Source organism: Heteronotia binoei, chromosome 5 (assembly GCF_032191835.1).
Source record: "Heteronotia binoei isolate CCM8104 ecotype False Entrance Well chromosome 5, APGP_CSIRO_Hbin_v1, whole genome shotgun sequence".
Taxonomy (NCBI): Eukaryota; Metazoa; Chordata; class Lepidosauria; order Squamata; family Gekkonidae; genus Heteronotia; species Heteronotia binoei.
Genome location: NC_083227.1, coordinates 16553406 through 16606935, shown reverse-complemented (window position 1 = coordinate 16606935; position 53530 = coordinate 16553406). Strand labels below are relative to the sequence as shown.

Sequence of the window (53530 nt, the reverse complement as noted above, 5' to 3'; positions counted from 1 at the left end):
CCAAAGGGATCTGTTGAGGCTGGGTGAGTGAGTGTCAACGTGGCAGATGAGGTTCATTGTGGCCAAGTGCATGTCAGCCGATGTAACTTTCTTGAAATAAAATGCTTAGCTGAACTGTAGCCATTTTGAAACGCTGTTACTAATCATGAGAAAGACCTTGCATATCAAAGTAGAAAATGTACATTGTTACTATTGCTTGGTGTGAACATTTCTTCCCCTTGATACTAACAAAGGCAGAAATTCCCCTTTGAAGATAAAGTGCCTCCAGGGACAGCCACTTGGCGGTCCCGAAGACTAACAGTAACAATAAGATAAGAGAAGGAGACCCTGTGAATCTTTGCACCTCAGTTCAGCAATGTTTAGAATTGTGGTTTTTTATAGTTCCCTTTGATGTACCCCCATATAGCTTGCTCCCTACTGCTACAATGTATCAGTCTCAATTTCCCTTCGTTCTGTTGCTTATGGATTATCAAATAAAGCCTAACTTTGCAACAATTCAAGGCCTGGTTAATTTGAGATCCCATCGTCTGACAGTGCAAAATAATGCACATTGGGGCCAAGAATCCCAGCTACAAATACAAGTTGATGAGGTGTGAACTGGCAGAGACAGACCAAGAGAGAGATCTTGGGGTCGTGGTAGATAACTCACTGAAAATATCAAGACAGTGTGCGATTGCAATAAAAAAGGCCAACGCCATGCTGGGAATTATTAGGAAGGGAACTAAAAACAAATCAGCCAGTATCATAATGCCCCTGTATAAATCGATGGTGCGGTCTCATTTGAAATACTGTGTACAATTCTGATCACAGCACCTCAAAAAGGATATTATAGCATTGGAAAAAGTCCATAAAAGGGCAACTAGATTAAAGGGTTGGAACACTTTCCCTATGAAGAAAGGTTAAAATGCTTGGGGCTCTTTAACTTGGAGAAACGTCGACTGCGGGGGGACATGATAGAGGTTTACAAGATTATGCATGGGATGGAGAAAGTAGAGAAAGAAGTACTTTTCTCTTTTTCTCACAATACAAGAACTCATGGGCGTTCGATGAAATCGCTGAGCAGTCGGGTTAAAACAGATAAAAGGAAGTACTTCTTCACCCAAAGGGTGATTAACATGTGGAATTCACTGCCACAGGTAGAGTGGCCATAATGTCTGAAGGCCAGCCAGGGTGTCAGAACTTGTATCTTTGCTGCTGGTCCTCTATAATGTGACCAATGCTGTATGGTAGTTTTATTGTGGCTTGGAGCTGTATTGTTACTGAACCAAACTGACTCCATGTTGTAACCTCTGCTTAACCCAGAGTGCCTGAATAGTAATTAACCTTGCCCCACTGGTATCCAAAATATTTGGGGCTGTAGAATGAATTATGTCTTGTCTCTGCACATTCTCACACTGGGACCCTTTGAAGCCGAACAGCATGGCCTTCGGAGTAGGGAGGCATCCTCTCTACTGATAGTGATGGTGAGAAGACAGCTGCGCCCTACAATGTGAATTGTGGCTTTGTGAGATGTTTGCTTTACGTGTATAAAATCAAGCTGATGCTGGCTCTCGCCATTACTGTTATCTTGCCTTTTCCAGCACCTAGTTCTCTTCAATAAAATCCTAGCTTTGTAACTAAGTATGGGATCCGTTTGAAGTTCTTGAGTTCTGACATTATAACAGTAATCCCATTGTTCGTGGCTTATCTGTACTGGAGGCTTGGCTCGATGGCGGCAAAAGTACCAGACGACGGAGAGCCCACCACCCCATCGGAGGACCCGCCGCTCGACCCAAACGTGACGGGGGTCCGACGCAAAATTAAGGTTCCAGCGCCCTTCTCGGTCGACGCCGCCTTCCCGGCCCCGCGAACCTGGAGCCCGCGGAAGTCCACGGCAGCAATCGACGCCGCGGAGCAGCGGTATCGAAGCATGTTGGGCGAAGGAGGGGCAGGAGACGACGACGAGGGCCAGGCGGAGGGCACGGAGCCCCGAGGGGGGGAAGACCCGATCCGGACCCTCCGCAACGAATTATTCGATTGGGTGCGGGAAATCCACGGCGATGTGCACCGTTCCCGCGTGACGATGGCCGAGGAGATGCAGCAGAACCTGGGCGCTATCCACGACCAGCTCCGCACTTTGCAAACCGCGGTCCTGGGGATACCGTATGGAGTGTTGCCACTGGGGCAACCGCCTGTCGCCCCGCCGGCCCCCGCCCCGCAGGCTCCAGCTGCCCCGGCGCCGCCGGCCCCAGCGGCCCCGGCACCTCCGGCTCCGCCGGCTCCGGCCGCCCCGGCACCGCCGGCGCCGCCCGCACCAGGGGCCCCGGCCGCCCCGGCGCCGCCTGCACTACCCGGTCCGATCCCGCCGGCCCTACCGGGCCCAGCACCGCCGCCTGGGGCGCCGCGAGCGCCAGGAGGGGCCGAGGGACGGGGAAGAGAGCTGAAGATTACGTTCGATGGGAATCCGGAGGACGTGGAATACTTTACTATTCAGTGCGACACGTTTTTCACCCACTGGGGCGCCGACTACCCTACCGAGGCCAGCCGAGTGTACCACATCGCGTCTCGACTGAGAGGGGCGGCCCGCAAATGGTATGTGGGGCTTTTCATGGGAAGAAAGCCCGAATTAGCTACCGTGGCAGGGTTCCTGCACGCGATGCTCCGCCAGTATGGAGATCCCTTGCGGGAGGAGAAGGCGGTCGCTGCCCTCCAACGCATCGAACAGGGCAACCGCTCCACCCGCGAGTACGCCACCGAATTCCTGGGGTACTGTGCGGCAGCGAGGGGATGGAACGAGGTCATGAAATACACCGCGTTCATCAACGGGTTGAATCCGAGCATCCTCGACCGCTGTTACAGTCAGGGAAGGCCCGACACGCTGGTCGGCTGGATCCAACTGGCCGGGGAAGTGGAGACCAACCTCCAACACGTGGGGATGAGGAGACAGCAACTAGCGAGGAAGGGAGCCAAACACACCCCAACTAAATCTGAAGGGAAGAAGGCTCCGACGACCTCCACCCCGTCTCCCGCCCGCAAGTGCTTCCAATGCGGGGACCCAAATCATCTTGCTGCTAACTGCCCTGGGAAAGCGGGATCCACACCACCCACGGCGCGGCCAACCACCCCGGGCCCGAAGAAGAAGAAGAGCAGCCGATCGAAGGAGCCCAGTCGGGGCTCCGTCGCCACTTCCTTGGCGACTGACGAGGATTTTACCACCAGCCTGGCGGCAGTCGAAGAATCGACCGAGGAGTCGGACGATACCGAGTCGGCGGGAAACGACAGCGACCTGCTTTAATGGGTGCCGCAAAGCAGGTCCAACAACAGCCGGCACTCCTCACGGTGAGAGCAACTGGGGGTTTACTTTTTATGGCCGTCACCCTCCTTAACCCGAACCTAAAGAGATTCATGCACGCCCGAGCGCTAATCGACTCAGGGTGTAACAGGGACTTGATCACCCCCCGCCTAGTTGAGGCGCTGGGATTAGCCACTTCGCCCCTGCCACAACCGATGCAGTTCCAGCAAATGGACGGGGGGCCCATGAGAGGGGAACCATGTACTTTAGAAACTCAGGCGGTCCCGGTAGGGACTGAGGAGCATTGGGGAATTGAGACTTTCGTAATCGCCCCCTCCTGCTCTTTCGACGTGGTAGTAGGCTCAGCTTGGCTCGCCCGCCACCAACCCGACATAAGGTGGGAGGAACAGCTCGTCCGGTTCCCGGATTGGAGGTGCGAGCATCACCACTGGCGCCCCGAGTGGGGGCCGCACGCTCCCCCCCAAAACATGCGGGCGTGCCTCACACTCGAGGAAGTCGCCTCCATCCCCAAGGAGTACCGAGACTTAAAGCTGGCATTTAGCGAGAAGGAAGCGGATGAGCTACCGCCCCACCGCCCTACAGACTGTGCCATTGAGCTAATCCCAGGGCAGCAGCTTCCCAAAGCGAAACTGTACTCCATGGGTTGGGCGGAGAAAGCTGAACTCCGAAAGTTTTTGGACAAAAATCTAAAGCGTGGCTTTATTCGACCCGCCACAGCTCCCCATGCCGCCCCTGTCCTGTTCCGAAAGAAGAAGGACGGGTCTCTTAGGCTTTGCACAGATTTTCGTGCGATAAACGGGATTTCCATGTCCAACGCCTACCCGATCCCGTTGATAAAGGACTTATTAAACACCGTAGCAAAGGGGAAAGTATTTACCAAACTCGACCTCCGAGACGCATACTTCCGCGTCCGCATCAAAGAGGGGGACGAGTGGAAGACAGCCTTCAACACCCCACTGGGACAATTTGAGTACCTTGTCATGCCGTTTGGGCTACAGGGAGCCCCGGGTGTTTTTATGAACTTTATTAATGAAGTGCTGCGGGACTTCCTGTTCAAGGGGGTGGTGGTGTACCTTGATGACATCATTATCTATTCACAAGATCTAAAGTCTCATGTGCCTTTGGTCAGAAAAGTGTTAAGCACCCTTTGTAAACACAAACTGTATGCCAAATTGTCAAAATGTGAATTCCACAAGACCGAACTGGATTACTTGGGCTTCCGAGTGTCGGGGGAGGGATTGTCCATGGACCCCGCAAAGGTCCAAGCGGTGTTAGACTGGGAACCCCCTCGAACCCGCAAGCAGTTACAAAGTTTTATCGGGTTCGCTAATTTTTACCGCGACTTCATAAAGGGGTTCGCCACGGTCATGCTCCCCCTTACAGAACTCCTCAAAACTAAAGGGAAGGGTGACGAGGCTAAAAAACCCGGCGCACGCCTAACGTGGACGCCTGACTGTCAAAAAGCTTTCACTGAGCTAAAACGCCTCTTCACCTCCGAACCCGTGCTGGCTCATCCTGACGAACTTAAGCCCTTTGTGGTCCAATGCGACGCCTCCGACGCCGCTGTAGGAGCCATATTAATGCAGAGGGGAGAAAATGGGGTGCTCCGACCCTGTGCCTATATTTCCAGGAAATTTTCCAATGAACAAAGAAACTGGTCGGTCTGGGACAAAGAGGCATTTGCAGTCATGTTTGCCTTAAAAACCTGGCGCTCCTGGCTTGAAGGAGCGAGAGTCCCCTTCGAAATCTGGACCGATCACAAAAACCTGGAAGCCCTCACTGGGCGTCGCAAAATGACTGCAAAACAGATCCGGTGGGCAGGCTTCTTTGCTAAGTTTGATTTCGTGTTGAAACACATCCCGGGCTCAAAGAACTTTTTAGCGGACGCCCTTTCCCGCCTGCCCCAACACGACAGTCTCAGGGAGGAGGTGGTGGACTCACTAATTTCCCCCTCAGCCATCGCGGGGGGGGTCACCACCCGCTCCGGTAAACAGACCAACCCACCGGACTTAGAGTTACTTTCTCGGTTCCTCTCAGAGTACAAACAAGAAACTGACCGTCCCCCCAACTTGGTCAAGACCGAGAACGGGCTCTGGTTACATAATGAAAAAATCTATGTGCCCGATCCCCTCAGGAAGGAGGTTTTGGACCGCTGCCACTCAAGTCGCTTGGCCGGCCACTTTGGCTATGTCAAAACACTCAACTTGCTCACCCGCCAATTTTGGTGGCCGAAAATGAAAAAAGATGTTTCAGAATTTGTACTCTCATGTCCCACTTGCCTCATGGCAAAACGAAGGGGGGGCAAACCTCCGGGCCACCTGGTTCCCCTCCCTACGGCCACCCGACCTTGGTCGGTAGTCTCCATGGACTTCATTGTAGAGCTCCCGCCCTCACAGGGCAAGACAGTCATCTTGGTCGTAGTCGACACCTTTTCAAAGCAGGCTCACTTCATTCCTTGCAAACAATTACCTACAGCCAAAAAACTTGCCCAGCTCTTTTTTACTCACATTGTACGCCTACACTCATTCCCAGACAAGGTCATTAGTGACCGCGGAACGCAGTTCGTTGCCAACTTCTGGCGGGAGTTCTGCAAACTAGCTGGCATTGAGCAAGGACTGAGTTCTGCCTACCACCCCCAGTCGGACGGACAGACGGAGAGGGTTAATGGCCTTCTAGAACAATACCTCCGCTGTTTCATTAATTTCCAACAGTCCAACTGGGTAGATCTCCTCCCCTTTGCAGAATACGGCTACAACAATAGCCTTCATAGCTCAACCAAAACCTCCCCTTTTCAAATCATCAATGGCTACGAGGGCAAGCCGTTCCCTACGCTCGCCCTCCCAGCCAGCCCATCCCAGCCAACATCATGCCAACAATGGTGGGAGGGACTTCGTGAAGGCTGGAAGGGAATTCAGGAAAACCTGGAGGAAGCGAAAAAAGCCTACAAAAAACAGTTTGACAAAAAACACTCTCCGGAGTGGGATCTGAAGGTGGGGGATACAGTTTTCCTGTCGACAAAGAACCTTCCCCTTCCTCAGTCCTGCCGCAAACTTGCACTGAAGTTCCTAGGACCTTTCAAAATCAAAAGGGTGATAAATAAAGTAACGGTAGAACTCGAACTACCCAAATCACTAAGTAAGATCCATCCTGTTTTTCATTGCAGCTTGCTTCGGAAAGACCCTGGTGCTACGTCCTTCCATCCCAGGGCCCCACCGCCCCCTCCGACGACAGTGAGGGGTCAGAGTCACCATGAAGTCCAGGAGATCCTGGACTCCAGAGTCAAACGGGGGAAACTGTATTATTTGATCAGGTGGAAACACTTCCCCCCGAGCTGTGACGAGTGGGTCGAGTCTCAGAATGTAGTGGCACCGCAACTGCTGAAAAAGTTTCACCTACTGTACCCGCACAAGCCCAAGGCCGGCCCCGCGGGAGGGGGCGCTTAGGGGGGGCAGTATGTCAGAACTTGTATCTTTGCTGCTGGTCCTCTATAATGTGACCAATGCTGTATGGTAGTTTTATTGTGGCTTGGAGCTGTATTGTTACTGAACCAAACTGACTCCATGTTGTAACCTCTGCTTAACCCAGAGTGCCTGAATAGTAATTAACCTTGCCCCACTGGTATCCAAAATATTTGGGGCTGTAGAATGAATTATGTCTTGTCTCTGCACATTCTCACACTGGGACCCTTTGAAGCCGAACAGCATGGCCTTCGGAGTAGGGAGGCATCCTCTCTACTGATAGTGATGGTGAGAAGACAGCTGCGCCCTACAATGTGAATTGTGGCTTTGTGAGATGTTTGCTTTACGTGTATAAAATCAAGCTGATGCTGGCTCTCGCCATTACTGTTATCTTGCCTTTTCCAGCACCTAGTTCTCTTCAATAAAATCCTAGCTTTGTAACTAAGTATGGGATCCGTTTGAAGTTCTTGAGTTCTGACACAGGGACACCTTTGGATGGGGGAAGGTAGGGATGCGCGCGCGCAAAGCGTGCGCGCCGCCGGAAACAGGAAGTGACGTCACTTCCGGCGACGTCACTTCCGGCGATTTCATGCCACCGCCGGAAACAGGAAGTGACATCACTTCCTGTGACATCATCCCCCCGCCACCTGCCAGAAACAGGAAGTGACATCACTTCCTGTGACATCATTCCCCCCCCCCCGCGCCACCTGCCGGAAGCAGGAAGTGACATCACTTCCTGTGACATCACTTCCTGTGACATCATTCCCCCAAAATGACATCATTTCCCCCAAATGCCACTGCCGGAAACAGGAAGTGACTTCACAGCACTTCCTGTGATGTCCCCAAATATCACCGCCGGAAACACCAAGATTATTTATAGAGAGGGAAAGGGGGAAATAAAGTTAAATAAAACTCTTTTTTTACTTTTTTCAAAGTGAGAAGACTAGAGAGAACGGGTTCCACGCTGAGAAGCCAGTCAGATTCCAGTGAAACTGTGCTGCATAATGCAGCCTATTTATTTTGTCCTGTTTGCTCTGTTGGCTCTATCTGCGCCACCTTCATCACTTTCGGGGTGTGGATCCCCCAGTGGGGTGGTCTCCCGACTCCCTCCGCCGGCTGTTTCTGATAGCCCTGCGCCCCCTCTTTCATTTGATATGTGTCCCGTGCGGGTGCCACCCTCCCGCCGGGAGATGCCGCAAAATGAGCCCCCTTGAGGCTTATGGCGGCAGGGCTCGGGGGAAGCGAGCTAGACTGCTGTTCTTTTGAGGGGTTATAGAGTGTTTCGAGCCCGTCCCTGTGGCATCGGTCCCATCATTGTGGGACCCAGGGGGCCGGCGCAGCGGCCTGCTGAAGCAGCCTGTCGGTCACTTCCGGGTTCCTGTCCTGCATCTCGACCTGTTATTAGTGACAGGCTGCTTCGGCGGGCCGCTGCAATCTTGCCCCCCTCCCCCCCAACACACCTTTCCAAGTGCTGAAACAGTCCTCGACAGCTATTTCCAGACTTGAAAAGGCACAGGTGAGGAGTTCCTCTGTGCTGTGGCTCAACTAGGATCTTGCCCTCATGGCATTTTAAACTACCAAACTCTTCTCTAAAATGGTGACAGTGGTCATGGGTCTAGTTTGGCCCTAAGGCCTACTGAATGGGATTTAAATGTTCTGTGATTTGTTCCATTGGTTTCAGTGGGGCCTAAGGAGGAACTGTGCATTGTGTGTAGCCCTGTGATTCATTTCATAGACACTTATTTGTCTTTTACAGAACACAAATTTTACAGAACTGCAGTTTGTAGGAAGAAACTGGCAGAGGGGAAGGATCTTCTTAACTCTTTCCCCTTGCTCAGCTTTCTTGTTGACAACCACTATCAAGTTTCAGATTTTCATGGGTACCTATAAGTTTTCCTTGGGGAAGCCAAAAGTGCTTGGGAGGGGTATGATCTGTGGTAAAATAAGGCAAGCCCTTCTGTCCTCCTTGATAGTCTTTACCTTTAAGGTACAGCTTGAGTGACTGCATTTCGTAAAAATCTCAAAGCAATCTCTTAGAAGACTCATGAAACTAACAACACAAATTGAATGTCATATCAGCTTAATTCAGCAGGACTTGCCTGGATCAGAATTGCTGGATTGGTAGACAGGCATTCCGAATCAGAGTGTAAGGTTGCAGTCTTGCATGCAAAATGCATTGAAATGGATGAGTGGGCAGGAAAAATGGGAAAGAAATGGATATTAACTTACTTTTATGAGACAGTGGGCCATATCCTGGGAAAGAAGACACAGCAAAAATAAACATTAGCTATGGCTGGTGCTCAAATGGTGTAATCTTACTATTATCATGTCCATGGGGGGGGGGAACCATATCAGTTTCACTATAGTGTACTTCCACTGCCTGAAACAATTCTGAGAAAATCATGGCCATGTAATACTGGGCACAATATGCCAGGAAAATATCTACTGAAAGTCTTGCTCTATCCCACTCATTTGGGCAGCCAGGCAGATGGCAGAGGCTGCAGCCATTTGTTTTCCCCAGGGACTGAGCTATAATAGTTGCATGTCCTGAGCAGGGAGGGACCTAGAGAGGAATTAATCCTCCTAAGGGGGTCGAATCCAGCTACCACCCAGAAGACCCTACTGATGGGAAAGGCAGAAGGCAAAAGAAGGGGGCGGCAGAAGAGGAGATGGCTGGACAGCATTACTGATGTCACAAACACGAATTTGAGCAGACTTCGGAGGATGGTGGAAGACAGGAGGGCCTGGCGTGACTTTGTCCATGGGGTCACAAAGAGTGGGAATAGACTGTGCGACTGAACAACAACAACAAAAAACAGCTTCATACCAGCTGCCCATCAAGAACACTCGATAGCCCCATTTTTCTCACAATCTCCTATATTTTCTCCCCCCACAATAGACACCCTGTGAGGGGGGGTGGGGCTGAGAGAGCTCTGACAGAAGCTGCCCTTTCAAGGACAACTCCTGTGAGAGCTCTGGCTGACCCAAGGCTATTTCAGCAGCTGCAAGTGGAGGAGTGGGGAATCAAACCCAGTTCTCCCAGAGAAGAGTCCACACACTTCACCACTACACCAGACTTCACCACTACACCAGAGAAGAGTCCATGCACTTAACCACTACACCAAACTGGCTCTCCTAAGAAGATGATATTGGATTTGTATCCTGCCCTCCACTCTGAATCTTAGAGACCCAAAGTGGTTTACAATCTCCTTTACCTTCCTCCCCCACAACAGACACCCTATGAGGTGGGTCGGGCAACTCTGCGAGAGCACTGGCTGACCCAAGGCCATTCCAGCAGGTGCAAGTGGAGGAGTAGGGAATCAAACCCGGTTCTCCCAGAGAAGAGTCCACACACTTCACCACTACACCAGACTGGGGTAGCAGTTTGAAGGAGAAGCAGCGGTTAGGGTGGAAGTGATTTTCTATTGGGCTTTGTTCTTCCACACACACCTGCAAGGCCAGGGGGTCTTGAGTATTTATTTATTTATTTATTTAATGAACTTATATCCCGCCCTTCTCACCGAAGTGTCTCAGGGCGGCTCACAACATAATGATTCATACAATTCCATTTAAAACATTTACAGATACAATAAAAGCATAGTTAATAAAACAAGATAAAATAAAGCCAGCGGTCTATAAGAGCATTTTGTTCCATCCAAAGATGTTCCATCCAAAGTATCAGTTAGGTGTTATAGGCCTGCCGGAAGAGGGCTGTCTTGCAGGCCCTGCGAAACTGCCCTAGGGCCCGCAGGGCCCGCACCTCCTCCGGCAGCTGGTTCCACCAGTAAGGTGCCGCTGTTGAGAAGGCCCGATCCCTGGTGGATTTTAGGCGGGCCTCCTTTGGCCCAGGGACTACCAGCAGATTTTGTGAGCCGGAACGTAGTACTCTCTGGGGAACGTGTGGGGAGAGACGGTCCCTCAGGTAGGCAGGTCCTAGGCCATACAGGGCTTTAAAGGTAATGACCAACACCTTGTACTGGACTCGGAATGTTACTGGCAGCCAGTGCAGATCCCGGAGCCCCGGCCGAATGTGCTCCCATCTTGGGAGCCCTAATAACAGCCGGGCAGCAGCGTTCTGCACCAACTGCAGTTTCCGGGTCCGGCACAAGGGTAGCCCCATGTAGAGGGCATTACAGTAGTCCAACCTCGAGGTGACCGTAGCATGAATCACTGTTGCTAGGTCGTCGTGCTCCAGGAAGGGGGCCAACTGTCTCGCCCGCCTAAGGTGAAAAAAAGCGGACTTGGCAGTGGCTGCTATCTGAGCTTCCATCGTCAGAGAAGGCTCCAATAGCACCCCCAGGCTCTTGACCCTGCCCGACGCTGTCAGCGGCGCGCCTTCAAAAACTGGCAGGGGGATTTCCCTTCCCGGGCCGCAGCGACCCAAGCAAAGGACCTCTGTCTTCGCTGGGTTCAGCTTCAGCCCGCTCAGCCTAAGCCACCTAGCCACTGCCTGTAACGCCCGGTCCAGATTTTCTGGGACGCAGGCGGGCCGGCCGTCCATAAGCAGATAGAGCTGGGTGTCATCCGCATATTGGTGACAACCCAGCCCATACCTTCGGGCAATCTGGGCAAGGGGGCGCATATAGATGTTGAATAACATCGGGGAAAGTACCGCCCCTTGAGGCACGCCGCAGTCAAGCGTGTGTCTCTGGGACAGTTCCTCCCCAATCGCCACCCTTTGTCCCCGACCATCAAGGAAAGAGGAAAGCCATTGCAAGGCCAGCCCCTGAATCCCAGCGTCGGCAAGGCGGCGCGCCAGAAGCCGATGGTCGACCGTATCGAACGCTGCCGATAGGTCCAACAACATCAGCACCGCCGAGCCGCCTTGATCCAGATGCCGCTGAAGGTCATCCACCAGGGCGACCAGCACCGTCTCCGTCCCATGGCCCGGGCGGAAGCCAGATTGGTAGGGGTCAAGGACAGAAGCATCCTCCAGGAAACTCTGTAGCTGCAACGCCACTGCCCTCTCAATAAGTTTGCCCAAAAAGAGCAAATTCGAGACCGGCCGATAGTGTGCCAATTCGGCCGGATCTAATGTTGTTTTCTTCAAGAGGGGACGGACCACCGCCTCCTTAAGCGCTGATGGAAAACGCCCCTCCAGTAGGGATCTATTTATGATATCCCGTATAGGATATCTTAGCTCCCTCTGGCAGGTCTTAATAAGCCAAGAGGGGCATGGGTCCAATTTACAAGTTGTCGGGCGTGCAGATAGGAGGATCCTGTCAACTTCTTCCAGGCTGAGCGCACTGAAGCCGTCCAGTACACAGTCCGAAGACAGGCACGGAGCCTCAGGTTCGCTAGCTGTATCTAATATGACAGGGGAGTCGGAACGGAGCGATGCGATTTTATCCGCAAAAAAATTCGCAAAAGCCTCACAGCCAATTTCCAATTCATTAGAGTTTGGTCTGCCCTGTGGCAGTGTTGTAAGGGTCCGAATTGTGTTGAACAGTTGTGCCGGGCGCGAAATTGCGGACGCAATCTCCGCCGCAAAGTATGTTTTCTTTGCGGCCTTGACTGCCATCTCATAGGACTTCATAAACTCTCTATAAGATGTTCGAGTCGCTTCGTCTCGAGTACGCCGCCATTGCCTCTCTAGTCGTCTGAGTCCCCGTTTCAACCGCCGCAACTCCTGGTTATACCAGGGTGTCGGCCTTGAACGAGGGCGCAGAGGACGCCTAGGTGCGATCTCGTCGATGGCCCCAGCGAGCCTATTATTCCAGGACTCAACCAGGTCATCGAGGGAATCGCCAGGGGGGCAGGGATCCCGCAGAGCCGTCAGGAACCGTTCCGGGTCCATCAGGCTCCGCGGGCGAGCTAAAATAAGCTCGCCGCCCAAACGGGTTTGGGGTGGGACGTCCACACGAGCCTTGAGGGCATAGTGATCCGACCATGGCACTGCTATAGAAGCAAGATCGTTCACTAAGACTCCCGACGCGAAGATCAAGTCTAACATGTGACCTGCCTGGTGGGTGGGTGTCGTAACTACTTGGGAGAGTCCTAGTGTTGCCATGGAAGACACTAGGTCCATCGCCCGATTGGAGGCCACATCATCGGCATGAACATTGAAGTCACCCAGGATCAAAAGCCTCGGGTGCTCCAATGCCCATCCTGCTGCGGCCTCCATCAGGGATAGTAAGGCGCTGGCCGGTGCGTTAGGCGGTCGGTACACCAGCCAGATCGCCAACCCCTCCCCAACATCCCACGCCAGGCCGGCACATTCAATGCCCCTGATCTCCGGAGTCGGGAGGGCCCGGAAGGAGTAAGCCTCTCGAATGAACAGGGCCACCCCTCCCCCCCGCCCGCTAGTCCGCGACTGGTGAAAGACCGAGTATCCTGGGGGCGCCATCTGGGAGAGGGCTACAGTCTCCCCATCGCGGACCCAGGTCTCGGTCACGCATGCCAGGTCCATGTCCTGCTCAAGCAGGAATTCCCGAAGGATGGAGGTCTTATTATTGATGGACCTGGCATTACATAACACCAGTGACGGAGGCGAGTAATTCTGCCTTGTCCCCCTACCTGTCACCATCGGGATGGGACGCAGGCTGGAAGGTGGTCGAGCACTATCTTGTCTCGATCCCCTTCCCTTCCATTTCCGCCTGTTCCCACCGTCATACCTTCCCCTCCCCAGGAGTACCGGAATCCCCAGACCAATCATCTCTCACTGGTACCACCAGTCCTTCCACTGACAGATATTCAAAATTTGTCTCTTCTCAGCCCTCCCACCTCCAATTGGCCTATCAATAAGTTACCCACTAAGTATCAAGGTGGAGGGCAGCTTTTTAAGGCTGCCTTTGCTGTTGCTGCTTTGCTGCCCCACCCAAAGCAACTGGTCATTTATTTATTTTATTCGACCTGGATCCCACCTCCGCACCGAAGCAGATTCAGGGCAGCTCACAAACCAATGGCCATATAAAACACTTCAAAACAACAAAAACAGTAGAACATAATAGGAGATACATAAGAAAATAAGAGAAGCCCTGCTGGATCAGGCCAATGGGCCATCCAGTCCAACACTCTGTGTCACACAATGGCCAAAAAAATCCAGGTGCCATCAGGAGGTCCACCAGTGTGGCCAGGACACTAGAAGGCCTCCCACTGTGCTCCCCAAGCACCAAGAATACAGAGCATCACTGCCCCAGACAGTTCAGTGAGATCTCTACCACGACCCCAAGATCTTTCTCTTGGTCACGTGACATTGTGCAACAAGAAATGGCATGGTTACATCACCCTAAGGAAGTTCTCAAGTGCTTTGCCGGCGGATCGATCGATACTCTGCAAACTGCAAAGCATTTCTTCGCGTCTCCGGTAGAAGAGAGGCGAGCACAAGCCCTTTCAAGCTTCTCCCCCCGGCCCCCACGCAGGTGTCCACCAAACAAAGCTGAAGCAATTAAAATAATTGAACGCTTCCCAAGATTCCAGATCGCAGATCCTGCAAGCCTTTCCTCCCCCCCCCCCCCCCCAAGATCTCAAAGATCCAGTTCTTCCGGCTCACCCCCTGCGTCCACTTTGCTCTCCAGCGTTGCTGTTGCCCAAGTGGAAAAGGGGGGCAGGAAGGCATTAAGCCTCCCCCTCCCGGCTGCTTCTCCTTTCCTCTCCCCGCCCCCCCCCCCGCTTGTAGGAAGTGTGGGAGGCGGGACGAAAAGCGCCGGCGCCAACTTTTGAAGCCGCTTCCCAGCCCTTCGATACTCTGCAAACTGCAAAGCATTTCTTTGCATTTAAAAAACAAAAACAAAGCCATAACCCTCCTGCTCTTTTCCCTCCTCCCACTCTCCGGTAGAAGAGAGGCGAGCACAAGCCCTTTCATGCTTCTCCCCCCACGCAAGCATCCACCAAACAAAGCCGAAGCAATTAAAATAATTGAACGCTTCCTGTCCGAGAGATCCCCGGAGGAAGCACAGAGAGAGCCCAAGATTCCAGATCGCAGATCCTGCAAGCCTTCCCCCCCCCCCCCCCAGATCTCAAAGATCCAGTTCTTCCGGCAGCTCACCCCCTGCGTCCACCTTGCTCTCCAGCGTTGCTGTTGCCCAAGTGGAAAAGGGGGGCAGGAAGGCATTAAGCCTCCCCCTCCCGGCTGCTTCTCCTTTCTTCTCCCCTGCCCCCCCCCCCTTGTAGGAAGTGTGGGAGGCGGGACGAAAAGCGCCGGCGCCAACTTTTGAAGCTGCTTCCCAGCCCTTCGATACTCTGCAAACTGCAAAGCATTTCTTTGCGTTTAAAAAACAAAAACAAAACCACAACCCTCCTGCTCTTTTCCCTCCTCCCACTCTCCGGTAGAAGAGAGGCGAGCACAAGCCCTTTCATGCTTCTCCCCCCAGTGAGTGTGTGTGCTCAGGTTCCACTCTCAAATCTCCAAGTATCTCGGGACCCAGAGTTGGCAACCCGAATCGCTGGGTTCCTGAAATCCAGCAGAAAATCGCCCGTTCTCCCCTGCCCTGCCCTTCCTACCTGAGATTCCAGACCGGCTGCTCCAGCGGCAGGTAGGTGGGCGAGGAGGCGCCGGGCTGCTGCTGCTGCTCTAGAGCGGAGAGCAGTAGGCGCCGAGGTGAAAGCCCCGCTGGGGGCGGCGCCCAGCCGCTTGGCCCTTGACCCGCTTGGCCCGAGCATCCCATGCCGCCGCGCAGCTGCCCGAGCCCAAGGCTGCCTGCTGTGGCCCGGGGTCGCCGGGGCAGCTCTGGAAGGACGCGCGGGGCCCCCCGCCAGTAGGGCAGCGGCAGGAGAAGGCTCGGTGTTGGGCGGCTGCAGCCCTTTGGGGCCAGTGGGCGGCTGCTCCAGCAGCAGGTAGGTCAGGTGGGCGAGGAGGCGCCGGGCTGCTGCTGCTGCTCTCGGGCGGAGAGCAGCAGGCACCGAGGTGAAAGCCCTGCTGGGAGCGGGGCCCGCCACTCGGCCCTTGACCCGCTTCGCCCGAGCGTCCCATGCCGCCGCGCAGCTGCCCGAGCCCAAGGCTGCCTGCTGTGGCCCGGGGTCGCCGGGGCAGCTCTGGAAGGACGCGCCGGGGCCCCCCCCGCCAGCAGGGCGGCAGCAGGAGAAGGCTTGGCGCTGGGCGGCTGCAGCCCTTTGGGGCTGGCCAGCGGCTGCTCCAGCGGCAGGTAGGTGGGCGAGGAGGCGCCGGGCTGCTGCTGCTGCTCTCGGGCGGAGAGCAGCAGGCGCGGAGGTGAAAGCCCGGCTCTGCCGCCCGCTGCCCGCCGCCACGCACGCTGAGCGGCGGCGGGCAGCGGGCGGCAGAGCTCCTGAAGACGGGGAGGTGGCGGGAAGCAAGCCAGGCCCAGGGCTCCGCTCTGCCGCCCGCTGTCCTGCTGGCCGCCGCTGCCACGCACGCTGAGCAGCCATTTGCAAGGAGCAGGCTGGGCCAGCCTGCTCCTTGCAAATGGCCGTTCAGCACATGTGGCGGCGGCGGCCAGCGGGACAGCGGGCGGCAGAGCTCCTGAAGACGGGGAGGGGGCGGGAAGCAAGCCAGGCCCAGCGCCGGCCTCTCCGCCGCCTCCCCGGCCTCCGCCACCGCCGCCGGGCCCCGCGCAGGGGCGGGGAAGGTGGCGAGTGAGGGAGGGAGCGTCACCAGGCATACACAGAGCCCGCCACAATCGCCCTGCGCACGCGCAGGGACGCTCCCTCCCTCACTCGCCGCCTTCCCCGCCCGCCCGCGAGGCCCACCGGCTCTCTGGCTGGCTAAACCGGGACCTCTAATGGTCCCGGTATAGGCAGCCCGGGAGCCGGGAATTGGGGGCCAGAACCGGGAAAGTCCCGGGAGACCGGGACGGTCTGGCCACCCTAGCCACAGGAGGTGGTGGCAGCTACAAGCATAGCCAGCTTCAAGAGGGAGTTAGATAAAAAGGTCCATCAGTGGCTATTAGCCACAGTGTGTGTGTTTGTGTATATACAAAGAAAGAGAGATACAAAGAAAGCATCTTTAAGATCAATGAGTGCTATTGTTTTAAACATTTAAACATCCCCTGGGGACCAGGAGGGGGAAAAGCCTCAGCCAATAGAAAAAAAAGAGGCTTGGCTCAGTAGCTCAGTTGTGCAATTGAGAGCCTGGCAAAGCAAGCTCTGCCTCCCCTCTTCCTCCCCAAGGGAGGAGCCTCAGCCAATGGAGAAAATAGAGACTTTGCTTTGCAACTCCTGTGCAATTGAGCAAGCCTCACAAAACAAGCAATTATGCAGAAGGAAGCAAGAGAGAGGGAGAAGGAAGCAGAGGACAGCCATTTGCTGGGGGGCAGCCTGATAGAAACCCTCTCGGGGGCCTGATTCAGCCCATGGGCTGCATGTTTGACACCCCTAGTTAGGTGTTGTGCAAAAGAGTGTTTAATACTGACAGCCAATGAACAGAATCGTCCTTTTGTGAAAAAGGCTGGATAGTTTTGCCCTTAAAGTCAATGCAAGGCGAACCCAACGACACATTCCAGATCTTTTTCTCCCCACACGCCCCCTTCTCTTCATCAACTACATTTGGGTAGTTCAAAACCCAGTAGAAAACCACATCAGTCCTTAGCAGAAATGTAAAATAAAACGTTAAAAGGATCCGGTGGCATTTGTTATTGAGTTCAACTGCAGTAGCACAACCAAGCGTTTGAGATGCAAGTTTAAAACACATACTTATTACCCCGTTCCCGGCCAGAATGACTCCGGAACAGGCCGGAACAGGCATCAAACAACTTGGGCTGCCACATGCATCACAGACACTCGAGAACTATATTCTAGAATGGAAAAAGCGGAACTCACACATCCTTATTACCCTGTTCTGGGCCAAAAGGCCTCCGGAACACCCCAGAACACCCAGGAATGGGCATCAAGCAACCTGGGCTGCCACAAAAAAACACTTGCATGCATCACAGACACTCGAGAACAATATTCTAGAACAGAAAAAGTAGAACTCACACATCCTTATTACCCCGTTCTGGGCCAAAATACCTCTGGAACACCTCGGTACAGGCCGGAACGGGCATCAAACAACCTGGGCTGCCACAAAAAAAACCTGGCATGCATCACAGGAACTCGAGAACTATATTCTAGAATGGAAAAAGCAGAACTCATATGTCCTTATTACCCCATTCCGGGCCAAAGTGCCTCCGGAACACCCCACAACAGGTTAGAGTGGGCATCAAGAAACCTGGGCTGCTACAAAAAACACTTGGATATATCACAGAAACTCAAGAACAATATTCTAGAACAAAAAGCAGAAGTCACACATACTTATTACCCCGTTCCGGGCGAAAAGGCCTCCGGAACACCCCCCAAACACTCGAGAACAATATTCTAGAACAGAAAAAGTGGAACTCACATGTCCCTATTACCCCGTTCCAGGTCAGAATGCCTCCAGAACACCCCAGAACCGGCTGGAACGGGCATCAAACAACCTGGGCTGCCACAAAAAACACTGGGATGCATCATACACACTCAAGAACTATATTCTAGAATGGAAAAAGCAGAACTCACACGTCCTTATTACCCCGTTCCGGGCCTCCGGAACAGCCTGGAGAAATCCAAATGTAGAAATACTGTGCACTTATTCACCTGTTGCAAGTTAAAATGCCTCTAGAAATATTGTGTATTCATTTCCTCTTTCCAGGCCAAAATGTCTCTGGAACAGGCCAGAAAAGTCATTAAACAAACAATAGTTCCTACAAGTTCCCTAGGTAGAACTAGGAGCCACGGAGAGACAGGAGATACATTTCTACAGATATGAGGGATGTCCTGGTTTGTGGAAAAAGCTAAAAAGTAGAATTAAAAATGGGAGTCATGTGCCACAGCACAGCCAACATATAGATGCCAGCAAGGGGATTTCATAGAATTGAGAAGCAGAGATGGTTTGCCATTGCTATACTATGCCACTTTCTATCCCATCCAAACTAGCCATAAATGTTTAGAAAGCTGAAGTTGGTTCCTTGTTCGCAGATCCTTATTCATTCCTTATTCGTGAATTCAACCAAAAACACTGAAGAGAGTTTGAAAGCTCTGAATCACAAAATAAGGTCTGGACCCCCATATATCAAACACTTCCTTGTTCAGGGGACTCTGCCCTTCGAGAAGACAAGTGCTGCTTCATGGTCCAATGAGCAGTTCTTGTGCCAGCTGCTCCAAAACAAGGTGCCCCCAGGACACTTAAAGAGGCAGACACTGGGGACTGGCTGTACCCCAAAACAATATCTGGACCACCCCAAGTGACACATCCCCATGCTCGGGACACTGTCCCCTGCAAGAAGACATGCAGTGCTGCCCGGTCCAAACAATGGTTCTGGTGCCACAAGCTTCCATTGCAAGTGCCACCTAGAAGCCTGTGTTCCAAAGGAGATTTGAATAAGGAACTGTTTTGACTGCTTGCTCTCTGCACCCCAAAAAGCAATATGGACCACCACATGCCATACACCCCCACATTCAGGGGACTCTGCCCTTCGAGAGGACATGTTTTGCCTTATGGTCCAAAGAGCTCATGCCAGCTTCTAAAAAGTATGGCACTACACGCTTTGTTTTGGAGGACCACCGTAAAGGCCTGTCTTTCAAAGTACATTGGATAAAGGAACCTCTGCCAGTGATGTGCCAGCTTGCAGACCCCCTTAGGGTCAAAGTCATTTTGGTTCTGAATAGGGATTAACAGTCTTCCAAGCTTCAATTCATGGTAACAAACTGAAATTTCTAAATTTGAATTCATTCTCAAGTTCATTATGATGGACCCATCAGGGCCCAATGGATTCTTACCTCACCTTTGATGCTAATGTACCACCCCCAAGTCCCAAACATCATTCTAGTTTGCCATTATTTTGACTGCAAAATAGTGAAATTAACAAATTGAAAGAGCAAACTAGAATGATGTTTGAGACTTGGATGTGGTACATTAGCACTTTGAAGACAGGTGTTTACAGTGGTCTTTGCAGTAGTTTCTTATTCAAATCTCCTTTGGAACAGAGGCTTCTAGGTGGAAACTTGTGGTGCAGGACCGAGCGTGTTTGGACCAGGCACCACTGCATGTCTTCTTGCAGGGGACAGTGTCCTGAGTAAGGGAATGTGTCACTTGGGGTGGTCCAGACATTGTTTTAGGGTACAACCTGGCCCTAGTGTCTGCCTCTTTGAGTGTCCTGGGGGAATCTTGTTTTGGAACAGCTGGCACAAGACCCGCTCTTTGGACCATGAAACAGCACATGTCCTCTCAAAGGGCAGAGATCCCTGAACATGGGGGTGTATGGCATATGGTGGTCCATATTGCCTTTTGGGGTGCAGAGGGCAAACAGTTAAAATAGTTTCTTATTCAAATCTCCTTTGGAATAGAGGCTTCTAGGTGGCCCTCCAAATAGAAGCTTGTGGCGCAAGAACCAGTGTTTGGACCGGCAACCACTGCATGTCTTCTTGCAGGGGACAATATCCCGAGTGTGGGGATGTGTCACTTGGGGTGGTCCAAATATTATTTTTGGGTTCAGCCTGTCCTCAGTGTCTTTCTGTTTGAGTGTCCTGGAGGCACCTTGTTTTGGAGCAGCTGGCACGAGAACCACTTATTGGACCATGAAGCAGCACCTGTCTTCTCAAAGGACAGAGTCCCCTGAACAAGGGGGTGTACGATATACGGGTGTCCAGGCCATAGTTTGTGGTTCAGAGCTTTCACACTCTCTTCAGTGTTTTTGGTTGAATTCTCGAATAAGGAATGAGTAGGGATCTGCGAACAAGGAACCAACTTCAGCCTCCTTCAATGTTTTCACTTGCTCAGGCATCACACAAAATTGTCTGAAAAGTTGTGTTGCCTAGCACCTGGAGATTCCCATGAAAAGGTAGAGATGACCTAAGAGAGTGCTGTGGAAAGGACAGTTGGTCACATTACAGGAAGGGAGAACAATAGAGTGGCAGTGGCAGGCAACAGGGTCAGGGATAAAAATGCACCAGGCGTACTTTTAACTCCAAGGCCCCTGAACTGTCCTGTCTGGTGTGGTTTGGGGCTTAAATCATGGCCTTAAACTAATGTGGGTCAAATAGCTGCAGGCTACACAGCACAGAGCCAGGGGCTGGCAGTGGAAGGGCTCCCCAAGGGGTTTTGCAGGTCTCCCACTCAAACATCAGTTAGTTTGTTTGCATTCCACAAGACCTGGTGCAGTATTTAGCCAACTAACAATAGAACAGAGATGTCATACAGTTTATGCACTACTCCACATAGCCAGTCACATCTATTCAGTCTAGTGGTGGTTGTCTCAGGTTTTCTAACAGAACAAGTTTTCTAGGCTGGCTTGCAGAGATTCTTCTTTAACCGAACATGACAAAAAGTGAACCTTCTGTGGTATTCTCAACCACTGTACTATACCACTTCTGCAGGACCACCTTAAGCCATCTTAATCCACAACAGTGGATCAAAATAGTAAAGCAATGGGGGGATGTTCCTAGTGCACTGTGGATTAATTAATGTGAACAAAGCCAGTAAAGATTGGCTTTGAATGGTTGGAAAGTTAAATGAAGTACTGTTACCTGAAGACAGGAAGGGTTAATAAAAGTGTACTCTTTCTGTGTTTTGTTTCCCAGACTTTTTGTTCTGGAGTGCCTGTAATGCATCCCACCTTTTTCAGTGATGCTATTATTTCTTGAATGTCCATCCTGTTGTGTTCTGGAAGCATTATGGCCCAAAACGGATTAATAAGTGCATGGCATTTCTGCATTTGGATTTCCAAAATATTCCTCTAAAGTGCCTATCATGCATCCCACTGGTTTTGTTATTATTTCTCTAATGCCTGTTCCACCCTGTTCTGGAGGCATTTTGGCCCTAAATGTGCTAATAAAGACCTGTGAGTTCCGCTTTTTCCATTCTAGAATATAGTTCTTGAGTGTCTGTGATGCATGGCAGTGTTTTTTGTGGCAGCCCAGGTTGCTTGATGCCCATTCCGGGCTGTTCTGGGGTGTTCTGGAGGCCTTTTGGCCTGGAACGGGGTAATAAGGACGTGTGAGTTCCACTTTTTCATTTCTAAAATATTGTTCTTGACTGTCTGTGATGTATGCCAGTGTTTTTTGTGGCAGCCCAGGCAGTTTGATGCCCGTTCCAGCCTGTTCTGGGGCATTCCGGAGGCATTTTGGCCCAGAGCGGGGTAATAAGGACGTGTGAGTTCTGCTTTTTCTCTTCTAGAATATTGTTCTCGAGTGTCTGTGATGCATCCCAGTGTTTTGTGTTTTTTTTGTGACAGTCTACTTTTTTTATGGTGATTTCGGGCTGTGATGCATCCCAGTGGTTTTTGTGACAGTCTACGTTGTTTTATGCCCATTCCAGGGTGTTCTGGCCCGTTCCAGGTTTTACCCTGTCCCCTCTTCGAGGGTTAAAAAGACAGAAAGAATTCCTAGAAAGGAATACAGAGAGGTGCCCTGCTGATTCTACTTCCTGCTCCTCCCCACTTGGGGGGACTTTGCAGTTCTCCCCTCCCCCTTTACATTTAATTCTGACACTCCCCGCCCCGCTTGACATTTCATTCTGCAAACACAACTTTGCAACCATGGGCTAGGGCTGTGGAGTCATGCAAGACATCGGATCCCAGATTTTGTGACCCTGGAGCCATTCCCTCCCTTCTGCCTTAGAAATGCAGAGGGAGAGAGGTGCAGAATCCAGTTCCTAGGAGAGGACCTTGGCAGAACGGATTATTCCCGAGTCAAGCAAAACCTCTAGACTCCTGGGAGAGGTGAGTGAAGGCTTCATCCAGATAAATCCAAGGAACCCAGAATGTGAGGGAGGGTTCAGGATTGCTCTTCAATGGTGAGTGGCTCGGTATCTCTCCGTGGGACAGCAAAGTGGGGCTACTCATTTGGTAGGGGGGGTATTTGCATACCGAGGAGAAGAAAGTGCTTTGTATTTATTCTATTATTATTTGGCTCATTTATACCTGCTTGGGGATCCAAAGCAGCTCATATCCTTCTGAGAGCCAGTTTGGTGTAGTGGTTAAGTGCAAAGGCTCTTATCTGGGAGAACCGGGTTTGATTCCCCACTCCTCCACTTGCACCTGCTGGAATGGCCTTGGGTTAGCCATTGCTCTCGCAGAGTTGTCTTAGCCCCACCTACCTCACAGGGTGTCTGTGGGCGGGAGGTAAAGGAGACCGTGATCACTCTGAGATTCAGAGTATAGGGTGGGATATAAATCCAATATCATCATCAATCATCATCATCTTCTTCTTCTTCTTCTTCTTCTTCTTCTTCTTCTTCTTCTTCTTCTTCTTCTTCTTCTTCTTCTTCTTCTTCTTCTTCTTCTTCTTCTTCTTCTCCTCCTCCTCTTCCATTTTAACTGCACAACAACACTGTGGGATAGGTTAGGCTGAGACCCTGTGACTGGCTCCAAGTCATCCAGGGAGCTTCCTTGGCAGAGTCAGGATTTGAACCCAGGTCTTCCAACTCCTAGTTGGAAACTATAACCACTACCCGGCACCAGCTCTCTAGATCAGTGGTCCCCAACCCCCTGGCCGTGGACCAGTCCCGGTCCGTGGCCTGTTAGCAATCAGGCTGTGAGTTGTATAATTATTTCATTATATATTACAATGTAATAACAATAAGACGACATTGGATTTATATCCTGCCCACCACTCCAAATTTCAGAGTCTCAGAGAAGCTCACAATCTCCTTTACTTTCCTCCCCTGCAACAGACACCCTGTGAGGTGGGTGAGGCTGACAGAGCTCTCCCCAGAAGTTGCCCTTTCAAGGACAACTCTGTGAGAGCTGTGGCTGACCCAAGGCCATTCCAGCAGCTGCAAGTGGAGAAGTAGGGAATCAAACCCAGTTCTCCCACATAAGAGTCCGCACACTTAACATAAGAACATAAGAGAAGCCATGTTGGATCAGGCCAATGGCCCATCCAGTCCAACACTCTGTGTCACACAGTGGCCAATATATGTGTGTGTGTATATACACACACACACGCACATATACATATATACACACACACACATATATATATATACTGTGGCTAATAGCCACTGATGGACCTCTGCTCCATATTTTTATCCAATCCCCTCTTACAGATGGCTATGCTTGTAGCCGCCACCACCTCCTGTGGCAGTGAATTCCACATGTTAATCACCCTTTAAATATATGAACATATGAAGCTGCCTTATACTGAATCAGACCCTTGGTCCATCAATGTCAGTATTGTCTACTCAGACTGGCAGCGGCTCTCCAGGGTCTCAAGCTGAGGTTTTTCACACCTATTTGGCTGGACCCTTTTTTGGAGATGCCAGAGATTGAACCTGGGACCTTCTGCTTCCCAAGCAGATGCTCTACCACTGAGCCACCGTCCCATCCCCTTTGGGTGAAGAAGTACTTCCTTTTATCCGTTTTAACCTGACTGCTCAGCAATTTCATTGAATGCCCACGAGTTCTTGTATTGTGAGAAAGGGAGAAAAGGACTTCTTTCTCTACTTTCTCCGTACCATGCATAATCTTGTAAACCTCTATCATGTCACCCCGCAGTCGACATTTCTCCAAGTTAAAGAGCCCCAAACGTTTTAACCTTTCTTCATAGGGAAAGTGTTCCAAACCTTTAATCATTCTAGTTGCCCTATTCTGCACTTTTTCCAATGCTATAATATCCTTTTTGGGGTGCAGTAACCTGAATTGCACACAGTATTCCAAATGAGACCGCACCATCGATTTATACAGGGGCATTATGATACTGGCTGATTTGTTTTCAATTCCCTTCCTAACAATTCCCAGCATGGCGTTGGCCTTTTTTATTGCAATCTCACACTGTCTTGACATTTTCAGTGAATTATCTACCACAACCCCAAGATCTCTCTCTTGTTCAGTCTCTGCCAGTTCACAACCCATCAACTTGTATTTGTAGCTGGGATTCTTGGCCCCAATGTGCATTACTTTGCACACTGGCCACTTCACTGCTTACTCCCAACTCCAGATCATTAATGAACAAGTTAAAGAGCATGGGACCCAGTACTGAGCCGTGCGGCACCCCACTGCTTACCATGACACCAAACTAATAGAAATAAAAAGTGCACAATTGTATCATCCAAAACTATCGCAACACGCCCCCCGCCTGTCTGTGGAAAAATTGTCTTCCACAAAACCGGTCCCTGGTGCCTAAAAGGTTGCAGACTGCTGCTCTAGATGTCTCCCTCCCTGTGACCTCAAGAGCTCTGAGGGTGTTGATTTCCACACAGCACAAAGTGTTGAGGGCAGTTAGCAAGAGATGAATTTAGAATGGGAAAGAGGTTAACAATTTTTTATAAAGGTGGCGCTGTGCATGTAACGTAACGCAGTGCAAAAAAAAAAAAGGATAATGAGTTTTGAATATAAATATATAAGGAAATGGATTTTGAACAAAATGCCACGTATTTTACATTGTGGAAAATATATATTAGATTTTCTTTTACGTTTTGGTTTATCCAAAGTTATAGCTAGTAGGCAGTCATCATGAATTATGTAACATAGAATATGCATTAATGATTAGATTACTTGATAATTAACAATATAATGCATAATATAGTTGCAAAATAGATCAGTCATTGAATTGGAAATCTAAGTTGTTCGAAGAAAGAACCATCTGCCCATATATATAAAGGAGGCCAAATTAAAAATGACAAGAGAGAGGGCCTTCTCGGTTACAGCTAGGGATGTGCAAAAAAAAAAAATTCGGTATTACACGGATTCGGAAGTATACGGGGGGGGGGGGAATTTGGAATCCCCGTATACTCCTGAATACCGCATTTGGAATAGCCGCATATACGGTAGATGCGCTATTTCCGAATATACGGCCCTATTATACCCTATGGGCCATTGAAATCAATGGCAAATAGGGTATATTTGAAGCCACCTGGAGGGGAGGGGGTTTGAGGGAGAGCCCCCAAATTTGCAGGGGACCTGCAGGGGACTCTCCCCTCCAACCCCCCCAAGTCCCAAAAATTTTGGGCCAGGGGATCCCATTCCAGGGGCACCCAAAGAGGGTGCCCCTATTCCATCATTATACCCTATGGGCCATTGAAATCAATGGCAACATAGGGCATAATTAGAGGCTACTGGGGGCAGGGGGTTTGAGGGAGAGGCCCCAAAACTGCAGGGCAGCTTCAGGGGACTCCCCAGCATGCAACCCCCCTGGTCCAAAAAGACGGCACCCATCTGTGGGCACCCCAAAAGGAACACTGCTCCCAATGGTGAGAAAAAACCAATTAGAGCCACTTCCTCACTGTAATTGTCGTGGGAAAAGTGGCTCTGGGGAGCAGGAGGTTTTGAGGAGAGCCCCCCAAACTGCTGTGCAGCTTCAGGGCACTGTCCCACACAAAACCCACAAGGCCCAAAAAAAAATTGGACCGGGGGTCCAATTCCTGGGGCACCCAAAGCCAAACCTAACTTCACACCAGAGAATCTCTATAGGACCCAAATGCACACTACATCCCTCTATCTACTCTATGAACCCTGCAGGCCTGGAACCAATGTAAACCCAGTTGCCAACGTCACTGCCACACAAAACACAATCTGCTCAAGGTCTGCTCTGTAGAGACCTGGCTGCAGCAAACCCAGATGCCAGCTCTCCAGCCCTGCCCCAAACAACACAGGGAGAGCTGGCCAACCACAACAAGCCTGCTGGTTCTGGGTCTCTCACCCAGGTGCCAGCTTCCCTGCCACAGAACACACAATCTACAGATGCCAGCTCTCCAGCCCTGCCCCAAACAACACGGGGAGAGCTGGCCAACCACAACAAGCCTGCTAGCTCTGGGTTTCTCACCCAGGTGCCAGCTTCCCTGCCACAGAACACACAGTCTACAGATGCCAGCTCTCCAGCCCTGCCCCAAACAACACGGGGAGAGCTGGCCAACCACAACAAGCCTGCTGGTTCTGGGTCTCTCACCCAGGTGCCAGCTTCCCTGCCACAGAACACACAATCTACAGATGCCAGCTCTCCAGCCCTGCCCCAAACAACACGGGGAGAGCTGGCCAACCACAACAAGCCTGCTAGCTCTGGGTTTCTCACCCAGGTGCCAGCTTCCCTGCCACAGAACACACAGTCTACAGATGCCAGCTCTCCAGCCCTGCCCCAAACAACACGGGGAGAGCTGGCCAACCACAACAAGCCTGCTGGCTCTGGGTCTCTCACCCAGGTCCCAGCTTCCCTGCCACAGAACACACAGTCTACAGATGCCAGCTCTCCAGCCCTGCCCCAAACAACACAACTCTCAAACAAGAGAAGTGGTGGACCACCACACCTAGCTCCACATCATTCTGTATCTGACACAAAGCAAGAAACATTTTGACTTACCTGGAGTGATGGATGGTTGGCTGGTCCAGGCTCTTTTGCGTTACCCAGGGTGCACCACGAGGAGGCGAGCCAGAATTGCACCCCAAATGAGGAAGATCACTGGGAGGGCCTCAGATTATGTGAGAGGAAGGCAACCATTCCTTCTCTCTCAGCTCAGCAGTAACACACCAGCATCACTGTCCCATTAGAGGGACCTCAGCATTGGTATGGCTGCTGGCTGCCTGTCATCATCACTGGCACCTCCCTCTTTCATCCTCCTGCCCCTGAAAAAAAACTGGGTGGGTTATCCTGGCTGGGCTTGTGGGTGCTGTCGGTTACAGTTGGGGGCTGCAATGGCCCTTTCAGTATTATTAGGCATGTGTGGATGGAGGACTGGAGAAATTTGGATCGCTTTGCAATTTTTAAACCAGCATTCACTTTTGGTTTGGGGAGGGATGAGGGGGGGATGCACTGCCAATCCATTTGTGAGTGAGTTTTTGGGCTGTCTTTGGACTCTAGTCAATTTTTATTGGAGGAGTGTTTTACGACCACCTTCCAAGCGCGGGCCAAGAGAGGATGCAGGCACAAGTAGGTGCTCACTTCATTCACTCTCAAAGTCCATTTTCAGGGAGCCGAACATTGGCAAGTTGTCCTTCAGGAAGACCAACTGCTCAACTGTCCAGGGTTGCAGATGATTGCGATGTGGGCAGACAATGTCACCCATATGTGAAAAGACACGCTCGTCGGTGGGCAGGAGAGGAATGCCTTGGCCACGGAGGAGAGGGCCGGCCAGACCCCCTCCTTCGTGACCCAGTAGTCCAAAGGAGACGCTTCCTGCGACTCGAGGGGCTCAAAAAGATAGTCCCTCGCCATTGCAGCACCCATCTTCGCTCTCAGTGCCCTACCGCTCCTAGAGGGGCCAACGACCCGCCCAATGAATGTCACCTCAGCACTCTTCGTGGCGTGAGTCTGGGGGAAAACACTGCCTAGCTGGGGAGGCTGGGGATGAACAACAGCAGCGGAAGTCTCAGATGAGCTGCTTCCACCCCCCTCCTCCTCAACTACCGGCACTGGGCCCCCCCTGACTCTGGAATGCTCGACCTTCTGGGAGAGCTCGTCTCGCCAGCGATCGAGCTCGTTGGCCCGCTCAGCGACTGTGCCCTTAAGGCGCGGGTCTAACATGGTCGCCATCATGTAGACCTTATCCTGGGTGAAAGTGTGAAAGTGGGCCTCAAGCCCTTCCTGCAGCCTAACAACCACGGCGTGCACCACTGGACGAACGTCTGCATGGCCTTGAGCTGGCACTAGAAACGAGGCCAGGTCCCCACGGGCCATCTGGACCATGGGGACGACCAGTGTGATGCTTGCCATGTCAGACGAGAGCATTTCTGTGTAGGTCTTGAAGGGCCCAGGAACCTCCACAGTCTGAGAAATGACCACCCAATCCTCTTGGGTGAGACGGTTCTCATCCCAAAAGACCCTCGTCTCAGAGACAAAGGCATCCAGGGCTGCTCTCTGCTTCACCATGCGCTCCAGCATGGCGCAGGTGGAGTTCCAGCGCGTGCTGATGTCACCGATCAGGTGGTGCCCTGGCACGCCTGTCAGTGTCTGTTTCTCACGCAGCCGATACAAGTCCGCATTGCTGTGTGAGAAGTGACCCGTGATGTGCCGACATTTCTGGAGCAGAAGTCGGTACTCATGGGTCGCGGCTAGATACAGACAATCCTGGCTTTTCGTCTGTCCTAATGCGTCCTTAACCACGAGGTGGAGAAGGTGGGCCACGCAAGGAAGGCATTTTAGGCCCCATCGCTGGACAGCCACCTTGATGTTTGAGCCACCATCAGTCACCACGAAGCCCATGGCGACGTCCCCGCTGCCTACCCAGCCCTCTAACTGTCATGAGAGGATGGCTCTGAGAGTGTCCGCCGTGTGCGGCGTGTCGACTGCTTCGGCGTGCAGCAAGGCCCAGCGATAGCCGGCCCGGCGGCCCTGACCCTGCCTGTCGCTACTGCCACCCCCACCCAGCTCTCTGGGTTGCCACCAATGCACAGTCAGGGAGAGATACCCTTCGAACGCATGTTGGGAGGTCCAGATATCTGAGGTGAAATGAACAGTCCCCCCGGCACCACAGATCTGGTCGCCCTGAAAACAGCTGGCACAATGGTCCTGCTAAGGGTGGTTCTAGCAGGAATTTTGTACCAGGGCGCCAGGTACTCCAGCAACCCCCGCACCCCAGGATTCTCGACCACTGAAAATGGAAGCCCATGGGCGACAGACCTGGCAAGGTTCCAGGCGATCACCCTCCTGCCGTGCCTGATTCCCCCTCTTGGCACAGAGGTGCCCCTACCAAACATCTCAGGCAGAGATGCCTGGTGTCCCTGTTCTCCCACGGAACGCTCCTGGAGAGCGGAGGTAGTCGCGATGGGACGGACCTCCTGGCTGGGTGGTGTTGTTGGCCGCTTGGACAACACAGCACCAGCCTGCTTCTCCCCCTTAAGAAGCACCCCCGGGTGGTGCTTCCGCAGGTGATTCCGCATCCCCCCTGGAGTCAGGTGGGCAGGGTCCCGCCCACGACTGATCCGGGCCCTGCACAGCTTGCACTGCGCATAACGTGGATCCTCCATGAGTTGGAAATGCTTCCATACTTCAGAGGTGAACGGATGCCCAAACTGACTGGCAGGTTAGGTGTCCGGAGCCACCTCCTTTGAGGTGCTCGGGGCAGACACATCGTGTCTCGGGGTGGCAGGAGGGGCTGGTCGCCGGGGGGAAGTGGGCGGAGATGGAGGCACCTCGTGGGTCTCCATCTCTTCCCTTTCCACCCCATGCGACCTCCCCTCCTGGCCATCCCCTGAAGGACTGCTGGTGCCCAAAGGAACCGAAGAAGAGGGCTGGTCCTCCTCAACCAGCTTCTCCTCCAGCTCCTGCACGACACTCTGCACCCTCCTTGGGGTGATCGTTTTGGACAGAAAACTGTCCCCAAAGCTCATCTCCAAGGAGGGCTGCTCTTGCTGCCCCTCCTCCGGCTGCTGAGGCCGAGCGACGTCAGCTGGAGGAGAGATTGCCCGAGCAGCAGACCTCTGCGCAGTGCCAGCACCTAATGGCACCTCTGCTGGGGGCGCCCCAGCAGCAGCCTCGATGAACGGCCCAAGGCGGGCCTTCTTCTTCATCACACTCTGGCCAGAGGTCGGAGTGCTGGTAGGCGGCTGTGGATTGGCCCTACGCACAGGTGTGGGGGGGAGACCTGGGTCCTCCCCCTGCCCTCCACCCCTCTAGTCTTTCCTTGGCCTTGCCCCCAGGGCCCCTCTTCTGCTGCCTGTCACTCATGTCACCCTTGGCCAGTCTCACAGAACCTGAACTGAGAGTGGGGTTTTTTACAAACCTAACTCGCTGCACTATACCCTGAACCAACAGGTGCCCTGACTTCTTTTTAAAAACCCTCCCACCAAAGCTTGTTTATTTATTTATTTTGGTCCCTAACCTGTCCTTCTTTGAGTTGGGGTAGTAGTCTGGTAAAGTTTAGGAGACTAGGTGATCCTGCCTCTACCTGGCTGCAGTTTTTAAAAGGCTACCTTGAGATGAAGGCAATCCTTGTTATATCCTCTTAGTTAAACTTCTCCTAACTAGATCCTGGGACAAACCTGATTCCCTTGCAAACTAGAAATCAGGTGTCCCCTATAACATGAGAGAAGCTGTGGTTTACCCTATGGAAATCTAAGAAAGCACCGGCTTTCAGTGGCTGGAAGCCAGATGCACCGCTGCTGCAACCCTAGTCTCTTTAAAAGGGAGCCTGATGTGGCCTAGTAGTCACGCTGCCTTTTATGAGAAACCTAAAATCTTTTTAAAGCACCCCTATCTGGCCTACTTGAATTGCGAAAGGAGATAAAGCCCTAAACTGGATTAATTTTGTTTTAAATTTCAAAAAAACACAATCCCTAAAAACACCCTTATTAGTGGGGCAGCCTATTTAGTGGCCCTAGCCAAACCGAGAGCACACTCAGATTCCAAAAATCACTCTATAACAACAAGAAAGTGACCCAGCCCACACACACCCTCACCAACCCCCACACCAACCAAAGGTAATTTAAAAAAAACCAAAACAAAACCAGCAGAATCACAAAAGGCCAAGCAACTCAAGTGTTTAAAAAGTGGCCTTTCACCAATAAGAAAACTCAGTCCAAATCAGTCAACAACACCCCCACCCCCAGTCCCCCACCCCCAAACCAGGAAAAGTGACAACAGGAAAAAAGGCCAAGCAACTCAAGTGTTTAAAAAGTGGCCTTTCACCAATAAGAAAACTCAGGCCAAATCAGTCAACAACACCCCCACCCCCAGTCCCCCACCCCCAAACCAGGAAAAGTGACAACAGGAAAAAAGGCCAAGCAAATCAAGTGTTTAAAAAGTGGCCTTTCACCAATAAGAAAACTCAGGCCAAATCAGTCAACAACACCCCCACCCCCAGTCCCCCACCCCTAAACCAGGAAAAGTGGCAACAGGAAAAAAGGCCAAGCAACTCAAGTGTTTAAAAAGTGGCCTTTCACCAATAAGAAAACTCAGGCCAAATCAGTCAACAATACCCCCACTCCCAGCCCCCCACCCCTAAACCAGGAAAAGTAACAACAGGAAAAAAGGCCAAGCAACTCAAGTGTTTAAAAAGTGGCCTTTCACCAATAAGAAAACTCAGGCCAAATCAGTCAACAACACCCCCACCCCCAGTCCCCCACCCCCAAACCAGGAAAAGTGACAACAGGAAAAAAGGCCAAGCAAATCAAGTGTTTAAAAAGTGGCCTTTCACCAATAAGAAAACTCAGGCCAAATCAGTCAACAACACCCCCACCCCCAGTCCCCCACCCCTAAACCAGGAAAAGTGGCAACAGGAAAAAAGGCCAAGCAACTCAAGTGTTTAAAAAGTGGCCTTTCACCAATAAGAAAACTCAGGCCAAATCAGTCAACAATACCCCCACTCCCAGCCCCCCACCCCTAAACCAGGAAAAGTAACAACAGGAAAAAAGGCCAAGCAACTCAAGTGTTTAAAAAGTGGCCTTTCACCAATAAGAAAACTCAGGCCAAATCAGTCAACAACACCCCCACCCCCAGTCCCCCACCCCCAAACCAGGAAAAGTGACAACAGGAAAAAAGGCAAAGCAAATCAAGTGTTTAAAAAGTGGCCTTTCACCAATAAGAAAACTCAGGCCAAATCAGTCAACAACACCCCCACCCCCAGTCCCCCACCCCTAAACCAGGAAAAGTGGCAACAGGAAAAAAGGCCAAGCAACTCAAGTGTTTAAAAAGTGGCCTTTCACCAATAAGAAAACTCAGGCCAAATCAGTCAACAACACCCCCACCCCCAGTCCCCCACCCCCAAACCAGGAAAAGTGACAACAGGAAAAAAGGCCAAGCAACTCAAGTGTTTAAAAAGTCGCCTCTCACCAATAAGAAAACTCAGGCCAAATCAGTCAACAACAACACCCCCACCCCTAAAACCAGAACCAGGAAAAGGGGGACAAAAGTGGCCTTTTAAACAATGAAAATTAGGCCAAACAGCACCCCGCCCCCCAATAACCTGAAGAGAAAAGTAACAGCAGCAGCACAACACAGCAGCAACAAATCAAACACTGAATACTTTTAAAACAGTAAAAAACTCAACTTTTAACAATACAGGAACTTTGCCCACCCCCACCCAAAAATAACCCTTCACCCTAACCCCAAGAAATCCAAGCCACCCAAATCAGGAGAAGGAAAAGGACACTGCACTTTTAAAAGTCCTCTCACTAAATTAAGATATGGGCAAATTAGCAACCCCCCACCCAGGCCCCCACCCCCAGCAGAACCTAACCCTAGGGTGACCATAATGTCTGAAGGCCAGCCAGGGACAACCGGGGGGGGGGGGAGGCAGGGGTGCGCGCGCGCGCCGCCGGAAACAGGAAGTGATGTCACTTCCGGTGACGTCATGCCACCACCGGAAACAGGAAGTGGCATCACTTCCTGTGACATCATTTTCCCCGCGTCACCTGCCGGAAACGGGAAGTGACATCACTTCCTGTGACATCATTTCCCCCAAATGACATCATTTTCCCCAAATGCCACTGCCGGAAACAGGAAGTGACTTCACAGCACTTCCTGTGACGTCCCCAAAAATCCCCCAAATATCACCGCCGGAAACAATTTTGTTCTCAAATCCTGTATATACTTCATCAGTATATGGGATAAGGCACTTTTTCAACTGTGCTGCATAATGCAGCCTATTTATTTTGTCCTGTTGGCTCTATCTGCGCCACCTTCATCACTTTCGGGGTGTGGATCCCCCAGTGGGGTGGTCTCCCGACTCCCTCCGCTGACTGTTTCTGATAGCCCTGCGCCCCCTCTTTCATTTGATATGTGTCCCGTGCGGAAGGAAGGAAGGAAGGAAGGAAGGAAGGAAGGAGGGAGGAAGGAAGGAAGGAGGGAAGGAAGAAAGGAAGGAAGAAAGGAAGGAGGGAGGGAAGAAAGGAAGGCCACCCCCAACCGCCAGCCCCCCCCCGCTTTCGGCCCCCTTACCTACGGCGGCGGCGAGTCCGGCGGCGGAGAGGCCTTTCCGATGCCCTCCCGGGCCTCCGCCAGCACGGGGGGGGGGGTGGTAGAGGCCGGGGAAGCGACCACCGCGGGCCTTTCCGACGCCCTCCCGGGCGGAGGAGGATGGGGCGTGGGGGTTTCGAGCCCCGGGAAGCGTCGGAAAGGCCCGCAGGGGTCGCTGGAGGGCCTCCAGCGACCACCGCGGGCCTTTCCGACGCCCTCCCGGGCGGAGGAGGACGGGGGGTGGGGGTTTCGAGCCCCGGGAAGCGTCGGAAAGGCCCGCGGGGGTCGCTGGAGGGCCTCCAGCGACCTCCGCTGGTCTTTCCGACGCCCTCCCGGGCGGAGGAGGACGGGGGTGGGGGTTTCGAGTCCCGGGAAGCGTCGGAAAGGCCCGCTGGGGTCGCTGGAGGGCCTCCAGCGACCCCCGCGGGCCTTTCCGACGCCCTCCCGGGTGGAGGAGGACGGGGGGTGGGGGTTTCGAGCCCCGGGAAGCGTCGGAAAGGCCCGCGGGGGTCGCTGGACGACCTCCAGCGACCACCGCGGGCCTTTCCGACGCCCTCCCGGGCGGAGGAGGACGGGGGGGTGGGGGTTTCGAGCCCCGGGAAGCGTTGGAAAGGCCCGCGGGGGTCGCTGGAGGGCCTCCAGCGACCACCGCGGGCCTTTCTGACGCCCTCCCGGGCGGAGGAGGACGGGGGGTGGGGGTTTCGAGCCCCGGGAAGCGTCGGAAAGGCCCGCGCGGGTCGCTGGAGGGCCTCCAGCGACCACCGCGGGCCTTTCCGACGCCCTCCCCGGGCGGAGGAGGACGGGGGTGGGGGTTTCGAGCCCTGGGAAGTGTCGGAAAGGCCCGCGGGGGTCGCTGGAGGGCCTCCAGCGACCACCGCGGGCCTTTCCGACGCCCTCCCGGGCGGAGGAGGACGGGGGTGGGGGTTTCGAGCCCTGGGAAGTGTCGGAAAGGCCCGCGGGGGTCGCTGGAGGGCCTCCAGCGACCCCCGCGGGCCTTTCCGACGCCCTCCCGGGCGGAGGAGGACAGGGGGTGGGGGTTTCGAGCCCCGGGAAGCGTCGGAAAGGCCCGCGGGGGTCGCTGGAGGGCCTCCAGCGACCACCGCGGGCCTTTCCGACGCCCTCCCGGGCGGAGGAGGACGGGGGTGGGGGTTTCGAGCCCTGGGAAGTGTCGGAAAGGCCCGCGGGTTGGTGTTGGTGTGAGAGATTGTGCTGCTGCTGGCTGGTCCTTGGCTTCAGCTGCTGCCTGCTACTCTCTCACTCAGCCTTACCAGACTTCCCTGGAGTAGAGAAGACAAGGTAAGACAGTTTTGGGGTTCTTGTTTTAGTTTTTGTTGGTAAAAGGACTAGAGTCCCTTTACTTGTCCAGATTTGGGTGGGTGAGTACTGGGTGGGTAGCCTATTTGGGGTTGGGGTTAGGTAGGGTGGCCAGACCGTCCCGGTCTCCCGGGACTTTCCCGGTTCTGGCCCCCAATTCCCGGCTCCCGGGCTGGGTATACCGGGACCATTAAGAGGTCCCGGTTTAGCCAGCCAGAGAGCCGGGGGCCGCGCGCCCGGGCGGGGAAGGCGGCGAGTGAGGGAGGGAGCGACACTGCGCGTGCGCAGATCGCCCTGCGCACGCGCAGGGACGCTCCCTCCCTCACTCGCCACCTTCCCCGCCCGCGCACGGGGCCCGGCGGTGGCGTCGGAGGCCCGGGAGGGCGTCGGAAAGGCCCGCGGTGGTCGCTGGAGGGCCTCCAGCGACCCCCGCAGGCCTTTCCGAAACTTCCCGGGGCTCGAAACCGCCACCCCCCGTCCTCCTCCACCCGGGAGGGCGTCGGAAAGGCCCGTGGGGGTCGCTGGAGGCCCTCCAGCGACCCCCGCGGGCCTTTCCGACGCTTCCCGGGGCTCGAAACCCCCACCCCCCGTCCTCCTCCGCCCGGGAGGGCGTCGGAAAGGCCCGCGGGGGTCGCTGGAGGCCCTCCAGCGACCCCCGCGGGCCTTTCAGACGCTTCCCGGGGCTCGAAACCCCCACCCCCCGTCCTCCTCCGCCCGGGAGGGCGTCGGAAAGGCCCGCGGGGGTCGCTGGAGGCCCTCCAGCGACCCCCGCGGGCCTTTCCGACGCTTCCCGGGGCTCGAAACCCCCACCCCCCGTCCTCCTCCGCCCGGGAGGGCGTCGGAAAGGCCCGCGGGGGTCGCTGGAGACCCTCCAGCGACCCCCGCGGGCCTTTCCGACGCTTCCCAGGGCTCGAAACCCCCACCCCCGTCCTCCTCCGCCCGGGAGGGCGTCGGAAAGGGGAAGGCCCTCCAGCGACCCCCGCGGGCCTTTCCGACGCCCTCCCGGGCGGAGGAGGACGGGGGTGGGGGTTTCGAGCCCTGGGAAGTGTCGGAAAGGCCCGCGGGGGTCGCTGGAGGGCCTCCAGCGACCCCCGCGGGCCTTTCCGACGCCCTCCCGGGCGGAGGAGGACAGGGGGTGGGGGTTTCGAGCCCCGGGAAGCGTCGGAAAGGCCCGCGGGGGTCGCTGGAGGGCCTCCAGCGACCACCGCGGGCCTTTCCGACGCCCTCCCGGGCGGAGGAGGACGGGGGTGGGGGTTTCGAGCCCTGGGAAGTGTCGGAAAGGCCCGCGGGTTGGTGTTGGTGTGAGAGATTGTGCTGCTGCTGGCTGGTCCTTGGCTTCAGCTGCTGCCTGCTACTCTCTCACTCAGCCTTACCAGACTTCCCTGGAGTAGAGAAGACAAGGTAAGACAGTTTTGGGGTTCTTGTTTTAGTTTTTGTTGGTAAAAGGACTAGAGTCCCTTTACTTGTCCAGATTTGGGTGGGTGAGTACTGGGTGGGTAGCCTATTTGGGGTTGGGGTTAGGTAGGGTGGCCAGACCGTCCCGGTCTCCCGGGACTTTCCCGGTTCTGGCCCCCAATTCCCGGCTCCCGGGCTGGGTATACCGGGACCATTAAGAGGTCCCGGTTTAGCCAGCCAGAGAGCCGGGGGCCGCGCGCCCGGGCGGGGAAGGCGGCGAGTGAGGGAGGGAGCGACCCTGCGCGTGCGCAGATCGCCCTGCGCACGCGCAGGGACGCTCCCTCCCTCACTCGCCACCTTCCCCGCCCGCGCACGGGGCCCGGCGGTGGCGTCGGAGGCCCGGGAGGGCGTCGGAAAGGCCCGCGGTGGTCGCTGGAGGGCCTCCAGCGACCCCCGCAGGCCTTTCCGAAACTTCCCGGGGCTCGAAACCGCCACCCCCCGTCCTCCTCCACCCGGGAGGGCGTCGGAAAGGCCCGTGGGGGTCGCTGGAGGCCCTCCAGCGACCCCCGCGGGCCTTTCCGACGCTTCCCGGGGCTCGAAACCCCCACCCCCCGTCCTCCTCCGCCCGGGAGGGCGTCGGAAAGGCCCGCGGGGGTCGCTGGAGGCCCTCCAGCGACCCCCGCGGGCCTTTCAGACGCTTCCCGGGGCTCGAAACCCCCACCCCCCGTCCTCCTCCGCCCGGGAGGGCGTCGGAAAGGCCCGCGGGGGTCGCTGGAGGCCCTCCAGCGACCCCCGCGGGCCTTTCCGACGCTTCCCGGGGCTCGAAACCCCCACCCCCCGTCCTCCTCCGCCCGGGAGGGCGTCGGAAAGGCCCGCGGGGGTCGCTGGAGACCCTCCAGCGACCCCCGCGGGCCTTTCCGACGCTTCCCAGGGCTCGAAACCCCCACCCCCGTCCTCCTCCGCCCGGGAGGGCGTCGGAAAGGGGAAGGCCCTCCAGCGACCCCCGCGGGCCTTTCCGACGCCCTCCCGGGCGGAGGAGGACGGGGGTGGGGGTTTCGAGCCGTGGGAAGCGTCGGAAAGGCCCGCGGGGGTCGCTGGAGGGCCTCCAGCGACCACCGCGGGCCTTTCCGACGCCCTCCCGGGCGGAGGAGGACGGGGGTGGGGGTTTCGAGCCCCGGGAAGCGTCGGAAAGGCCCGCGGGGGTCGCTGGAGGGCCTCCAGCGACCCCCGCGGGCCTTTCCGACGCCCTCCCGGGCGGAGGAGGACGGGGGGTGGGGGTTTCGAGCCCCGGGAAGCGTCTGAAAGGCCCGCGGGGGTCGCTGGAGGGCCTCCAGCGACCCCCGCGGGCCTTTCCGACGCCCTCCCGGGCGGAGGAGGACGGGGGGTGGGGGTTTCGAGCCCCGGGAAGCGTCGGAAAGGCCCGCGGGGGTCGCTGGAGGGCCTCCAGCGACCCCCACGGGCCTTTCCGACGCCCTCCCGGGTGGAGGAGGACGGGGGGTGGCGGTTTCGAGCCCCGGGAAGTTTCGGAAAGGCCTGCGGGGGTCGCTGGAGGCCCTCCAGCGACCACCGCGGGCCTTTCCGACGCCACCGCCGGGCCCCGTGCGCGGGCGGGGAAGGTGGCGAGTGAGGGAGGGAGCGTCCCTGCGCGTGCGCAGGGCGATCTGCGCACGCGCAGGGTCGCTCCCTCCCTCACTCGCCGCCTTCCCCGCCCGGGCGCGCGGCCCCCGGCTCTCTGGCTGGCTAAACCGGGACCTCTTAATGGTCCCGGTATACCCAGCCCGGGAGCCGGGAATTGGGGGCCAGAACCGGGAAAGTCCCGGGAGACCGGGACGGTCTGGCCACCCTACCTAACCCCAACCCCAAATAGGCTACCCACCCAGTACTCACCCACCCAAATCTGGACAAGTAAAGGGACTCTAGTCCTTTTACCAACAAAAACTAAAACAAGAACCCCAAAACTGTCTTACCTTGTCTTCTCTACTCCAGGGAAGTCTGGTAAGGCTGAGTGAGAGAGTAGCAGGCAGCAGCTGAAGCCAAGGACCAGCCAGCAGCAGCACAATCTCTCACACCAACCCACATACACCAATACAGCAGCAATGGAGGAGTCCAGCCAGGAAGACTCCTTAAAAAGGTTCTCTGGCCCTACAGAGAGCAATTTCAAAAAATAGCACTGCTCTCTGATTGGCCAGACAACAGTGCTTACTTGGATACCCAAGTAAGCAAAAGATCAAAATAACAACAATGTAGCTGATGGCTGGGCCATCAGCTACACAACAGCCCTGCAAAGCATGCATTTGCAATGCATTTTGCAAATGCATGCTTTGGATTGGCTGCTGGGGCTCCTCTTCCCCCTCCCCCCCTCCCTGATCCCAGGGAGACTATGGGAGAGGCGGGAAGAGGCTACTAAAGGTGGGAAAGTAGGCAAGCAGCTCCCCTGAGGCTGCAGAAGCTACTTTCCCGCCTTTTCCATTGACAGCCGTATACTGCCTAATAGCTATTCGGCAGTATACGGCGAGCCGTATTCGGCTGCCGCATAATTGGCCTCAATGGGAATCAGCTACAGCCGATTCCGTATACAGCCGAATCAGTGGTGATTCGGCTGTATGTACGGTTCGGCTGAACCGAATGCACATCCCAAGTTACAGCTCCCCGCTGGTGGAACCAGTTACCAGAAGAGGTACGGGCCTTGCAGGACCTTAACCAGTTCTACCGGGCCTGCAAGACCGTCCTCTTCCAGCTGGCTTTTTAATGTGGAATTATTACACCATTGTTATGCAAAGCTAAGTTATATTTGTAGCACCAAACTAATCTGTGGTTTTAAATTCTGGTTTTATTGATGTTTTAATGTTTAACTGATGAATAATTGTAAATTGGGGTATTTTATTTTGTTTTATTGTTGTACAACTGTATACTGTATTTTATATTATGTGAGCTGCCCTGAGCCTGCTCCGGCGGGGAGGTCGGGATATAAATTAAAAATTATTATTATTATTATTATTATTATATATGAAATCACGCCGCTCGCCACGATACAAGATGGACTCCCATTCTTGCTGTATCTGAAGAAGTGAGTTGTGACTCACAAAAGCTCATGCGTTGCCACAAATTTTGTACCCTGACCTGGTGGACATCAGAGCCCTGCGGAACCTTTCACAGTCTCGCAGGGCCTGTAAGGCAGAGATGTTCCACCAAGCCTTTGCATAAGGACAGCGACCGTTGCCGTGCTGGCACCTTCAGTGCTGGATTAAACCCTACGGAGGCCCCTAGGCAGTCAAAATCTCAGGAGGCCCCTTGCAAATTATCTCTGAGTCGAAGCGCCCGCCCCACTGCAGCCTGCAGGCACCTTCTCAACTGGCGGGGAGGAGAAGCAGAAAGAGGCAAACTTGGCAACAACGCCAGCAGCACCCACACCAGGCAAGTCGGGCAAAGAGCGGCTCAGTTGCTGGCTGCACATGCAGGCTGGTAGGGCTGCAAGCAGGGGGGAATCAGCAGGGGGGAGCCAGCCCGGGGTCCCTAAAAGTGTGGGGGCCCATAGGCCAGTGCCTAGTTGGCCTAATTGTTAATCCGGCCCTGGGCACCTTTTCCTCTCCACCTCCTCTTGGAAGGATACACCCACCCCTGATGTGATGTAATGACTGAATAAGAGCACTTTAAAGACGCCATCAGGGTTTGTAATCTCTTTAATGTAACTGATTTTATGTATATGTATTTTTTAATGTTGTACATTGCCCAGAGCCTGGCACTAGCTGGGATAGGGTGATTCATCAAATGCTAATAATAATAATCTTTAAGGTGCTACTGGACTCTGAATAAAAGAGTAAGGACTCACAAAAGTTCCTGTCACAAATTTTGTTAGTCTTTTTCTTGCTCTTCTCTACTGCTACAGACAAATACGGCTACCTATCTTGGTCTTTAAGGCGCTCCTGGTCTCAGATGTTGTCAAGTTCATGCTTCAGAGAAACTGAAGTCTTTCTGTGTTGTCTCCCAATGAGCAGGAAAATTAAGGTTCCAGTGCCTTTCCTACCTCTTTCAGATGGTCCACGATTCCCCCACCCCCAATTCTCATTGATGGGGGTTTTCTCACTTCTTCTTTCAGGGTCTATAGTGAGTAGGTGGGTGTCCCATTCACTGAGGTGGAGAAGAGCCCTCCAGATCAGCACAGAAAAGCCATGACAGAGAATGAAAGGAGTGTTGACTTTCTGGGTAAGGCTTTCTTTCTCCTTTGCTCAATAAGAACATAAGAGAAGCCATGTTGGATCAGGCCAATGGCCCATCCAGTCCAACACTCTGTGTCATACAGTGGCCAAAAACCAAAACAAAACAGGTGCTATCAGGAGGTCCATCAGTGGGGCCAGGACACTAGAAGTCCTCACCCTGTTGCCCTTCCCAAGCACCAAGAATACGGAGCATCACTTTCCCCAGACAGAGAGTTCCAACAATACACTGTGGCTAATAGCCACTGATGGACCTCTGCTCCAGATGTTTATGCAATCCTCTCTTGAAGCTGTCTATGCTTGCAGCCATCACCACCTCCTGTGGCAGTGAATTCCATGTGTTAATCACCCTTTGGGTGAAGAAGTACGTCTTTTTATCCATTCTAACCCGATTGCACAGCAATTTTATTGAGTGTCCACAAGATCTCGTATTGTGAGAAAGGGAGAAAAGTACTTCTTTCTTTACCTTCTCTATCCCATGCATAATCTTGTAAACCTCTATCATGTCACCTCTCAGTTGACGTTTCTCCAAGCTAAAGAGCCCCAAGCATTTTAACCTTTCTTCATCAGGAAAGTGTTCCAACCCTTTAATCATCCTAGTTGCCCTTTTATATCTTTTTTGAGGTGCGGTGACCAGAATTCTACACAGTACTCCAAATGAGGGCGCATCATTGATTTATACAGGGGCATTATGACACTGGCTCATTTGTTTTCAATTTCAAACTGGAGAGCCAGTTTGGTGTAGTGGTTAAGTGTGCGGACTCTTATCTGGGAGAACTGGGTTTGATTCCCCACTCCTCCACTTGCACCTGCTAGCATGGCCTTGGGTCAGCCATAGCTCTGGCAGAGGTTGTCCTTGAAAGGGCAGCTGCTGTGAGAGCCCTCTCCAGCCCCACCCACCTCACAGGGTGTCTGTTGTGGGGGAGGAAGGTAAAGGAGATTGTGAGCCGCTCTGAGACTCTTCGGAGTGGAGGGCGGGATATAAATCCAATATCTTCTTCTTCTTCTTCCTTTTGTTTTCAATGAGTGCTGTCATGGTTAAGAGTGCAAGACTAGGGCCCAATCTCAAATCTCTCCACTCTACCATGAAGCTTTCAGAGTGATCTCGGTCACTCTGATTTATGCATGGATTGGAGAGAGTTGACCAAGAGAACCTTTTCCTCTCCCTCTCCCAAAAGACTAGAACTTGAGGGCATAAAATGAAGTCAGTGGGCAGTAGGTTCAGGATGGACAAAAGGAAATACTACGTCACACAGAAAGGGATTAAAATGCGGAATTCGCTGCCAGAGGATGTCGTGATGGCCACAGGAGTAAACAGCTTTCAAGGGGGATTAGATAGATTCATGAAAGATAGGTCTATGAGTGTCTCAGTAAGGGAGTGGACAACTTAAAGTGTAGCTTTGCCTGCCAGCATGGCAAGGTGGTTTAACTCTATCTCTGGGAAATGGCAGAGTACCCAGTTGTAAGGCCTGTTTCTTGAGAGCCGGTTCAGTGTAGTGGTTCAGTGTGTGGACTCTTCTCTGGGAGAACTGAGTTTGATTCCCCACTCTTCCACTTGCACCTGCTGGAATGGCCTTGGGTCAGCCATAGCTCTGGCAGAGGTTGTCCTTGAAAGGGCAGCTGCTGTGAGAGCCCTCTCAGCCTCACCCACCTCACAGGGTGTCTGTTGTGGGGGGAGAAGATATAGGAGATTGTGAATTGCTCTAAGTCTCCAATTCAGAGAGAAGGATGGGGTATAAATCTGCAGTCTTCTTCTTCTTCTTCGCCAAAAGGAGGAGAGGAGAGCTGGGCCTGGCTGTATGTGACCTTGAAACTCCTTGGCAATTATTAACCAGCCAGGAGATAAAAATAGCATTCAACAAACAATAAGCAGCCTAAGAAGAAGAAGATATTGGATTTATATCCCGCCCTCCACTCCAAAGAGTCTCAGAGCGGCTCACAATCTCCTTTACCTTCCTCCCCCACAACAGACACCCTGTGAGGTGGGTGTGGCTGAGAGGGCTCTCACAGCAGCTGCCCTTTCAAGGACAACCTCTGCCAGAGCTCTGGCTGACCCAAGGCCATTCCAGCAGCTGCAAGTGGAGGAGTGGGGAATCAAACCCCGTTCTCCCAGATAAGAGCCCGCACACTTAACCACTACACCAAACTGGCTAAAAAAGATCCATAAAGAGTCCTTGGGCCAAGAGCAGACCATATATGAATTCCCTTAGTTAAAAGACTACCTACTTTAAAAAAAAAAAACAACCCTCTTTCTCAAAGGCACCAGAGGGGCCAGAGAAAAAGAGGCAGGATAGGTATGAGGATCAAAAAAGGTACCCAAGTATGTTGCTTGGGTTGTTTAGATGAGGGACAAGGATAAAAATGTACATCATAGATGTGATCTGGACAGGACCCTATGAAATCTTTGGATGGAGATCAGGCTGTAAAGCCCATTTTCTTTCCTCCTTTAGATCTGTACATTTATAACCAGGTTGGTACTTTACTCCATTGCTGGTGTTCTAAAGCCAGTTTGGTGCAGTGGTTAAGTGCATGGACTCTTGGAGAACCAGGTTTAATTCCCCACTCCTTCACTTGCAGCTGCTGGAATGGTCTTGGGTCAGCCATAGCTCTCACAGAGTTGTCCTTGAAAGGGCAGCTTCTGTCAGAGCTCTCTCAGGCCCACCTACCTCACAGGGTGTCTGTTGCGGGGAAGGAAGGTAAAGGAGATTGTAAACTCTGAGACTCAGATTCAGAGTGGAGGGTGGGTTATAAATCCAACATCATAATCTTATTCTTCTCCTTATAAGTAATAACTGGTGTTGAAGTCCCATTTTGCCTAGAAACTCTGTTTCTAAATTTTTGGCCACATGTTCTGCCTTATTTAGGACACAACTAATAGATTCAATGATCGTAGAAGCCAGGACAGCAATAGATTCATTTTGGAAAAATAAATCAGCCTTTACTCTTAACATTTGGTTTCACAAACTCTGGGACCAATATATAATGGAGAACACCACAGACTGAGTTAATAGATTTTTGAACTGCCCTAGGATTTCCTATTTTAATGAAAAATGGTTTACACTGCTAGAATTATTTATCTCGTCAATGAGTAATCCCACGTGATTAGTCTCAACTTCAAAAAGGGTTGTGAAAGATACAAACATGCTCAGATACAACAGATCTCTTTATGAACCATACAATTTGTTCTCTCCTTTCTGGTTCCTCTCTTTTAACTCTTTTTAATTTAGTGTTGACTATTACATATTTAAAAGTTATTGTACCATAATTTCACCATATCCCTTTGTTTGATGGTTATCTATGTTACTGTATTGGTTTATACAATAAAATGTTACTTCTCAAATTTGCTTCTCAAATCATAGTAGCAGAAAACTCTTAGAAAGCTTCTAATTTTATTGATAAATGGTTCCCATTTTTTCAGTATATAACAGCTGAAACTGACGTTTTCAGTCAACTACCTGCTAAATATACGGATTTTGCTTTTGATTGATAAGGTAGATGCCTTATTAAGAGCCCCGTGGTGCAGAGTGGTAAAGCTGCAGTACTGCAGTCCATCTGCTCTGCTCACGACCTGAGTTTGATCCTGGCGGAAGCTGGGTTCAGGTAGCCGCCTCGAGGTTGACTCAGCCTTCTATTCTTCCGAGGTTGGTCAAATGAGTACCCAGCTTGCTGGGGGAAAGTGTAGATGACTGGGGAAGGCAATGGCAAACCACCCCACAAAAAGTGTGCCATGAAAACGTCATGCTGCGATGTCACTCCAGAGTCGGAAACAACTGGTGCTTGCACCTGCACCTTTTTTAGATGCCTTATTATTATGCGCCTCGTAATGCTTTCACTAATAAAAATAAGGTTTGTTTAGGTTTTATTGTACATAAGAACATAAGAGAAGCCATGTTGGATCAGGCCAACGGCCCATCCAGTCCAACACTCTGTGTCACACAGTGGCCAAAAATTTTATATATACACACACACTGTGGCTAATAGCCACTGATGGACCTGTGCTCCATATTTTTATCTAAACCCCTCTTGAAGGTGGCTATACTTGTGGCCACCACCACCTCCTGTGGCAGTGAATTCCACATGTTAATCACCCTTTGGGTGAAGAAGTACTTCCTTTTATCCGTTTTAACCTGTCTGCTCAGCAATTTCATCGAATGCCCACGAGTTCTTGTATTGTGAGAAAGGGAGAAAAGTACTTCTTTCTCTACTTTCTCCATCCCATGCATTATCTTGTAAACCTCTATCATGTCACCCCACAGTCGACGTTTCTCCAAGCTAAAGAGTCCCAAGCGTTTCAACCTTTCTTCATAGGGAAAGTGCTCCAGCCCTTTAATCATTCTAGTTGCCCTTTTCTGGACTTTCTCCAATGCTATAATATCCTTTTTGAGGTGCGGCGACCAGAACTGCACATAGTACAAGCTGTGTTTGATATATTTTTCCTTGTTAAAATTAATATTTGTACTGTTTATGTTTTGAGTTAAAAATTGAAAACCTGTAACAATTTAATAATAATAATAATAATAATAATAATAATAATAATAATAATAATAATAATAATAATAATAATAATAATATAGTTTTAAAATGTTACTTTGGAACATCTGTAAATTTGGTTTCTCCCCTTATTGGAATCCCTGTTAATTATAGTTGACAAAAATATAGGTTTCATTAATTTTTTACCTCTTTTTATATCCTAGGAGTTGATGCTCATCAAAGAGATAGTGAGAGGGAGGTTTCTGGGACATTGGCGGAAAGAGCTGGGGATCTAGAAGTGGAAGAGAATTCTGGGAACCAAGAAGGATCTAAGATGCTGGGACCAGGTGATCAGGCCTGTGAATCCAACAGGTCTTTGAGTTTGCATGCCCTTGAAACTCCATTGCAACCAGAAAAGCAGAAAGAAAAGAGAAGGAATAAGTGTCCCATATGTGGAAAAACCTTCAGTAAAGAATCCAACCTTAAGAGGCATCAGAGAATCCATACAGGGGAGAGACGGTATGCGTGCTCGGAATGCGGAGAGACCTTTCGTCAGACATCCAACCTGGTCAGGCATCAGAGAATCCATACAGGGGAGAAACCGTATACTTGCCCAGAGTGTGGAAGGAGCTTCAGCCGGAATGCAGATCTTATGTGCCATGAAAGAATCCACACAGGAGTGAAGCCGTACAAGTGTTCCTTCTGTGGCAAGAGTTTTGCGGCTAAATCAAGCCTCAACGGCCATCACAAACTGCATACAGGAGAAAACCCATATAAATGCTTGGAGTGCGGGAAGAGCTTCCGATGGAGCACGCACCTGATTAGGCATCAAAGCGTCCACACAGGGGAGTGGCCCTACATGTGCTTGGAGTGTGGAAAGAGCTTTAGTGACAATGGAAACCTCCTTTCACATCAGAGAATCCACACAGGAGAGTGCCCATATAAGTGCAACGAGTGTGGAAAGAGCTTCCAGATGAATGCCTCCCTAAGTTCCCACCAAAAAATTCATACAGGTGTAAAACCGTATAAATGCTTGGAATGCGGGAAAAGCTTCAGCCACCGTGGGAACCTTTTTTCACACCAAAAAGTTCACACTGGGGAGAAACCTTATCACTGCTCCGAGTGTGGTAAGAGTTTCAAGGTGAGCACATCCCTCATTTCGCACCGGCGACTCCACACAGGAGAGAAGCCATATCAGTGTTCAGAATGCGGGAAGAGTTTCAGTCACAGCACGGGCCTTACTTTGCATCAAATAATCCACACGGGGGAGAAACCATTTAAATGTCTGGAGTGTGGAAAGAACTTCAACCGGAGCACAACTCTGAATTCTCATCAAAGAATCCACACAGGGGAGAAACCTTTTAAATGTCTGGAGTGTGGGAAGAGCTTTAGCCGGAGCACGACTCTCAGTTCACATCGAAGAATTCACACTGGAGAAAAACCCTATCAATGCTCAGAATGTGGCAAGCGTTTCTGTGCCAAATCAAGCCTTAATGAGCATCGGAGGCTGCACTCAGGAGTGAAACCATATAAATGCTCGGAGTGCGGAAAGAGCTTCCTTTGGAACACGCACCTTATTAAGCATCAAAGAACCCACACTGGCGAGAAACCCCACACGTGTCTGGAGTGTGGGAAGAGCTTCAGTCAGCGCACCACACTTACTAATCATCAGAGAATCCACACAGGGGAGAAACCGTACAATTGTTCTCAGTGTGGAAAGAGCTATCGGTGGAGCACAAGCCTTATTACACACAATTGCATGCGCACAGAAGGGTATCAAGTAAACACTCAGGGTGTGGAAAGTGTTTCCAAAGGTGCACAACCCTTAGTTCTCATCAAAGAATCCACTCAGGGGAGAAACCTTGTAAGTGTTTGGAGTGTGGAAGGAGAACAGTCCTAAGTTTCAGTTGGAGAACAGTCTTAAGTTTTGGAGCCAGTTTGGTGTAGTGGTTAAGTGTGTGGACTCTTATCTGGGAGAACCGGGTTTGATTCCCCACTCCTCCACTTCCAGTTTCTGGAATGGCCTTGGGTCAGCCATAGCTCTCATAGGGGTTGTCCTTGAAAGGGCAGCTGCTGTGAGAGCCCTCTCAGCCCCACCCACCTCACAGGGTTTCTGTTGTGGGGGAGGAAGGGAAAAGAGATTGTAGGCCGCTCTGAGCCTCTGTCCTTGAAAGGGCAGCTGCTGTGAGAGCCCTATCAGCCCCACCCACCTCACAGGGTGTCTGTTGTGGGGGGAGAAGATATAGGAGATTGTAAGCCGTTCTGAGTCTCTGATTCAGAGAGAAGGGCGGGGTATAAATCTGCAGTCTTTTTCTTCTAACTTCATTTTGGTGGCTGTTTAATTCCTCATACATTTTTGTTACCTGCTTTTGGGGGGCAGATTGGTGGGTCCTACCCATATCCTCCCACTTTACTGAACAAATTTTGAAGCTCTTCTTCAGCCTAATGAGTCTTCTGCCAAGTTAAGTAGCTCTTCCTTGACCTTGGAGGAGGGTTGGATCCACCTCAATGTTCATCGCTTGGAGCCTTTGCTGGAGTTCTCATTCCACGCAATTAAAAAACAAAGGATAAAATGGGACATTTATAAACACATAAGCATTTTGTGAAATATTTATTGGCTGCTGTTTTTATACATGCCTTGCAAAATCAATCTGTTTTAACATAAAGAATAAGGTCCTGAATATCTGTGTGACAATTCCATTCATGTCTTCCTTTAGGACCATGAACATTACTGAACACATGAATTTACCTTATACTGGATCAGGCCCTTGGTCTATCACCGCAAAGATTGGCTACTCAGACTGGCAGCATCTCAATCAGGGTTACAGTCTGAAACCTTTCACATCTCCTTATTGGATTGAACCTGGGACCTTCTGCGTGTGAAACACATGCTCTATGAGCCGCAGACCACCCCCATTAGCATAATTCCAGGATAGTCCTGGAATTGTACAGACTTGTACAGGGCCCAATCCCGTCTCCCTGACATATTTCCAATCCATTTATATTACATTTTCATCAACAAAGTAGGAGTCAAGTAGCGCCTTTAAGACCAACAAAGTTTTATTCAGAATGTAAGCTTTCATATGCATGCAGACTTCTTCAGACGAGGGAATGGGGTACTGTGAGCACAACTTACATATAGCTGGTGGGTAGTGGTTAAGAATGTGAAGTGATAAAAGTTGCCTGTTAATTGCTCTTGCTACAAGTTTATAATGTATAGAATGATACAATGTTTATAGAGTGATGCTTATAACGTATGTTACATGTTAAAAAATAAATTAGGCAGACAAGAAAGTCACTAGGAAATACATGTCCTTTTGTTTTACCTAGACTTGTAGCAAGAGCAATTAACAGGCAGCTTTTATTACATTTTATTGGTTTCTCATGCAAATACTATCCAGACCAAATGGTCTTTCAGTTTGCTTATTACACCAAGGGAGCTGGCATGGGGCCCCATAAGCCAGTGCCTACTTTGTCTAATTGTTAATCCGGCCCTGAGAGGGTGTCAAACATGCAGTTTGAAGGCCAAATCAGGGCTCCTATCAGGCCCCTGAGCAACTGGCTGTCATCTGCTTCCTTCTCCCTCTCTCTTGTTTCCTTCTGCATCACAGCTTGCATTGCAAGGCTTGCTCAATTGCACAGGAGCTACAGAGCAAAACCTCTAGCTTGCCTGGGAAATTATAGATGTTTGTATGCAAATGCTAGAAGTGTTCGAAGTAAAATTGGTGACTTGGAATGTTTAGTGTTGGGAGAAAACATAGACATTGTGGGAATTTCAGAAACTTGGTGGAATGAGGAGAATCAGTGGGACACGGTGATTCCTGGATATAAGCTATATCGGAAGGATAGGGAGGGAAGGGTTGGAGGTGGGGTGGCTCTGTATGTCAGAGAGGATATACGGTCCAGTAAGACTGAGGTCAGAGAATTAGATCCACTTTTAGAAATGCTTTGGGTTGAAATAGAGGGCCCAAAAGGAAATTTAACTATGGGAGTTTGTTATCGCCCACCAAATCAAAAGAGAGAGAATGATTATAATATGATGGAAGGCTTAAAGATAGCAGCTAAACGTAAAAACTGTGTCGTAATAGGTGATTTTAACTACCCGCAGATTGATTGGGTCAATATGTGTTCTGGTCGAGAGAAAGAGATTGAGTTTCTTGATGCTCTCAATGACTGTGCTATGGAGCAGATGGTCTCAGAACCTGCCAGGGGTGGGGCAATCCTGGATTTGGTCCTAAGTAATGCCCAAGACTTGGTGAGAGATGTAAAAGTGATTGCGCCACTTGGGAGCAGTGACCATAATGTTATTGATTTCACCGTTTGTATAAATAGGGAGTTGTCCAAAAAGACCGCCACAACCACGTTTAACTTTAAAAGGGGTAAATACACTGAGATGAGGAGGCATGTGAGGAGGAAACTGAAAGGAAAGGTTCATACGGTCAAAACCCTTGGGGAAGCTTGGATGCTATTTAAAACTATAATCCTAGAAGCTCCGATAAAATACATACCACAAGTTAGGAAAGGCACAAACAGGCATAAGAAAAGGCCTGCGTGGTTAACAAACAAAGTAATGGAAGCTGTAAAAGGTAAGAAGGACTCCTTTAAGCGGTGGAAAACCAGTCCAAGTGAGATTAGTAAAAGGGAACACAAGCTGTGGCAAATCAAATGCAAGACTGTGATCAGGCAGGCAAAAAGGGACTATGAGGAGCATATTGCAAAAAACATAAAGACCAACAATAAAACTTTCTTCAAATATATTAGAAGTAGGAAACCAGCCAGGGAGGCAGTGGGGCCCTTGGATGACCATGGGGTAAAAGGATTACTGAAGGAGGATAGGGAAATGGCTGAGAAGCTAAATGAATTTTTTGCCTCCGTCTTCACTGTGGAAGATGAGAACTTTTTGCCCGCCCCAGAACCACTAATTTTGGAAGGGGTATTGAAAGACCTGAGTCAGATTGAGGTGACAAAAGAGGAGGTCCTACAACTGATAGACAAATTAAAAACTAATAAGTCACCGGGTCCGGATGGCATACATCCGAGAGTTCTGAAAGAACTCAAAGTTGAACTTGTGGATCTTCTAACAAAAATCTGTAATCTTTCATTGAAATCTGCCTCCGTTCCTGAGGACTGGAAGGTAGCAAATGTCACCCCCATCTTTAAAAAAGGTTCCAGAGGAGGCCAGTCAGTCTGACTTCAATACCGGGAAAGTTGGTAGAAACAATTATCAAGGACAGAATGAGTAGGCACATTGATGAACACGGGTTATTGAGGAAGACTCAGCATGGGTTCTGCAAGGGAAGATCTTGCCTCACTAACCTGTTACATCTCTTTGAGGGGGTGAACAAACATGTGGACAAAGGAGACCCAATAGATGTTGTTTACCTTGACTTCCAGAAAGCTTTTGATAAAGTTCCTCATCAAAGGCTCCTTAGAAAGCTTGAGAGTCATGGAGTAAAAGGACAGGTCCTCTTGTGGATCAAAAACTGGCTGAGTAATAGGAAGCAGAGAGTGAGTATAAATGGGCAGTCTTCGCAGTGGAGGACGGTAAGCAGTGGGGTGCCGCAGGGCTCGGTACTGGGTCCCATTCTCTTTAACTTGTTCATAAATGATTTAGAGTTGGGAGTGAGCAGTGAAGTGGCCAAGTTTGCGGATGACACTAAATTGTTCAGGGTGGTGAGAACCAGAGAGGATTGTGAGGAACTCCAAAGGGATCTGTTGAGGCTGGGTGAGTGGGCGTCAACGTGGCAGATGAGGTTCAATGTGGCCAAGTGCAAAGTAATGCACATTGGGGCCAAGAATCCCAGCTACAAATACAAGTTGATGGGGTGTGAACTGGCAGAGACTGACCAAGAGAGAGATCTTGGGGTCGTGGTAGATAACTCACTGAAAATGTCAAGACAGTGTGCGTTTGCAATAAAAAAGGCCAACGCCATGCTGGGAATTATTAGGAAGGGAATTGAAAACAAATCAGCCAGTATCATAATGCCCCTGTATAAATCGATGGTGCGGTCTCATTTGGAGTACTGTGTGCAGTTCTGGTCGCCGCACCTCAAAAAGGATATTATAGCATTGGAGAAAGTCCAGAGAAGGGCATCTAGAATGATTAAAGGGCTGGAGCACTTTCCCTATGAAGAAAGGTTGAAACGCTTGGGACTCTGTAGCTTGGAGAAACGTCGACTGCGGGGTGACATGATAGAGGTTTACAAGATAATGCATGGGATGGAGAAAGTAGAGAAAGAAGTACTTTTCTCCCTTTCTCACAATACAAGAACTCGTGGGCATTCAATTAAATTGCTGAGCAGACAGGTTAAAAAGGATAAAAGGAAGTACTTCTTCACCCAAAGGGTGATTAACATGTGGAATTCACTGCCACAGGAGATGGTGGCGGCCACAACTATAGCCACCTTCAAGAAGGGTTTAGATAAAAATATGGAGCACAGGTCCATCAGTGGCTATTAGCCACAGTGTATGTGTGTATATAATTTTTTTTGCCACTGTGTGACACAGAGTGTTGGACTTGATGGGCCGTTGGCCTGATCCAACATGGCTTCTCTTATGTTCTATTTTCTCCATTGGTGGAGGCTCCTCCCTTGGGGAGGAAGGGGGGACGAGGAATAGCTTGCTTGGCCAAGCTCTCACATTTTCACAGTAGAGCTACTGAGCCAAGCCTCTCTTCTTTCTATTGGCTGAGGCTCCCCCCTGCAGTCCCATGGGGAAGGAAGTTCCCTGGATCCCATGAGAGAAATACAAAGAAAACATCTTTAAAACCAACGAGTACTAACATTTTAAGTTTTTAAAAATATATATACTTGTGTTTGTCTGTGTTCTTTATAAAATTTATATCTCTGCTACCTAATCTTAAATAAGTACACACATGGCATGGCCTGATATGGCTCAACCCAACTCGACACGGCCTGGCCCAACAATGTTTCATTTATGTCAGATCCAGCCCTCATAACAAATGAGTTCAACACCCCTACTCTAGAATCTATATTACAATGGAGTCCCTGTAGGATTGGCCATCCATATTTTAAATGATCAATGCGTGTTACTACTCACTGGATAATTGAGTCGTTTATTCTGGGGCTGCTTGACTCCAAGGAAATAAGGCAGGATTTAAACATGTTAAATAAATACAGACATATATACTGCTCAGCTTATTTCATTTTTGTTCCTCATTTTTAATGCCTGACATGGTTTCTCGTTCCATCCTTTTACATGTCAAACCAAAATCAGTTCTGCCTAACTGTGTGTTTGAGGCTGAAATTCTTTGTTAAAGGCGGGGGGTGGGGGGGGGTGGGAATTCCATCAATTGCCTCATCTTATTTTTTACCCAGGATTTAGATTTTGCTAGCACAAACTTTGTTCACCACTGCCTTAGTGTAGAATTTTTGTTCTTATTTTGTACATCAAGTGAGGAAAGATGTTTGGGGTTTTAGGGACACCCACACACACGCAGAGGGAGAAGGAATAAGTGGAGTGCCTCAAGGAGCTGTCCTGGGGCCTGTTTTGTTCCAACATCCTTATCAATGATTTGGATGAAGGAATAGTTCAGTTGCACAGTCGAGTCCGACTCTTTGCGACCCCATGGACAAAGTCACGCCAGACCCGCCTGTCTTCCACCATCCACTGAAGTCTGCTCAAATTCATGTTAGTCACATCAGTAACGCTGTCCAGCCATCTCATCTTTTGCCATCCCCTTCTTCTTTTGCCTTCTGTCTTTCCCAGCATCAGGGTCTTCTCCAGTGAGTGCTCCCTTCTCATTGGGTGGACAAAGTATTTGAGCTTCAACTTCAGCATCTGACCTTCCAGGGAACAGTCTGGGTTGATTTCCCTTAGGACTGACTGATTTGATCTTCTTGCAGTCCAAGGAACTATCAAGATTCTTCTCCAGCACCACAGCTCAAAAGCATCTATTCTTCTGCGCTCGGCCTTCCTTATGGTCCAACTCTCACAGCCACACATTACTACTGGGAATACCATCACTTTGACTATACGGATTTTTGTTGGCAGGGTGATGTCTCTACTTTTTATTATACTACCTAGGTTTGGCATATCTGTCCTCCCAAGGAGCAAACGTCTTTTAATTTCATGGCTACAGTCACCATCTGCAGTGATCTTGGATCTCAGAAATGTGAAGTCTGTCATGACTTCCATGTCTTCCCCTTCTATTTGCTAAAGTGTGATGGGACCAGAAGCCATGATCTTAGAAGGAATAGGAAAGGAAAGGTCCCCTGTGCAAGCACCAGTCATTTCTGACTCTGGCGTGACGCTGCTTTCACAACATTTTCACAGCAGACCTTTTGACGGGGTGGTTTGCCATTGCCTTCCCTGGTCATCCACTCTTTCCCCCCAGCAAGCTGGGTACTCATTTTACCGACCTCCAAAGGATGGAAGGCTGAATCAACCTGGAGCTGGCTACCTGAACCAACTTCTGCTGGAACTGAACTCAGGTCGTGAGCAGAGGGCTCCGACTGCAGTACGGCAGCATTACCACTCTGCGCCACGGGGCTCCTTCAAAGGAATAGAGGGAATGCTTATTAAATTTGCAGATGATACTAAATTGGGGGGGAGGTTTGCAAATACAGCATAAGACAGGGCAGGACTCATAGAGAAAGTGGCACTAATTCCCCCCATCCCCCCCCCAGGGGGCTTAA

At 51.6% G+C, this 53530-nt stretch overlaps 1 protein-coding gene across 1 annotated transcript; it reads left to right on the top strand.

The window, feature by feature from the left end:
• Positions 1 to 22160: 22160 nt before the first annotated feature.
• LOC132571763 (zinc finger protein 883-like) lies at positions 22161 to 46773 on the top strand. Its single transcript, XM_060238557.1, has 3 exons — positions 22161 to 22376; positions 40286 to 40392; positions 45098 to 46773. The coding sequence occupies exons 2-3, from the start codon at positions 40359 to 40361 to the stop codon at positions 46771 to 46773; spliced, it is 1710 nt and encodes a 569-aa protein (XP_060094540.1). The 5' UTR covers positions 22161 to 22376; positions 40286 to 40358.
• Positions 46774 to 53530: the final 6757 nt, after the last annotated feature.

Coding starts and splice junctions, on each gene's coding strand:
- LOC132571763 (XM_060238557.1), top strand. CDS start 40,359: ATGACAGAGAATGAAAGGAGTGTTGACTTTCTGG. Junction 40,393..45,097: donor AAGGAGTGTTGACTTTCTGG/GTAAGGCTTTCT, acceptor TTTATATCCTAG/GAGTTGATGCTCATCAAAGA.